The sequence below is a fragment of the Canis lupus genome, chromosome 10 (assembly GCF_011100685.1).
Source record: "Canis lupus familiaris isolate Mischka breed German Shepherd chromosome 10, alternate assembly UU_Cfam_GSD_1.0, whole genome shotgun sequence".
In the NCBI taxonomy this organism is placed as follows: Eukaryota; Metazoa; Chordata; class Mammalia; order Carnivora; family Canidae; genus Canis; species Canis lupus.
This window is the reverse complement of record NC_049231.1, coordinates 34,128,506-34,200,594: the sequence shown is the minus strand read 5'-3', so window position 1 is coordinate 34,200,594 and position 72,089 is coordinate 34,128,506. Positions and strand designations below refer to the sequence as shown.

Below are 72,089 nucleotides of genomic sequence, written 5' to 3'. Positions count from 1 at the left end.
TAAATAAACTTTTTTTAAAGCTAAAAGTATTCCTTTCTATCAAAATCATCTTTAAACTTGGGTCCTCATGAATTTCTCTAACAGCAGTTAATATTTTAGTTAATAGTAAGCCTTAGAAAAAGAGTAACCAGGGAAGCTTTGGAGACTCCATGTGCAGGCTTTTTCGGGCATTGTCATCAGGGTGACAAATCCAAATGCTTTTCACCCTTGTGTCACTCTGCTCAAGAGTCAGTGTCCCAGCAGAGAGTTGGATTGGCCCAGGTTAGACCATAGTCCACTCCTCAACCAATCCTTGTGTTTGACGAGCTCTCATGGCTCATGGTCCTTCAGGACCACAGTAAATAGGAAATGGAGAGTTACCCAAAGGAAAGTCAGGTTCTTGTGACAAGAAGAGGGAAGAAATGCTAAGCAAACAAAACCCAGAGCAGTCCACCACTGTCACCTAGTGTATTGATTAGGAAGAGTTCAGTGGCAAATAGCAGTACCTAATTGTGACCAGTAGACCAGGATTGAGACAAACATTATGTGTTCACTACCTGCTAAGAAATCTAGAAGCTGGTGATCCCAGAAAATTTTCTACAATTACTCATGATGTAAACAGGGAAATTGTGGAAAGGTAGGAAGCAGGCCATAAACTGAGGAAGTGAGAGCAGCTAGAAGGAGCAGTAGGGAGAGAATCAAAAAGTAGAGTTTATTTCTATAATTGGGAGAGATCTTCACATTCTTAAAGCCAGAGAAGAGGTAAGAAATGATGCTCCTTGTGAGAGAAATGAGAGTAATAAAAGTGAGATGTCTTTTTTGGCAGCTTGGAGTGGAGTCTAAGGCTCAAGTAGTGGGGCACTCATTTGCAGAAAAAAGTGTATATGGGCACTTTCATATATGGTATGTGATGTTTTATTTTTTTAAAAAGATTTTTATTTTTTTAAGAGAGAGAATAAGCATTGGGAGGGGTAGAGAGGAAGAGAGAGAGAGAGAGAGAAGCAGACTCCCTGCTGAGGAGGAAGCCTGATGTGGGGCTCAATCCCAGGACCCAGAGAATATGTGATATAGGTTTTGAATATAGGTGAGTTTCAGTGGGGTCCAGAGCCAATGGCCAAGAAAGAATTCTTGAGACATCTTCAGTGCAAAATGGTGTTTTTATTAAAGCATAGGGACAGGACCCATGGGCAGGAAGAGCTGCTGCCTGCTGCTGCCTGTTGCCTGCTACCTGCTGCCTGCTGCCTGCTGCTGCCTGCTGCCCTGAGATTGTGAGGAGCAATTGATTGTATACTTTGGGGTGAGGGTAGGTAAAGATAAGGGAAGTTCCAAAAGGACTCTCATATGCTAAAGAAGACTCACGGATATTGGAGGCCTTGCTGTTGTCATATCAAGTTTGTTTTTCCTTCTAGCAAAGCATTAACATGAACCGGTTAGGAGCTTCCTGGAGGAACATTCTATTCTGTCTGCCTCAAGTATTTGTCAATGAGCTACAGGTTATATGGACATTTAATTTTGTCTATATTTCCTCCCACCTTTCTTTCCCACATTAGTATGGGGTTGACAATGCCATTTCAATTTTTCATGGGTATGGCCACATTATGTGAGTGCCCCAACTGCCCAACCCTGGTGATACAGCAAATTAGAGGGGAAAAAAGTTTGCTGATTTTAAGTGCCCTTATTCTGCTTTGCTGCCAAAGGGTTCTTCTGTTGGTGCTGTTCACCCCCAGTGACACTAGTGAAGCACCTCTCAGCACCATGCAGTGTGTGATCTGAGGGCCAGGTCCCTGCTTCTAATGGCAGAGTCTGAATTGATCTCATGTATGTCCCTGGCAAATTATAAGTGGCAATCACTTCAATTTATTGTGTAGGGAAATCTAAGCCATGATGTCTAACAGCTGATAAGAGCTCACTGGATGGCAAGAGAAGCTCAAATACAAGTGCTGTGCATTTCATGGTGACATGGGATTCCCAAGGGGTAATTTCTTCCAATTCTTTTTTTTTCCTATATTGGCTTGGGAGTCTAAGGAGAGAGAAGGTCAGGAAACAGTGCTTCATTTTCTCTGCACAAAATTTCTGTGAACAATCTCTGATCTGGTAGATTGACTTCTTTTTCAACAAGCACTGCTTATACTAATTCTGTGACTCAGTGAGTATTTGCTCAGCATCCATCAGAGAAATAATAGCTCAAGTTTATCAAGAGCTTACCATGTGTTTGGCCAAGCTCTGGGAATGTAAAATCAAATAAAACTTTGACCTTGTAGAATTTATATTTTAGTGGGGGGATGGGGAGAGGGGATAAACAAGACATAATGACACAATGTGGTAAAGAGTGTGCCTAAGGAGGTATAGAGGAAGGAGGAATTATTTCTTCCTGGGAAGATAAGAGAAGATTTGCCAAGAAGGTGACATTCTATGGGACTTGAAGGTGGGGGGTGAAGGTGCAGGATGGGGAATGGAAGAGAGAGAGGAGAGAGTGCCATGCAGGGGCAAGTGTGTTGAAAGCTGGAATGGAGTGCTCAGAATTCAGTGCTCAGAACACAGTGCTCATGAAGAGGAGTGGTGGGAGATGGGTTTACAAAGCAGATAGGGTCAGATGATAAAAAGGCTTTGTTTGAATGCCCACTAGGGAGCTTAACCTTTGTCTCCTTGGCAGTGAGGAGCCAAGATGGGATGGCCCCATCTTGGAGGGAGTGATAAGATGAGGCATGTTGGGACAGAAAGACCCCCTGGAGTGTAGCTGCTTCCTCTCCTGAAAAGCCCCTAGACCTCTCCATCTGGCTGGCACCATTCATATGTAAAGATTCGGCTCCAGTGTCCTCTCTGTAGGGAGCCCTCCCTGATCCCCGTGCTCTGGGTGCCTTGGCATCCTACATAAACATGGATCATAGCACCCGAGGTACCACATCACACAATCATTTCCCTGCTAGCCTAAGCATTGTTGGGACTTGGCCTCCGTTTCTGCTTCTGGTTCTGCCTGGCTGTGTGGTCAGCAGCTGGCACAGTCCTCAGCCTTTCACAGTTACTCCCTAGAAATGTTTATTGTCACATGAAGGAGAATGAGCATCCCTGCCTTTATAATTTCTGAAGCAGTAACATATAATAAGTACGATTGATTGAATACTTACTCTTTGTGAGGCACTCTGTGATCTCAGTTGATTCCCATACAACTAGTTGGTGACAGTGACAATAACATTTTTAAAAAATATTTTATTTATTTATTTGTGAGAAAGAAAGCACAAGCCTGGGGGAGCAGCAGAGGGAGAGGGAGAAGCAGACTCCTCACTGAGCAGAGAGCCTGACCCCAGGCTCGATTCTAGGACCCTGAGATCGTGACCTGAGCTGAAGGCAGATGCTTAACTGACTGAGCCACCCAAGTGCCCCAACAGTAACTTTTCTCTTACTATTAACACTGTCACTACCACCACCACCACCACTACTACTACTGAAATCACACATAGCTCTTACCATGTGCCAAATACACAGTTATGATATACATATGCTAACTCATTTGATTCTCATAGCAACCTTCTGATGCAGGTATCATTATTCTCCACCCCCCCCTTTTCTTTTTTACAAATAAGGAAACTAAGACAGAGAGTGAGTAAGTAACTGGCTAGTAAGTGATGAATTAGATTTGAACCCAGGCAGTCTGGCTCTAGAATCGGGGTGCTGTCTATTGTTTAGATTACATACATATCGTAGGTTTGAAGAGGTTAGGGGGCTTCAGACTATCCAGTGATAAAGGTCAGGAATTGATCCCATTTCTGTCTGGCTCCAGAGTCCTAAGGCTTCAATTCCCTGCCCTGTTCCACTGCAAACATAATATGAGTGTTCACCGGGGTTATCACTAAGACATTTAGAAAACTGGGGGGATCCCTGGGTGGCGCAGCGGTTTGGCGCCTGCCTTTGGCCCAGGGCGCGATCCCGGAGACCCGGGATCAAATCCCACATCGGGTTCCCGGTGCATGGAGCCTGCTTCTCCCTCTGCCTGTGTCTCTGCCTCTCTCTCTCTCTCTCTCTCTCTCTCTCTGTGACTATCATAAATAAATAAAAATTAAAAAAAAAAAAAGAAAACTGAATGTCTGCAGAATGAAACAAAGCATCATAGAGAGATGTCTGATGCCCGAGCAGGATCAGAAGCAGCCAGTTGTGGGGGAGGCTGGACAAACTCAGGGTGGGTGGATGGAGAGTCACTATGAAATTGGGATTCAGAATGCAACTTTCATCTAGGAAGTTTCCAGCATGAGACACTGTATCTGAAATCACCGTTTAAGATCTTCAAGCTAGGAACCACTATGTCAGTTTAATGAAAAAAAAAATTTTTTTTTCCCATCATCTGTTGAAGCATTTAAGATCAGAAAGTGATGTCCTCATTATCTCTCTGAATCCTGGCAGATTTCCTTAACTAAAAGAGCTTGAATTTGGAAATCACTTCCTTTAGAAATCCCTTTGAGTCCGGACACAGGAGTCCAAATTCCATGCACTTTAGCTAATGATTAAATGCCTCCTTTTCATCTTCCAGTTCCCCTCCCTCTTTTCCAAGCAATTTAATCTTAATCATTCATGTATATTGTTTAGTTAGTCATGGCAACGAGGCCATTTGATTGACCGATTAACAACTAAATTTAGACCCGATATTGACAGTCCAGCTGTGTTAGCCAGTTTTGAGATCGTAGCATAAAGGTTTAAGTGATCTACATGAATTGACAATGCACTTAGAAATGATGGTGTTGTAACCAAATTTCCTTGTGGTGTTAGAATACATCATTTTGGCTTTCAAATATATGTATAAGGCAATCATGGGGGTGCAAACGTAGCTCATCTGGTTTCAGTGAAAGCAGTTTATGAAAAAAATAATCCAGAGGGGAGAGGAATTCCTTTTGAAGAAAAGGACTTTTCAAGAGAGATGTAGATTTCAGAATTTCAATATCAAGCTTCCTTTTATTTCCCTGTTTACAGAAACAAATGTGTAATTGTTAAAATCTCATTTCTAAAACTGAATTTAAAAAATGACAGTCTGTTGCAATGAAGACTTCATATGTACCCATCTAAAACATCACCCCCGGTTTTCCCCAAGACTGGATTGTATTTTATAATTTAAAATACATGATCTAAAAATAAATAAATAAATAAATAAATAAATAAATAAATAAATAAATAAAAATAAAAATAAAATACATGATCTTCAGTGTAATTCAAGTGAAAGAGCATTTACAAGTTTAACATTAAATGTGTAAATGAACATATAACATTGAAAGAGTCTTTAAGCCATCAAAGATTATTTAACCATGTTTCAAATCTTCAAAAATAGTACGTTAAAAAAATACACAGGGGCACCTGAGTGGCTCAGCTGGTTAATCGTCTGCCTTACAGCTCAGGTCATGATCCCCAGGTCCTGGGATGGAGCCCCACCTCTGGCTCCCGGCTCAGCGGAGAGCTGCTTCTCCCTCCCTCTGCCTCTCTGCCCTCCTCCCCTCCACGCATACACACTATCTCTCCTTCTCACAAATAAATAAATAAAATCTTTTTAAAAAATATACAAAGACAATTTCAGGCAAATCACTTCCTGCTCATGGTTTGAATTCCTGATCGAGTGCTCATCAATTCATCATCCACTCCACACAGGCTAATAGATGTCTTTCACATTCTCAACGTTCACATATCCAAGGAAAATGCTCTTAGTTGCTCCAAGAAAGTGAGGATATTTTAATAGTTCGCTTCAGAGGTATGGGCATGACACTATTTATTTTACATGTGCGTTAGACTTTCATCGCGGTGCTGATAGGTACCAACAAACAGGCTTGTCACTTGTCTGCTGTAAATCTTTTCCTAATTCCTCCTCATTATTATAAATAACCACTGACTTCTGAATAAAGCCTTTTATCTTAGACCTTAGTTAGAACTAGTTTGTAAGTTCATGGGAGCACAAAACAATGTACAAGCTTTTATAATGTAAGAATACTCTGGAATAACACCAAATGTCAAATGCAGTAACATCTCCATCTGTATGAAATACCTCAAAGAGGCAAATGCATAGAGGCAGGAAGCAGACTAGTCCTTGCAGGGGTAGGTGGGGGGCTGGCAATGAGGGTAGGGAACAGGGAGTTGGCTGCTCACTGGCACAAGGTTTCCTTTTGGGGTGATGAGAACGGAGATCATGATGACGGGAAGACTAAATGCCACGGAATTGAACAGTTTAAAATGGTTTACTTATGCTATGTGAATTTTACATCATTTTTTTTTTTTTTTAAATGATAGGCACACAGTGAGAGAGAGAGAGAGAGGGGCAGAGACACAGGCAGAGGGAGAAGCAGGCTCCATGCACCGGGAGCCTGACGTGGGATTCAATCCCGGGTCTCCAGGATCACGCCCTGGGCCAAAGGCAGGCGCTAAACCGCTGCGCCACCCAGGGATCCCATACATCAGTTTTTTAAAAAATGTAATAACATCAAGTTGTGAGAACTGGCAGTGACGAGTAGTGAAGGAAAAGGGTGCTTTATAAGGAAACTGAAGCCACATGCCTACTTTGGGCTTCTGTCCCATTTCCTCCCTTTAAAAACAGTTAACTGAGCCCGGATGGCTCAGCGGTTTAGCGCCGCTTCAGCCCAGGGCCTTGATCCTGGGGTCCTGGGATCGAGTCCCATTCAGGCTCCCTGCATGGAGCCTGCTTCTGTCTCTGCCTCTCCCTCTCTCCCTCTCTCTCTCTCTGTGTGTGTGTGTGTGTGTCTCTCATGAATAGATGAACAAAATCTTAAAAAAAAAAGTCAACTAATTAGATGTCAGTCTAGAGAAAAGGAAGTGGCTACATGGTGTGAGCCCTCCCAAGACATCCCACCAGAAGGGCATTTTGAACCACATTTCTTGGGATTTGTTCTTGTTCTGAAATCCTAGGAAATTTGCTGAGCATGTTTTTTTCCACCTCGGGGCTCTGCCGATTCGTTGGTTCCAAGCACCAAGACTTGGTGCCCTGAGGTGGCCATGTCTGAGTGAAGCACAAAGCTAGGGAGCTTAAGAATCCGGATCCTTCCTATCTTCAGGTGTCACCTTTAATGTCACCACAACCATCTAAGTAGCTTCTCTACCTGTGTTCTTATCTTATTTATTTATTTATTTATTTATTTATTTATTTATTTATTTATTTAATTTGAGACAGAGAGAGGCAGAGACACAGGCAGAGGGAGAAGCAGGCTCCGTGCAGGGAGCCTGACGTGGGACTTGATCCCGGGTCCCCAGGACCACACCCTGGGCTGAAGGCGGCGCTAAACCGCTGAGCCCCCCCCCCCCCCCCCAGATTAGCTCCTCAGTGGCATGGATGGATGCTCAAACGTATTCCTGGGGCATTGGTCCATATGCTGAGTGAGGTGCTGGAGAAGTGACAACAAAGCCCAACCAGGCCTGATCTCCACGCTAATGAACAAAATCTACTGAGAGAGACAGATGTTAAGCCAAGAGTCACACAGAAACCTAAAGCTACAACTGTCAGAACTGCTCAGAGGACCCAGAGGCTCTGTATTAGGAACATTTAACCTTGTCAGGGAGGTGAGGCAAGCTTCTCTGAAGAAGGAATATTTGAATAAAGCTTGAAAGTCAAGAAAAATTAATTAAGCAAAGGAGAGAGAGACCATTCCAGGCAGTGAGAACAGCCGGTGCAACGGCCCAATGGCGACAGGGACAGGAAGAGAACAAACAAGGCCATGAATGGAGAATAGAAGCAGAAGTGGATAGAGGTCAGACCAGGTGAGGTCTTGTAGGCCAGCCTTAGGATTTTTGTCTTTATCGTGAGAGTAGTGGGAAGCTCTTGAAGATTCTAAGGAAGATGGGAAGGATTGACTTGATCAGATTTATATTCTGAATAAGGCTCTACTGTAAGAAATGGAGAGGGAAGAGAAGCCGTCCTTGATGCCTGACTAAGATCTGGCCTCCCTTTTCTCACTCTGAGCCCCAGAGTCTGGACAGGGAAATGGGGTGGAGCAGGCCTGGCCAATCGAATTGCTGTACCCATTTGTCCTCAATGACTGGTTCCTGGGCGAGCAGGAGGTGGAAAGTTGGCTCAGTCAGAGTGACTACGGGGAATTTAACAGGAGTTATGGGCTTTCTCTTTGGCCTTGAACCTAAGCACACATGAAGAGCTGCTACTGTTGTCTTGCCACCACAATGTGAAGAGTCTGATGCTACCAGGGCCCTCAAATGAGACCTGAGAATGAGGCTAAGCTGAGAGATGGTACGAAGCTGAGTCCTGCTGGCTTTCAGTATCTTGTTAAAGCACGATTGAAGTGGTCTTTGCTTATGTACTTTTTGGTTTCATGAGACAATATTTCCTGTTTTGCTTTTGCCACCATTCACCCAAAGAGGGAGAGGGCCAATAGGCAGTAAGGGAGCATGCCCATCTGCTGCTTCAGGACTGAGGGAGAGACAGAGACTCCTGATTCCACTACTCCTGCCAAGCAGAGGGGGCATCAGAGGGGGAGCAGGAGAGAAATGGTCCCATTGCTGGGAAGATATACTTTTGGGTATCTGAAAATCTAATCCAAGTAGAATGGTTTGTGTAAATTTACCCTTCCCTATGCTAGAAATGGTACTTTTGTCTCTAGGGTTCCTAGTAAAGTTCCTTTTGGAAGCTTAGGTCTTCTCTGGCTAATATAGAGGGGAAAGGGGGGGGGAGCCAGAGAACCAGAGAGGTCACAAAGACCTAGAAGCTGTGGGATGGAGAAGGAGGGGTGTGGCAGCCACTGAGGCCAAGCATCATGTCCAGGGAGATGTGCCTGTGGCCATGCCCAGGGTAAGATGTGATTATCCTTCTCTACCACCCAGGACAGGGGCACCCCACAAACTACCTTCCAGCATTGTTTCCCCAGCCAGCGACTCCAGGCTTCTCAGCCAATTTTCTGGGTTTTCAGAGCCAAAGGAGGAGTAGTATCTGCAAGGGAGGAGGAGAGTCAGCAAGACCTCATTGGTTTAGTCTGTCTTTCAGGATGAAAGAGAACAGTATCGTGGAGAGAGTGGAACAGGAAATGAAAAGCTGTGGGTTTAAGTTCTTACTCTGATAACTAATAATGGAATGGGGAGCTAGGCCCCTCTGTTCTGTTTCCTCAACTCTTGGATGAAAGCCTTGGATTCAATGTCCTTAAATCAAATGCTAAACACGTTAACATGGATAACTTCCTTTAAACTACTCAGGAGGTGAACCCTCTCTCAACTTTTGGGGAGATCACCTCCTGTTTCAGTCTGCATGGGAAGCAGAGCTCCTTACTTCTACCTCAGCTGAAGGGAGGACAGGTTCTTTCTATCTCTGACCCTAAATAGCGTTTGACCTTGGATCTTCCCTTCTGGGGCTTTGAGTCTTGACAGAGTGGCCCAGGGTTCAGAGAGGGTGGGGCTTGGGTTTGTGACAGGAGTGGTGGGGGATAGAGGCAGTGGCCAGTCTGCATGCACTGAGGCTGCATTGTCCCCAGCTTCCTGACTGCTTCCCAGGTGTGTTTCCCAGCCTTCATATTAAGTCTGTAAGCCACGCAATAGAACCGACACCCTGGAGTTTTTATGAGGATTAAATGAGATAATTCATCAAAGGAGTCAGCATTGTGGCTGACTCATGGGAAGGCTCAAAACATTCATTATCATTGTTTTCAGAAAGATGATGTAAAATTGTCTTGAAAAACCAGCCCTAAGATTAATAATGTCTGTTGAGTTAAAAAATGTTTTTATGATTCTGTCTCTTACCCCTCTGTGTTTATACTCGCACAAAGACATTACCTACTCTCATAGGGCAGTGAGGAAGTAGAGGGTGGGACTTCATCCCTGTCCTCAAGGAGCTAACAGTTTAATCAGACACATACAACTTTCAAGTATTCAGTGTTGTGTGTTAAAAAAAAGTCATTTGCAGGCTGAATAATAGCATGTGCCAGAAGGAAACCTGTCAAAACATGTTCAAATGTTAAACATGGAGAATGACAGGGGAAGTCCCGATACATTTCAGACCATCACTCTCACAACTCTCTCCAAGAGCAGTCAACATCAGTAGTAAAAATATGGGTACATTTAAAAAATAAATTCATTTGGTAACAAAAAAGCTCTCAACGATTCATGGATTAATAGGTAATGGAAGTCACAAAGTATTTTTAACTGAACAACAGTGAAATTAATGAAATAGCAAAACCTTTGAATACAACTTAAACAGTATTGAAAAGAAAAGCAAGCCAGCAAGTAAGCAAGCAAGAAAGGAAAGAAAGAAGGCTTAAATGAGTTTGATGTTTAACTTAAGAAAATACAAAAATAAGAGAGTAATTTCAAAGAAATTAGAAAAAGAAACTAATAAAGATAAGGGCTGAAAATAAACAAATAGAAAACAAAACAAAAAATGATGGTCAAAAAATTAAAAGAGGATTCTGAAAACTCCAGTACGTTGGGCAAATCTAGAGCAAAGCTAATCAAGAAAGAGAATGTGCAAATAAATGTCCTTAAATCAAATGCTAAACACGTTAACATGGATAACTGCCTTTAAACTACTCAGGAAGGCAGGAGGGGACACAATCACAGATATAAAAGAGATAAAAATCATAGATATAAAAGAGATAAAAAGTAAATACTGTGATCAATTTTATGGTGTTTAAAATTAAATTAACATTAAAAATGTCTATTGTAGGAGATACAGGTGTGTTTCCCAGTACTCTCGTAACACAACTCTGTGTTATGATCCATTATGAAACTCTGTGCTCTGCTTTGATGTGTTATGGTGTGTTATGATGACACAGCCTAACATCTTAGTAGCTTAAACACAACCAAAGTTTCTTTTTTGCTCATGCTTTGAGTCCAGTGTGGGTGTGGGTGTTGGTGTGAGTGTGGGTGGGGACCTGCCTGATACAGTGACTGAGGGATCCAGGCTGATGAAAGATGCAGCTCTTCCACACGTGCTTCCAGGGTCCTTGAAACTGGAGAATCTAGAACTTTCTGCCAAGAGCTTCTTGTGCAGAGGGCTTGGCGATGCACCCCTCAGATCTCCTTTCCAGAGAACCTGCTGTGAGGAGTGGAATTGGCTGACAGCCCCCAGCTGTTGGCACCTTTGGGACTGTGGCTGTGTTCCAGCTGAGGCTGAGCTCTCTGTGGGCAGCTCACAGCCCAGCCGCGTGACTAGGGCCTGGCCATCTCTGCCCAACAAGGGGCTACCCCACAAGCAATCTGCATTTAAAGTTCTCTTTGGCCCAGGCCAAGACTTTTTCAGAGCGGCTTTATAGCCTGAGCCTCTTCCTATCTGGTCCTCTTTCTATATCCCCCTTCACATTTTTCCCATGGGCGTCAGACCTGCAAGGCAGCCTGGAGGCTTTCCCTCCCTCCTCCTGCTCCTGCTGCCCTGGATCTTTCAGGCAGTACCCATAACACATCTCTTTAAAAAAAAAAAAAAAAAAAAAAAAAGATTTTATTTATTCATAAGAAGACACAGAGAGAGGCAGAGACACAGGCAGAGGGAGAAGCGGGCTCCCTGCAGGAGCCTGATGTGGGACTCGATCCCAGGACCCTGGGGGTCAGGACCAGAGCCGAAGGCAGATGCTCAACCACTGAGCCCCCCAGGTGCCTCTGTAACGAATCTCTTGTATGCCTCCCTCCTGACGCCCAGCAGACCAGAACTCACAGAGCCTCTGAGTCATATTTCACTTTTGTTCACATTTCATTGGCCCAAACTAATCACAGGTCTGTGCCCATCTCCATGGAAGTAGAAAGCCTAATCCAGAAGAGAACTAATTCGGAAGAGAGAGTACAAAGGGGCACATATGTGCTATGACTATGATTATCTGGTTAAATAGCTATTGATTACCCCCGTTTCCTTGCTGGCAGGGCCCCAGTTTTGTTCAGGTGTCTATCCTGCATTCCCTGTCATGACCCAGGAACTTACCAGAGCCAGTTACAGCTATCCTATTTACCTTCCCAATGGTTGGATCAGGAGGAGTCCTCTGATCTAAATCCTGGGCAAAGCAATGGGAGACGAAGTGTTCCCAAAGCCTCTCAGCTTTTACCAGGGACCCAAAGTGGGGAAAACCCCATTTGTTGCCGAGTTCTGTTGTTTGTGGATGAGCTACTCAGGGCTGAGGCAGCCATCTTGCAACATGTCAACAGGGAAAAGGAAGAAAAACAAAGATAAAACTTGGCTGGCAAACTTTTTTCAGGGGACCCTTTATGGAAGAAAAACTATGAAAACTGAGACTTATTTAGCTCCATGTTCTCCTACATCTTGCTTTCTTTTCCTTGCCTCACACCATGTCAGTTCATGTTTGAAGAATAAAAATAACAGCTCAATAGTGTGATTTAACTGGCACAGAGAAAGAAGCCAAACTGACCCTTCAGGAAATGAGACATGCATTAATGATTTTCTTTTGACTCATTGTTTTTGAAAACATCCAAATCCAATTAACTGCGGTTTATAAAAATAAAATAGATTCCTAAAAAGGAAAAAGGAGATGCTAGACTTATTCTTTCACTCCACATTAGAGACAGGACTGACATCTATGGGGCACTTACTGTGTCTGACACTTTATGTGGAACTTTGTGTACATTGTCTCATCAAATGAGTTTGCATTGCCCTTTGAGTAACATTTTAACTCCTGGGGCCCTTGGGGGGCTCAGTGATTGAGCCTCTGCCTTTGGCTCAGGTCGTGATCCTGGGATCCTGGGATCAAGTCCCACATCTGGCTCCCCACAGGGAGCCTGCTTCTCCCTTTGCCTGTGTCTCCGCCTCTCTGTGTGTCTTTCATGAATAAGTAACTAAAAGAAGAAAATCTTAAAAAAAATTTTTTTTAACTCCTTACAAAGCCCATCATATCCACTGTGATTTGGTTTATCTCCCCAAATACCCCTCTCCATCTTTGCTCTGGCCCTGTCATCCTGGCCTTTTCTTTTTCTGTGTATGAAACATACTCAAGCATGTTTCTGCCTCAGGGCTCTTGCACTCACCATATCCTCTGCCTGGGATGCTCTTTGCTTGGCCTTCACATATTTGATTTCTTTACATCAGTCACACCTCCGCTAAAATATCCATTCTTTGGAGGGGTGTTCCTTGATGATCCTACCTCAAATAGCACCTCTCCCTCTACCCCTAGGCACCTCTTACAGTCCTCCGCTTTATTTTGTTTCCATCATACTTAGAGTATCTAAAATTATCTTTTATTTGACTTTGATCTGTCTCCTCCCACTACATTTTTCCTCTGTGCCTTGTTTCCTGCTATATCTCAAACATTTAGAAAAGTGGTTAGCACAAAGGAAACATTCAGTGTTTGTTGAAAGGCTGAATAGATAACACACTCTATAACCTTATAAGGCAGAGCACCTATCATTTACAAGGGTCAAGGTCTTCCAACCAAAGACCACCAGGAATACCCTGGTAGTTAGACAAGTTGGGTTTGTTGCTATTGAAGTGAAAGAGAATGCACACCACAGGGAACCATGAGACATCTCAATAAAATGGGGTGTTAGAAAAGATTCTTTAGGATGTGGGTTCAAGTTAGTTGGTTACAGTTGGGGTTTAAGAAAGCAGGACTTTTGTTTTCTGGATTGGATGTTGTCAGGAAGCAGGGACAATTCTATGATGGGATATTCTTGATAAATTTCACCTATGAGGCAGGAAGTCTGGAATGGGGCCGAAAGTGTCAGTGGTAGGAAAGCAGGAGATCATTCATGTTAGGCAGGATTGAGTGAGGCTGTGTTTCTAGTTTGCCAGTGACCCTGTTTTTGTCATACTCAGGCAGGATTACTGAGTGGTCTTATTTTTGGTTTCACTTCCTCAGAGTTAGAGGGTGGCCTTGTCTGATATTTGTTCTGTGCAACTGTGTTTAACAGAAGAATACAAAGGCCTTGCAGTGTCAGGCCACTGACTGGATGTCCAGGTCTGTTTTTCTCTTTCTTGCAAGTGTCTTAGGGCTGGAGTCCAGCGTCAGCACAGAAATAAGCAAGGGTATTTCCTTTGGCTGTCTGATAGTCCTCGACTCGTGCTATTCCAACCAGTTCTGGATTTGTAAGGAGTCACTGAACAAAGATGCTGGAGGCCAAACTGGAGAAACAGTGTTTCTAGAAGTCAGACAGCTCAGAAGCACCCTTATTTGCCCAAGAATAGTTACCATCTCAGGAAATGCCCAGGCATATTTTCAAATGAGGGATGGTGTACCCTGAATGAGAAGATCACTCCATGCTCACCACTGCCTCAAAGGTCATGTTCAACAGTCTGCCAGGACCTCGGTTCTAGGTCAACGTTGTCACTAAATACAACGGTTTTGTTTTAGAAAATTCTTTTAACCAGGAACCCCAGCATCCTCTGGGCTCCCATAGCACCCTGTATTCCTCTGTCACTATCCCCACTATGTTGTAATTAATTTGTTTATGATCTGTCTGCCTGATTAGCTTGTCTCCTACATGTTTGTATCACTGGAACCGAATTTTAACAGAGGACTTGGCACAATCTAGGTTCTCTATAAATATTAAGTGGATTTAAAATGGAGATTTAATTCCTGGCTTGAATTCATCTCACAAAACACTCACTTTTTAAAAAAGATTTTATTTATTTATTCATGAGAGACACACACGCACAGAGACACAGGCAGAGGGAGAAGCGGGCTCCGCGCAGGGGGGCCCGACGTGGGACGATCCGGGTCTCCGGGTTCAGGCCCTGGGCTGCGGCCGGCGCTAAACCGCTGAGCCACCCGGGCTGCCCTCAACACACCCGGAGAGCCTGTACTCGGAGGCAGGAGGACTCGAGGATAAATCAGATAGTCCTTCCCTGCAGGGAATTTGTATTCGATTCCAACGGACTTAAGAACAGGAATAGCTGGCATTTATTTAGGATCAGGCTCTGTGTTAGGTGCTTTACACGGACCTGACTTATTACTGCTACTCACAGGTAAAACAACGGATACACCAATGGGGTAAGTAACTTTGCTGAGGTCTCACAATTGCTAAGGGCAGAGCAGGGATTGTAGCTCGGCCAGTGTGACTCCAGTGACACTGGCCCGAATGTTAGGTTACAGGGTCCCGGTGAGTTCGCAGCTCCGTGGTGCCACGAGGTCGGGCAGGCGTCGGGACTGCGGCGGGTGCAGCTACCGTGGAGCGGGCGGGTCGGCCAACCTCAGGGAGACTCGGCTCCCGGCCAGCCCGAGGGGATCCCTGGGGATCAGAGGCGCCGTAGCTTCCTGCGAAAGCAGAGATGGCTTTGGGGTCGGCTCCAGACCCGAGTACCTTTCAGGATGGGCGAGTCTGCCGCGGCCCCTCCCGCCCGCGCCCTGAGGCGGGGGGGCGGGGGGGGAGGGGCCGGGGGCAGGGGGGCGGGTGGGCGCCGCCCCCGCCTCGCCCCCGCCTCGCCCGCGCCCCGAAGCCCACTTTAAACTCCCGCCCCCTCTTAGCGCCGCCCAATGCGCGGCCGGAGAGCCCGGGGACGCCGGGGATTGGCGGGCGCCGCGGTTGCCGGGGGGACGGGTGGGCCCGGCGGGGACCCCGACCGCGGCCGGGGAGGGGGTGCCCCGCGGTGTCCGTCCCCGCCCGCGCCCGCGCCCGCCCGCCTCGCCCTGGCCGCGCCCCTCGGCGGCGGAGGGGCTGCCTCGCGCCCCCCGGCCCCGCGCCCCCCGCGCCCCGGGCCACCCCCCCCCCCGGCCCGGGCGCCCCCCGCCGGCCTCCGGCTCGGGGCGCGCCGCACTCCGCCTCCGTCTCCGCCCCCAGCGCCCGCGGCCGCCGGCTCCCGAGCGCTCGCCCGGCCAGCGGCGCGATGGGCTGCGGTAACTCTACGGCCACCAGCGCGGGGACCGGCCGAGGTGAGCGGGGGCGACGCCGGGGGCTCGGGGCGGCGGGGCGGGGCGGGGCGCGGCGGGGGCCCGGCCGGGGGAGGGCGCGCTCGGGACCGGGAGGCGGGCACGCGGCTCGCTTTGGGGGCGACCGAAGCGGGGCACCCCCCCCCCCCGCGGGGGCGGTCACGACTGGACGAGGGGAGCCTGCGGGGCGATCCCGCGGGGGGGCCCTGCGGCGGGGAGCCGGGACCCTCCCGGGCGCGCGGATCCGCGGGGGAGGCGGGCAGGCGCTCCTCCCCTCCTCGCGCGGCCCCCGGACCTGGCGCCGGCCCCTCGGAACCCGACGCTGCCGCAGGAAAGTGCAGCAGAGCAGTTCACGACTCGCGCTGCTGCTGCTGCTGCTGCTGCTGCTGCTGCTGGTTGGGGGGGAAGCGAGTTGGGTGGGAAGAACTGTAAGCGGGGCTCTGAAGGTTCGTCCGAGCTGTCCTGACGCCCGAGAGCCGCTGGGCTGCTCACAGGATTTCTCCGGAAGCTGCAGTATTAAGGATGTTTTAGAGAGTGTGATGGAGCAGTGATCTGTTCATGTATTTTTCATTAAAAATGTATATATTTGAACTTCTTTTACATCACTTCATTCTGTTGATTGGCAGGCGAGATCTCCTAGGTTTCCCCAGTCAGCCAGGCTTTGTGTTAAGTGACTTATTCCAAAACTCAGCCCTTCCTTCTTAACCGAGCAAGTGTCTCCCGGTTTAGGAATCTGGATCTGTTTTGAGTAATACCTGCTGGCCTATTTTAGAATCCTTATGGATGAAGAACTCTTATCTCCTGCAAATGAGAGATATCAGATGCCACATCCTATCCCCACCAGCAAACAGCAGTCTGATGCTGCAGTATTTCCTAGCAGACGGGTGTGGATGCCCTGTCAATAACTTTGTGACCTTGGGCCTTTCACTTCCCTTCACCCAGACCTCTGGGGAAGATGGAGCCTAAAATTCAAGTCTGACTTGCTTATTTATTTTAATGTTGATTTTGGTATTTTCTTAGTGGAATCAAATGTGGAAATCTACTCCGTTAATTGGCCAGGATTGTTTTTTTCCTTTTTGTCCGTAACCACACATGGAATACTCTGTTTTCCGAGAAGATACTGAAATGTGGTGGGGTTCTCATCCTAGAGCTGTGAATGAACCCAGGTAATAATTCACTGGAAAGTTGATCTCTTACAGATAATCTTTACAATCTTGAATTAAATTCTCCTCCTTGTGATATGCAAGGAGCCGGCAGGGAACATATCTTTTCCATCTCCAGCAAGACAAGTTCGTTATCTTAGTTACCATCTTATGCCAACAAGGGCAAACAAGATTCTGAGAGTGGCCAGAAAACTCTGCATGGAAACCTGGAACAATATCAGGGCCACATCCTGCGCCATGCATTGTATCTCTCAGTCTACCAGCTACTGGGGCCCCATGCAATCCACCGCATGAGCACCCCATCTTTAGAAGGGCTAAGAACTATTATCCGCATTAAAAAAATCATAGAAAGATTTGTAACATTTTCTTTGCAGTGGAGCTAGGTTAGTTCATTTACATTTTTATTTATTAACAAACTGCTTGTCAGATTTGGGGGTAGGAGGGAGGGGTTTCATTGATAAATCAGATGATGATAAGGTCATTTGGAAATGGTGATATGAGGAAATGGGAAAATCTGATTCTCCTTACAGATACTTGGTTGACCTTTTTTCTCCCCTGAGATACACATCCCTTATTACATAAAAGTATAGTTATATTGAAAGAAAAAAAAAAAAACACTTGAAATGCACAGCTTCTTGTTGAGTAGCTTCTGTTTTGCTGATGAAGAGCAATGCGTGTAAGAGCATGTTGTCTCCTCTGGCTTGCTCTTTGCTAAAAATTACTTTTGGTTCAGGGAAGAGCAAGATAGCAAGTGCAGACTGTAAAGCATTAAGGAGAAAACATTATGAGGAGGGACTTATTGCATCACCTCTTTGATGGATCTGCCCTGGTCTTTTGAGAAGTCATTCTCTAAACATTTCCTTGCTGGAGTCCAGCTGGCTGGCTTTGGAGTTTTGGTCATTGTTATTTAGAAATTTTCTATCAGCTGGTGGTAGGACTTCAGTTGCAGAAAGGAAGTGCATCAGGATGAAACATGTAAGATGAAGAAAAATAAACCTCAGTGCAAAGATATTTGAATGTCTTTTCAGTCGTGAACTTTGACATCTGCATTGGATACCCTATGGACCAAGTTGCATACTTGTGGTCTTGAACCCAAGTGGCATGAAATAAATGCATTAAATAGATGTGTCCCTGGGATGCCTGGGTGGCTTAATTGGTTAAGCATCTGACTCTTGGTTTCGACTCAGGTCATGATCTCAGTGTCCTGGGATTGAGCCCCACATCAGGCTCCATGCTCAGTGTGGGGTCTGCTTGCCCCTCTCCCTCTGCTCGTTCCTCCCCCCAATAAATAAATAAATAAATAAATAAATAAATAATCCTAAAAAAATAGATGCTGTCCCTGTCCTCCAGGTACTTACGATGCTCAACTTCTGAAATGTCCCACATACATACAATCCAGTAGTTATATTTAAGCTTTTCAACAATTTATCAGTCCATCCATCCATCCAGCCATAGATACATAAACAAAAAAAATACAGAGAAAAGGTGAGAAAGGTGCTAAACTTGGAGCCTGGAGAGTGAGGCTCAAGCTTCACTTTGGCTCTGTACTGGTTGCATTGCATTCCATTTCACTTTTCTGAGTTACAGAGTGAAAGCACTGTGTAAACTATAATTATTCCAGAGTAGTGGAATATTACCACATCGAAGGTGAAATGGCTTTCCCTGAACATTTTTCTACAAGAACATGGCAAATCTACTTTCAAAGGGTGAATTAGTACATTATAATAATACCCTTAAACCTGAAATCTCCGTTATAAGCCCTGTTTAATTCTCCAAGTAACTCAGGTAAAATGAGATAACTGTATCCCCTTTCCCTGAGCTACCTGAACAACTGCGTTTCTTGGCTTTTGTGTAGAAAAACTGGTTAATATGACAAATTGATATTTAGTAGTGTGCTTGAGTAAACTTGATTCTGTATGTCTAATATGTGGGGAAACTGATATGTGGTAAAATGATCAAACAGCCATAAGAAATCAGTTCCTAGATCACTCAGGCCCTGGATGATTCCAGTTAGAGTTGTCCTAAAGATTTCTAACTGTAAGTTTATATCCATTGCACTGCTACACGCAGAGCACTGTACTTGACTAAGAACTTTTGAGGCAAAGGTTGGGCAGCCAGCAATGGACGGTTGGATGAACTCAAACTTCCATGCTCTTGAGAAGCTGATAGTCTAGGTAAGCTTGACCGTTGGAGAATGGTAGCAGAGCACAGGATGAGAGTACATTGATCAGCCAGGTGTCCAGGAGATGTTGAAGAATATAGTTTAACCAGAGAAACTTCGGGAAGGAGTTGAGCTGTCGGTCCAGATGGGGTCATGAGGACCATTTTGATTGCACGAGAGCTCTCTCCATTTTCATGTTTTACTAAGATCACTCTCTCAGTGTAGGAATTTGATTTCCCCCAACCTAGAACTGTATTGGGAGGACTTCTTATATTTTACGTTCACTGAAGATTCAGGACATTTTTCCTGCATAGTCTAGAGTCTAGATCCTAAACCGTAGAGAAACATCTGGATTAAAGAATCCATTTTAAAAGTGTTGCATTTTCCATAAGGCAGGGAGCTCTTGCTCTGTTTCTCTCTGCTCTCTAGCCCCACCTCTCTCAGCAATCAGATTCTCTGTCCCCTTGTTTTTCCTAGAACATATTTTTTAACTAGGCAGAGAAATGAGCAGCCCTGCGTTTAAGCTAATGATCTAAACACGTTGCCGTCTGTATACCCGCACATACAGATGGGTAAGCCAGTCTGTAACATAAGCCAGACAGTCTCTTTTCAGGTAAACCAGAAAATCCCTTGAAAAGTTTGGGTGGTTCCAAATATCTACAATAGCCTGTTTCAGTGCAGGCTAAGGCTGTAGAAATTCTTTGCAGCAGAGGACTTATTTCAGAAGTATTCTGCTCATGAGAGTTGATTGAATTTTTTAGTTGTAGTTTTTCTACCAGAGATACGTAACTGGCAACTGTCTGTTCATAACTCTGGCAGTTTATTATCAGAATGTTTCTGTAATGGTTCTTCTGCTATTTATATAACAATAGTCTGAAGAGGAGAAGTTTAATAATTATCCTATTTTGTCAGTGTACCTGGGGAGTTAATACAATCCTTTTGGATCCAATTATTTAGATTAGTTTTCTCTTCATCCTCAATTAGCTAGATAATTGCATTCTCTTCTTTTGATGTAGCTGTATGGTCCAGCCTTACTTTACATCTATAAATGCTTTGGTAGATCTGCGATGTTGCCACTGTGCTTAGCATGAATCTAGGCCAGATGGAGGAAATAATATAAAATTTTGTTGATAGCGTTCAAGAAGTCACTTGCATCTTGTGCATTTCCCTGCTACCACCCTTAGACTCCAACCCCACCATCCTTCTTTCTATTCCCTAAACCTGCTGAACTCACTCATGTTTTCTCTCTGTTTGAAACACTTTGCTGGAGAGCTGATATTTTGTTTATTTATTTATTGCCTCTTCTGTTCCCTTCCTCCAAATATAGGCCTCATGAGAGCCTCCTGCGGCTTGTTCCCAGCTGTACTCTCAGTCTCTAGACTGGCATCCAAACTCTCAATGGAATTTTTGGCTCTCAAAGAAATTTTTTGCTGTTGTTGAATGAATGAATATATTGGGGAAACAAGATACAGAACTAAGTCCTAAATTGTGTGGCTGATAAGAGCAATTGAGAGAATAAAATAAAACCAAAAGTAGTCAGGGTAGCCTGCTTGGAAGAAGTGGCACTTGATTTGATTCTGAAGAATAGATAATGTTTGGATAAGCAGATAGTGGAAGGGAGGGCATTCTTAGTGCTGTGTGAAATCACAGGGACTGAAATGGGCTCTGTGCATTTCAAGGCCGTAGGTCTGGCCTGACTGGATTTGGTAGCTCACATTGGTTATAGGGTGTTGGGAATGAAGAGCATTTAGAATAGAGAGCGAAGAGGACAGACAGGAAAGCTAAGCCTCAGAGTTGAGGGTAGGCTCCGATGCCCAAAGGCCCCAGTTCACATCCTACTTTTGTCATTTATCAGCTGCGTGACCTTGGGCAACTTGCTTAAATTGTACCTTGATTTTCTCAACTGTAAAATGGGAGAGTAAGAATAGAACCTGCTCCAAGATAAAATGAGCTCACATAAGTAAAGGGTGTAGAACAGTGCCTCGTATATTGTAAGTACTCACTGCTATTTATTAGAACGACTTTTGGGTCTGGTGTAAAAGAAAAGAGTGGGCATACAGCAGTGACTGTCTGGGGTCGGGGCAGTGAGAAGGGCCTGGAGGTGGTTGATGTCTGAGACCCCTGGGACAGCCAGGCTCAGGATGGACTGCATGGGACAGAGAAATAAAAATGAACCCAAACTAATGCCTGGGCAACTGAAAGGTTCTGCTGCCTCTGAAGGGAAGGTAGGAAGGTGCAGGTGATCAGTACGCTCTTGGAGGGTCCTCTTTGGAAGTGATGATGGTGAGTGACGGAGATTCGGAAGTGCCTCTGTGCAGGTGCTTACACCAGTGCTGCGACCGATTCAGACGTTCAGGAGTCCCAGTTCCTGGCCCTGACCTTGCAGCCACATGGAGGAGTGTGAAGGTGACCTGCGTGAGTCGTATTCAGTTCTGTCACAAGCCACATACCACGCATATAGATGTGGCTTAAATTATAATATAGCAGCCAGATGTCAATGCCTTCCCTTAGGTGTGTACTTACGTGGCTGCCTTTATTTATTAATTTTTAGCTCCCCAAAGTGTAGCTACTCAACAAGAACAACCTGCAAATGAAGAGATTTTCTGTAAGAGCTTCCATATTCATGAACATAATTTTATATTTCTAGGACACATTGGCCTGAATTTTCTTTCTCCTTTATTGAAAAAATGATTTACGAATCTTGTTCTTTTATTGGCTTCTTGAAAAAAGAACATTGCTTTGGATGAACTTAAGAGTTGTTATTCTACTTCTTTTGGCCACACTGAGACTATGACATAGTTTTGGAACTATTATGGGTCAGAGGAGACATCACAAGCTGTCAAAATTAAAGACAGCTTTGTTTATCTTTTCTGGAGTTATGTTTATACAGGCCTCAGAGGGCCTTTTCTTTTCTTTTATAAAACAAATAAAAAGTAAGACATTCCTGCATATTTTTATTATTTCTCACAAGAGCCATAATCATTTATGTTTCTGATCATTTACACTGAGTGATATGAAAAATCTTCAGCGCTTTTTAGAAATTCTTCATGTAAATAATTTTAATTTTTTTGGTACGTGTGTTTAAATCATTACCACTCAGTCGGAAGATAGAAATACAATATAAAACGTAACTTAGCAATTCATTTACTTGTGAATATTTCCAGTCTATTCCATAAATTTTATACAGTGCAATAGGACAGAGATGCAAAAAAGTGTCCATAGGCTAGTTTTTCAAATGAAAAAATGTATGTGACCTTTCTTTTTAAAAAAGATAGATCTTTTCTTTATATTAGAATTTGGCATGTGGGAGGAAACTCGAAAGGGTAAATGTACGACTCTGAACAACGCTGAAAACATAATGGGCAGTATAGCTCACTCTTCTAAACTTGTAAGACTGATTAGATTATAAAAGAACATTTGTCTGTAGGAACCAAGATGTTCTATCTACCTAAAACTACTGAACCCATGCAGTGTCTTGGGGCTGGCTTGCTTTATTCACAAGGAATAGCATTTTGTTTCTGTCTGTGAGATGTATGTTATGTTACATTAAATTTAATCCCCAAAGAGAGTTTTTGGTTTTGAAGGGATGGGAGAGGACAGGATTAAGAAGGTATAGAGGGTTCAATGATGGTCTCTAAAAAGATGTCCACATCCTAATCCTTTGAATGTGTGAATGTTATCATACTTGGAAAAAATGATTTTTGCAGATGTAATTAAGGATTTTGAGATAATTTGGGTGGGCCCTAAGTCCAATGATAAGTGTCCTTATAAAAGAGAGAAGGTGATGTGGGGACATGGGTAGGACAGAGTGTGCACCACCTTGCCACAGGCCGAAGAATGCCAAGGCAGGAATGCTCAGCGTGGAATTTTGAATCTGTTGACACCTTGATTTTAGGCATCTGGCCTCCAGAACTCTGAGAGTATTTATTTCTGTTGTTTTAAGCCACCCAGTCTTTGGTGATTTGTTACAGCAGCCATATGAAACTAAAGCAGAAGGTTTTCCTGGAGTTATTCGGGAATGGGATATAATTAGAAAATAAGGAAATATAGCTTATGAACTATACCAGGAGTGTAAATAATTATTTGCTGTAGCAAGTACTGTACAGTTCAGTCTTGGTGTGTGATTCAGAGAGCACTTCGAGGTGGTTTAGAACCTCAGTGACCTCTTAGGACACCCCATTTTTATAAAACCTGTTATAGAACATGAAGAATACCTGAGAGGTTTTTTTCCCAATCCAATTTTCCAGTTCTCTGACACCAACTGGGAGTCCTACAATGCAGCTCACTTCTGACACCAACTGCCTGCAGTCTGTGTTAGTTGCTACAAGTTTAAGGGCAAGGTTCCACAAGATACCCTCACCTCTGACTCCAGTCCCAAGTATCGGGTCCTAGATTACTCCGACTTGTATCCAAGTTGGCAACAAAAGTGGGGATTCGCACAGCTCCCTTTCTGAGTTTGATAATTTGCTAGAATGGCTCAGAATTCAGGAAGGCATTTTGCTTATGGGTTTAAATTTACCAGTTTATTATAAAAGATACAAGTAAACAGCCAGATGGAGAGATGCAGAGAGTGCTATCTGGAGTCATGGGTCCTGAGCATGGGATCTCTGTCCCCGTGCAGTTGGGGTATGCCACCCTCCTGGCACAAGGATGTGCTCACCAACTGAGAAGCTCTCAGAGCCTCATTTTTCAGGGTATTTTTTTATGGAGGGTTCGTTACAGAGGTGCGATTGATAGAATCATTGGCTATTGGTGAGTAAGTCAATCCCCAGCTCCTCTTCCTTCCCTGGGGACAGAGGTGAGGCCAAAAGATCCAAGCTTCTAACAAGGCTTGGCTTTTCTGATGACCAGTCCCCATCCTGAAGCTATCCTGGGTCCCATTAAGAGTCCCTTCTTTAGAATGGAAGAGGCTCCAATTACCCTTATCATGCAGGAAATTCCAAAGGTTTTAGAAGTCTTGTGCCAGAAAGACGGGACAAAGCCCAAATATCTTTCTTCGACCCCACAATATCAGGTTAAGTTTTTTGAATGCTTGAATAAATTGGGTTTGCTATGCATTTTTTATTTTTAAAGATTTGTTTATTGAGAGAGCACACGGGGGTGGGAGGAGGGGCAGAGAGAGTCTTAAGTGCAGAGCCTGCTGCTGTGGGGCTCGATCTCATGACCCTGAGACCACAACCTGAGCTGAAACCAAGAGTCAGACCGGTAACCTACTGTACTACCCAAGCGCCCCTTGCCATGCAATTTTGAGTGACTGAGACTTTTGACTTTGAGACTCATTAACAAAATATTAAAATCTTTTGAAAGGTGTAAAGTAGAACATATACACAGTCTTGGTGAAGTGCTGCTTTGAACAACCAACAATGTTTAACTGTTTCCTACTTTCAGAAGGAAATGTTCTTCCTTACAGACCCCTAACCATTTATAATTATTATTATTTCTTTTGTCACTGAAACTGCATATAATACTTTTCTGAGAATAAACCTTTGCCCCGTCTCTTTTTTAGGAAGATACTTAAAATTATCATCCTTTATACAGTTTTGGAAAAGAGTCATCAAATCTTTAGTCTTACATACTTTGTGGTGCTTTCATTCTATGATGAGCATTGTTGCCTTTTCCCCATCTCTGTTTCTTCTGAGGCCATTATAGTAATGCATCAGGCTGTGTTTAAACAGTCAAGAGTCATTTTGGCAGGAAATGAAGTGGTGCTAACAGGAATCAATGGTCTATCCCAGGGGCCTGGAAGGAATTAGATACCATTGTAAATATTTGTTTAGCAAAGGATATACCACATGAACCATAAACACAATTTCAGGCAAATGGGATTTTGCCACTATCTGAATTGTTCTAGATAAAAGTGTTTTTTTTTTTTGCATAAATTCTCTAGAGTAGAGATTTCTTAATTACAATCAATATATAGGTGAAGTGTGATTACAAGGTTGTAGTGAGGGTAATAATGATTTTTCTTCTATTTCTATTAATTTTATTATCTTTTATTTTTGGAAAACAAAGATATTTTACATTTTGTATGCCTGATGGTTATGCCGAGGGTTTCCAACAATGACACATTTTCTCCCACTCTGAGAGGTTGTGTTTTGGGGCGTCTTCTTCTACCTGTCCTGGTTGTAAGCTTATCATTAATACCATGCTACCTTGCTTCTAAGATGCACATTTTCTTCCCTTAAAATAAAAAAAGGAGCACATATTACAATCACGTGTATATTGGATGTGGCGTTTCTGACATTTTTGCCCACCGCACCCCTGCGCTTATGAAATAGATAGTCCCCTTTCAATGAGGGACATTTGGGAACAGAAGAAATGGTGTGCTGACTTCCATTTGGAAGTGACCAGGCATCTGCCTGGGGCCTACTGGGATGCGAGGAGCTGATCCCTGCCAGGAAGCCGCTGTGAGGGTGCCTGGAGCCCAGGGCAGTTGGGGGCGGTGAATGGAGGGTTCCTGGTGGCTGATTAAAATCGGTGCTCCTGCTCCTTACACTGCGTGTTGCTGTTTTGAAACAAGTTAATGCACATGTTACTGCCTTGTCTTCTCCGGTGCCTCTATCTGCCCAGTACTAGAAACTGAAGCAGCGATTTCCTGACCTTTGGATGAATGATCTGAGCAGGGACTTGGTGTCGGTGTTTGCACACCCCCCTCCCCCTGCTCTTTCCCTACCACTCTGGGGCCCTCCCAGAGCCGTGTGTGTGTGTGTGTGTGTGTGTGTGGGGGGGGGGGGGGTCGGGTGGGGGTTGGGGGGTGGCTTCTGTGCCCTCTGTTCACCCTGTGGACCGTGTTAGGTGGCCCTTCAGCTCTGCTGAGGACTCACGGGTCTCATTACAACCTCTGCTCTCTTCCCTGTGTAAAACCTTACAGAATCAAAGTTTCTGACGCCTCTGGCTCTCCTGTCCCCGGCCCACAACAAAACCCCAAAACATTCTCTGTACTTTTGCATGAATGTGAAAATACAAAAATCAGGATATTACCTTCTTTCTAGACTTTGTTCCAGGTTCTGATGCTTGTTTTGACCTTGGAATAAAGCATTCATCTGCATGGGTTTTTGGTAACATTAATCCTTTGCTTATTTTTTCCTAACAAAACAGCCCTCTGTTCTTATGTTAAGATGTTTTTTTTTTAATTTTAGCTTTTTTTATTTTTTGGTTTTATTATCTCTGATTCCAAAGCAGTTATTTATTTATTTATTTAATGATTTTTAAAATTTATTTAAAGAGAGAGAGAGAGACAGACAGAGACGGCCTGACCATGAGGGGCAGAGGGGGAAGAAGAGAGAATCTCAAGCAGACTCTATACTGGGTGCAGGGCCCAACTCGGGGCTTGATCCCAGAACCCCAAGATCATGACCTGAGCTGAAAACTGAAACCACGAGTCAGACACTCAACTGCCTACACCACCCAGGCGCCCCAAAGAAGTTTTTATTTATATAATTTTAATGATAGTTGTGACATAGAAATGTTAGTCTTCCCTAAAGAAAGGAACAAGGTTTGTTACAAAGTTGAGGTTTGGTCAGAGCCTTGAGGAATTTGTTTGAGACATAGTCTTGATTATCTTTATCCTTTGATGTGAATTTGCAGTACTACAGATCTTAAATTAATATCACCAGGGTATAGTCTTTGCAGTTTTGGCACTAGCCTTTCCTGCAGGCTTATTTGCTTACTTTGTAGCACATCTTTCTTTATTTTCACATCTGTGTAGCTTGGACAGAGGTTATTTTAATTCCCATATGGAAATTGAGGTATTAATTTTTCATTAAATTGACTGCTAATAATAATAACTTATTGAGCTGTTTTTATGTGTCAGTTTGTGTTAGGTGTTGACATGCATTTTTTTAAAAAGTCTTCACAGTAATGTCAAATAACAAAAGACAAAACTGCAAGCTGCAGAATTGAATATGTGCATTTATTTGGGGTCTTAGGGATTGCAATTGAGGAGACAGAGGATTTGACCAAAATTGAAAACATGCTCTGGAGAGACAAAGGAGGTTAGAGTTTTTAAAGAGGAAAGAGAAGACTTGCATAAAAGATTGGTCATGGTTTAAGTACAGTTACGTTAAACTATGTGTGATTGACTGCTAGCACTGATGTTAGAAAGTCTGCTTATGTCTATTATGACATAAGTGTCGACACCTTAGCTTTTTAGCTGAGTTCAGCAAAAAAATTCTGAGAATTTGGGACAGAAGATGTGCATGAGCCCCACATCCTCAGTGTCCTCCCCACTCTCTTAGCAGTGGTTCTATTTATTCTCTCTGTTGTATATTAACTTTCGAGAAAGATACTCTTAACTATCCTCATTTGACACAAAGAGGGAAGTGAGGTTTTAAGAGAGTAAAAGACACTTAATGTTATGTACCTGGGCAAGTTGGAACCGAGTTCTGTGTGGCTCAGATGAGGACAGTTGGAGGAGGGAGTGCGAACATGGGATGGAGCATGTTGTGACCGAGAATCTGTGATGAGTGATAGGAATGGAGTCTGAAAGAGATGGGTTGTTTTTGGTCTGTGGGTGGGAAGCAGAGATGGGGATGGAGTTCAGTAGCAAATAGGAACAGAGTTAGAAATGCATGTGACTCCCTTTGGAGCTAGGCTGGTATCCTAAGACTTCTAATTTTCTGAGGATATCACCTCCGTTTTGTCTTGTAATTTTACGTTGTGACTTAGTGCTCAGTATGACTTAGAACAAGGCCATGTGGACACTGGTATAGGAGGTGTGTGACTTAAAATGTATGTATTTCCCATCTTGGTCAGTTTGTCTGTAAAACAAAGGGATTGGATTAGGTGATCTGTAAAATCCCTTCCAGAGCCGATACCTTATAACTTATGGGAATTGTTAAAAATGGGCAGAATAAATTCAAAACTTAAGATTTGAATGTAATGATTTTTTCCTACTCTTTTTTTCTTTTGAAATGATCTTTTTAAAATGCATATTTTCAATTTGTTTCTTCTAGAACATTATTTTAGATGGATATTGGGCTTCACATTTTTGTATTACTTCTATCACAATAATGCAAACCTTTTTTCCTTCTCCAGGCCCTGCAGGAGCAGCTAAAGATGCGTAAGTAGTTAATATTATGATTTTCTAAACTCTTTTTGAGGAAGACACTGTTTTTCATGATCATGACCTTTTGGTATATGTAGGTATACCTGAAAAGATATGGGAATACATGCTATATTATGCAAAAATCAGGATTATCATCTAGTCCATAACTCAAGTGCTGTTTGAAGAATATCACTGCTTTATTATTTATTCTGCCTTTCATTTGCACTGTAATTCAGAACCTTAAGCAAGGGAAACATTTACTTGTGCTTTCTTCCCAACTTAGGCTAAGATTTCTTCTAAGTGAAAGCAAATGGATGTGGGAGAATTAATTGAGCACACAGCTCCTCTGACTATGTGTCAGCTTAGCCAGCCGGGAGAGGCTGGAGCGAGCACGGGCCAAACACGCACTGAATTGTCTTAAAGTCGATGATTAGATATTTGAGTGAATGTATATGACCATCCAACATTGTCAATATTGAGTTGATATTTACATCACAGGACATTTAATCAAGGGGCATCCATCTCCCAAGATGTTTCTGGAACTCAGGAGCCCTTCCAGTAGTTCAGTCCTGCCCCTTCTCTGCATCTTTCTACCCTTAAACTAGGACAGTAAGGACATTGTAGTAGTTCACTAAGAGTTTGTGGTTACTCCATGGAGAGTGGATGGACCCCTGCCCTACCCACCCATAGTCGGTTTGGATGTTAATACTGATGTTACCACACACACACACACACACACACACGCTAAGGAGGGTCCAAAGATTTCATACTGAGTGGGCCTGGTTGAGGGCTCCTGTGCATGGGGAGAGGTTTGCATGGTTTTATCGTCCCCACCAGCACAAAGGAAGGACTTCCCCAGCATTCTTAGCTTGCACTGAAGTGAGGCAGAAGCAAGGGTGGTGGGACTTGAAAGCTGTCAGTAGTCAAATGTCAAAAACAGATTTATTATTTTTATTAATAATAATTATTATTATTAATAAAAGAGGAATTCAGAGAAGATTAGAATGTACTGTAAGTTTTCCCAAGAGTTAAGTAAATATTTTCTATGGGATTTTAGGTACCCAAGAAGCAATATACATTGTTCAAACTTCTGGTTGTAGTATTTGAGTTTATTATCAAGACATGTAGCAACAACTAGTTCAGCATCCTTACCTTATTTCTCTCATTGCAGTGTCTGGGTCTCCATCAGCCTCTCCCTTTCCATCTTTCTTTCTTTTTCTTCTTTCTTTCTTTCTTTCTTTCTTTCTTTCTTTCTTTCTTTCTTTCTTTCATTTATTTATGAGAGACACACAAAGAGAGAGGCAGAGACACAGGCAGAGGGAGAAGCAGGCTCCCTGCAGGGAGCCGGGTGTGGGACTTGATCCCAGGACCGCAGGATCAGGCCTTGAGCCGAAGGCAGATGCTCAGCCACTGAAACCCCCAGGCGTTTCTCCCTTCCATTTCTGTACATTGTTGCCAGATTCATTTCCTCAAGCATTCCCCTGCCCTGGTACGACCTCTGCTCAAAAACTTGCAATTATTCTCCATTGCCTGTTGGACTGAGCCCAGAATCCTCTGGGAAAAAGAAGGCCATTTATGCTTTTAGTCTGTATTTGACAGATTGTGCATGAGGTGGAGGGAAGCACTGCAATCAGCGTGAGCAAGGCCGAGGACAAGAAATGAACTGAAGTCCTGCACCATGAGACCACTGAGGGGCTCACACTGACCTCCCATGTTCTGTCTCTGTTGTTGCTGTTCCCTCTGCCTGGAATGGCATTTTTCTCAATTCTGTTTGTAAAAATTGCTATCAATTCTTCAGGGCTTATACCTTGTTCTTTGCAAGAAGAATTTCTTGGAGCTCTTAATTGGATAGAATGTCTTTTTCTTTTGAACTTTCATAGCGTTTTGAACCTTTCTTATGACACATCATATTGAGCTTTTATTAGTTATTTATCTTCTTGTCCCTCTTGGGTAGTGAAGGAAGTGAAATGTCTTACTCATCTCAGTGTCTCTCATAGTTATTTATTAATACTGTGTTTTGAACGTGGTATTTAATGAACAGTTGCTGAATGAATCCCATTGTTTCTATTCAAGGAGAGATTGATGTCTTGACTTCTTTCTTTTAGAGGCATGGACATTTCTTTTTTCTTTTTTAAAGGTTTTATTTATTTATTCATGAGAGACACACAGAGAGAGGCAGAGACACAGGCAGAGGGAGAAGCAGGCCCTTTGAGGGGAGCCAGATGTAGGATTCGATCCTGGGACCCCAGGATCACCACTTGACCCGGAGGCAGATGCTCAACCACTGAGCCACCCAGGTGTCCCGAAGCATGGACATTTCTAATAAAATTGAGTGATGCCTTGGTCAATGAAATTAACTATTCCACAATGTAAGATGCCATTTAATTACTTTTTGAAATCCTGAATTCTCCAGATTTCAATTTATTTGTGACTATATATACCTCATTGTATGTATTACGAAGACATAGTTTTATTTAATAATTGACCCTTTTAGAAATAAATGTAGTAAACTAGAAAAAGTTAAAGAATATTAATTATAGTATTATTTTTTCTTGCACAAAAGGTATATTCAAACATGTTCTTTTTTTATGTGAAGTAGAAGGTGTAGATCTATAAATCTTGACTATGAGTGAATAGGGAGCTAAGAAATTAAGACAATTGAAACTTTTTATTTTGAAGATTTAAAAATTTCTTTTTTAACCTAGAGAGACTGATCCCAAACCAAAAAAAGTGGCCAAAATCACATAATGGGTGCTGAGTACAGAACTTCACAAAGGGTGATCACCATATTATACAGGCAACGTAAGTCTTTTGTGGGGTGAATTCTGGTAAATTTTGGAAGAAACAAATAATATAATCACTCTCTAAATGTAACACAAAATCCATTCTCTAGGGGAGATATGTGATTTTTAGTATCTCTCTCCTCTTTGTGTTTTTTTTTTTTGGCCAATTTTCTATAGGCAGGAAGCCAGATTATAATAACAGAGAAAATGATACCTCTGGCCTTAAGTAGGTTAGTATCTACTGGGGTCTAAAATACAGTGTGATAAGTTCTAATTATCAAAATAGTCAGAATTTAATGCCGGTTTGGGTCTTGAGGGATGAATAAGAGTTTGTGCAGAGAAGGGAAGAATGGAAGCCCAGAGCAGAGGAAAGAGCATGACCAGAGGCACAGGGGTGCAGGTGAGCCTCAGCTCTTCTAGGAGCCTGTCAGTTTGTTCTGGAGCCCGTGGGGCATGCTCAGCAGAGATGAAGGATGAGGCCCAGGGGCTGGAGCTGGCTTGTGAAGGGCCTGTGGTGCCGGGCCAGTAATTCCACTGGATATTGTACACATTTAGAGCCATTAGGAATTTCAAGGCAGGAGAATGCAACGATTATGTTTGAGCTTTAAGGTGACCGTTCCCAAAGCAGTGCAGTGTGTGAGATTGGGGAAGGGTGAGGCCCAGGAAGGGCAGGGGCTGAGGCCACGAGCGGGGCAGACTGCAGACAGCAGTAGTGGGAAGGAGAAGAGCGGACGTGTTCAGAGTCCGCTTGGAATATGATTAAGATTTGCTGAATGACAGAATGGGGAAGGAAGGATGACGCTGTGGTTTTGAACCTGAGCCAACAGGAGGGGTGGCCGACAATCCAAAGAGGTCAGATGGGCTAAAAGGGGAAGGGAAGCCACTGGCGGGGTGCGATGCCGACACTGGTCACTTAGGGGATGGTGGTTTCCAGCAAGTGTTGTGAGGAGTAGTTGAGTCAGAGTGGAAGCGGTGCATGGCCTCGCATTTACCATGTTTGCCATCAAGGGAGGGAGGGACGCTAGCAGGTTGGAGAAGCTGTTGGATGGCCATGTTGAATCATTGTATGGTACACCTGAGACTAACATTACGCTGTATGGTCACTAACTGGAATTTCAGTAAAAACTTGTAAAAAAAAGTTACCAAAAAAAGTAGCATATTTTCAAGAATATATTTCTTTTTTTTTTTTTTTTGTTAAAGACTTTATTTATTTATTCATAGAGACACACACACACACAGAGACAGGCAGAGACACAGGCAGAGAGAGAAGCAGGCACCATGCAAAGAGCCTGACATGGGACTTGATCCAGGGTCCCCAGGATCACGCCCTGGGCTGCAGGCAGTGCTAAACCGCTGCACCACCAGGGCTGTCCTCAAGAATATATTTCTGTTAAAAAAGGAATACCTAGAAATTTTGGAGAAAAAATTTTTAAAGAAAAAAATTGGCTAGTATCTCCCACCAGAGATAGCCACCATTAACATTTTACATGATTTTCTTGCATTTCTTCATTTCTTTTATTTCTTCTGCCCTGTTGTGTGTATGGATGATTTTGTGTATGGAAATTTGTTTTGCCTTTTTTGTTTATTTTTTACACATCTGTGGACTTGAGGGTAGGAACCAGTGGAGTAAGAAGCACAGAGGGTAGTTTGGGGAGGGGTCACCTGCGAGGAGTGGATCCCAGAATAGGTGGGGAGGCTCAGCAACTTAGAATGTTAACCTTAGAAATTTGAGATGAGGCGGGTGGCAGGGGTGAAGATGTACGGGCATATCCTCCTTTTATGGCGCTCCACTTCTACGCTTTGCAGATAACACATTTTTCACAAATTGAAGCTTTGTGTCACCCCTGCATCAGGCAAGTCAAGTCTCCTGGTGCCATTTTCCCAATAGCATTTGCTCACTTCATGTCTGTGGCATGTTTTGGTGATTTTCACAATACTTCAAACTTCTTCATTGTTACAGTTGTTATGATGATCATAACATAACATCGGTGATCAGTGATTATGACGTGCTGAAAGCACAGAGGATTGTTAGCATTTTTTAGCAATAATGTAGTTTTTAATTAAGGAATCTACATTGTTTTTGTAGACAACGTTATTATACACTTAATAAACTATGGTACAGTGTAAACAAAGCTTTTATATGCACTGGGAAACCAAAAACTTCATGTGACTCACTTTACTGTGATATTGATGTTATGGCCGGGGTCTGGAACCTAGCCTACAGTATCTCTGAAGTATGCTTGTATAGAAATTTAACCACCATAACACAGACTCATGCGTATCAGGGAGTGAGCCTTTCTTTTTCTCTCTGCCTCTGTCTCTTCGAAATTAAATCACAGTGCTGTAATATGCAAAACAAAATAGATGTAAATTTAATGTGATGACATTTGGCTGCTTTTACGAACCTGGAAAAATCAACCAGGCTTTTATTTTATTTCAGTGAATTATCTTAGCTACTTGGCACAAATAAGTTGCATTGGGATATTTTTGGTTGGAAATGGCAGAAGTCCAGCGTAAACTGGCCTAAACAAACAAAAAGGAATTTATTGGCATGTGTAATGGAAAAGCTCCAGGGGCTTGGCCCCAGTCACAGCTGGATCCAGGTGATCAAATGACAGGAAGAAACTCATTTCTGCTTTCCTGTTTCGGGCTCCATTCTTAGGACACTTTCCCCACTTGGTAATGGAGATGGTCATCTCTTATCTCTTATCAGCCTTAATAATTCCTGTGGGAAAAGAGCTTTTCTTTCCTAATAGTGTGAACAAAAGTCCTAGGATTAGGGATCTCCCTGCCACAGCGTGAGACCATATGCCTCCCTTGGGGTCAGCCAATGAGCCAGCGGAATGTGGGCTTCTTATTGGTTAGGCCTTGGCCAGGATGTGCCCATCTCAGGAGCCAATCAACATTATTACCTCCACCCTGACCATATGGTCAAAGCCTGGGGAAGTGGTGGTCCCGATTCTAAAGACAGATCCAGATGCTGTTACCCAAATGGGAAGCACTTAAGACTGGGCAGGTGGAAAAGTATGTTCTGCAGTAGGTCAATTTTCATGCTATTAAAAAAAAAAAACCAAAACCCTCTTTATTTAAATTTCAAGCGATATTTATAGGAACATTACATTTTTTTAAGAAACAATATTAAATAACTTGACACTAATTTAACGTTTGCTGTTGAAAATAAAAGATCATCACCACTCAGTTTAAACAGGTAATTCAAATATTTCTTTCACTTAAAACTTGTATGGTGACATTTCATGAAGATTCTTTTCTTGACGAGGCAGTTACGTTGTTATGGAAGGTAGTGACCATAGAAAAGAATATCTCAGAATGAGTTAACAAAACACACTAGAAGTGGTGCATTTAAATAAAATGAAATTATGAATCTTTCATTTTGAATGTCCTTGGAACTCTTTATGGATTTCTTATGTCCAGTGCGCCTGTCAGCTGAGCCCTCTAGTCCTTGTTACAAACCTGAGGGTATCTGATGGGCTGGCTCCTCCTCTGTGAAGTAGCAGGAGGTTGAGGAGGATGGTGTGGAAGTAGCATTTGAAAAACCATGTATTTTGGAAGCAGTGAGACCTGCATTTAAACTTCCTATGACCATTTACTAGCTATGTGATATTGCGTCCTCAGTAATCTTAGCTGTGAAATTGGGATAATTGTAGGTGTACAGGACAACCATCTTCATCATTGCCATCATCATTCTGTTACTAGAGCTCACCTTTATTGAGGACTATAACCCACATGGTGATTTCCAGATACTACCTTATCTCATTCGATACCCATGACAATCTGGTGGAGACAGTAATGCTGTTTCATTTTACAAGTGAAGAGATGGGGCACGGAGAGGTTAAGTAACTGCTCAAGGGGTTGTGATGGTTATTGGTACAGTATATTTTATCCCGGTGTAATACTTGGCATTGTGCTTTGCTGCTACCCATAGGTGGCAGCTAGAATAATTATTAGATGTTTTAGGTGTCGTTGAAGAGGCTTGGCAGAGGCTTGGCCATGAATATCCGACGTAGGAGAATCAGTACATAGCTGCAGTTAGGAATTACACAGACCCATTGTTTGCCCATCAGTACACAGTCAGATAGTCCTTAGTAGAGCCAGTGCAATAGGAACCGAAAGAAAGAAAACAGATAGGTGGGTCCATGCCCACACACAGAGAGACTGGTAGTGACCAGCAAGTGCAAGGCTCATGCTAGAGAGGGCAAGCCTTGTGGGGCTGATGGATGGGGAGAGCAGGAGGGTGGCTGGACTGGAGGCTTCTTGGGGATGAGGGTGGGAGGGGAAGATTGGAAGGATGATTTTTTTCCCCTTCAGGGAGTGAGATTGTCTACTGTAAAATGTCAGAGGTGAAGTCGATCCAGGAACTAAGCTCCTCTGAGCAGTCATGGGAGTGGGTGGGTTATTAGCATAGTAATAAAAGTTGTTGGATTAGAGGAAATCAGCAAAATGTGAATCAAGGGTCGATTGGGTGATTTTCATTGAATTTAAAATTATCCAAGATAATGATGGTTCAGAAGAAAAACCTTTGAGTCAGGGCCAAAAATCATTAGTGCAGTTGGAAGCTGCTATAGCGGGGTTCCAATGCCCAGAGCAGAGGGTTTGAGTGAAGGTGAAATCGGCCCCATCAGAAAGAGTTCTGGGGGAAGATCGGGAGCCTGCCGGCTTCATCTCCTGTTTGGAGACACTGGGATATTTTGAGAAAAGTGATACCATCAGGGAGAAGCAAGTTTTCTTAAGGTAAGGAGGTGGAGAGAACATTCCTGTCCTTAGCAAACGATGCTTCTGCCACCAATGCCAAAATAATCCTGAGCACCGTGTGCTTCTTAGAAGGAGAGCAGAAGGAGGGTAGGGAAATCACAGTTTGGCTCTTGATCCATTGCCTCCGTACAAAGAGTGAATGTTATTCATATTTCCCAGTTAATACATTCTGGAAGAGAGGGACCAATATTAGCCAAGGAGCTCATACAAGGAGAGAGATTTAAAGATAACTGTCCAAAGGAATGTTAGAATTTTGAAGAAATGAATGAGATTACATATAGTCCAAAATAGTCAATGATAATATATTAATCCTGCCCCAAATCCTACATAATTACGTGGCAGAATTGCTGGAGGTCACACTAAAAAAGCAGGAGCCATCATGAGAACATATTATAAAGAAAATTAAATGATTATACCTTATCTGGAGAGCTGTAGTGTCAAGGAAATAAACATTGTCAATTAAGAAGCCTATTCCAAAATATTATTGTGAATGGCAACTAAAAATAATTAGAGCTATGTACGTGGTCTTAAGACATTTCCATATTAAATTTTATTGTTTACAAATCAAAATAAGCTTAGCCTCTTTAGTGACACTGCAAATATGGAAAAAGAAAAGACTGCATGCTGTTTTTCTACTTCTTAGATTATCGCTAATAAGAATAGCTCTATATTTAGAACATTTTTCTTGATAAATAAGTAAAAAATAAATCATTTGTCACATAACTATGTGTGTTCTGGAAGACAATTTTGTTCTGAAAATGAGAACTTTGTGGATTTTAAGGCAAGCTATATAGCCAGGCTGAAACAGGAGATGCTAATTGGAGTGGCTGGCTGCTGGTGGGCTAATACTTGTCATCTATATTTGATCTTAAAAGTACACATAATGTATCCATGCCATGGTTCCATTATTTTACCTTCAAAACTTTTTTTTTTTTTTTAGGTCACTTGGGAAAGCTATTTTATACAACCCAGAAACCAAACTAATATAGTGACAAAAATATTTTGAACCAGGTATTACTGAGGAAGGAAATGTAGTGACTTATGTTTGATAGAGTAAATCTAAATAAGGTTTCTCTTAATTAATGTGATAGCTATGGATAAGATGACAATCACAGTGTAGTAAACTAAAAGGTTTAAGTGTTCTATTCGGATATTTGGTTGTAAACAGGCACTCACAAATATATTAATGCAAAAAGAATGGGCAGAGGGGAGCCAACCTGCCCCAGAGCAACCACAGACATGTAGCTGGCTTTGAGGCAGCTCATTTTTCTGAAACCTTGACTTTACAAATGTCACAGCTTATTTATATTTAGAGAGAAATTCAGTCGCTCTGGTTCATTTAGGAAAGGTCTACAAAGCTGGCATGAAGCAGAGGGAATTTGAGAAGTGTAGGAAGAGTACCCTGCTGGTTTAGCAAGTTCACAGGAAGCAGGCTACAAGTATTTGATGGAAATGCTGAGATATAAGAAAGGGGTTTTGAAACCTAAAGTTATCCAACTGTAGCTTAATTGTGGTGGTTGCCGTTGGTGGGCTGGGTTTTTTTTTTTTTTTTTTTTTTTGGTTTTTTTTTTCTTCTTTTTCTGACATGCCTGTGGGAGGGCCATGGGTTAGGTCAATTTTGGTGAGATAGAGATTACTAAACAATCTACTACTCTGCATGGGTGTGTCATTTTAACTATCAACAGAGGATTTATCTTTTCAATAATCTCCAAAGTGGGGGGAAATATGTTGACTTGTGGTCCACCCTCAGTAACACTTGTCTCTGCAAACGTTGTTGATGCCATGACCAAGAATCTGAGTCAGAGCCCGAGAGCCTGTCATCTTACTCTAGGAAATTATCATGAGTGTCAAGGGGTGGCTTCACCCTCGACATGTTCTTTCTCCACGAACATCTATTCTTCGATAAAAGAAACTAAATCTTTGCCCACAAGAAGGAGACCCTATTTTAATAAAATGCCCACTGTTATTTCTTAAACCTGATCCAGAATTGTTCCTACATGTTCCACGTGTTAGTTAGAAAGGTTCTTGTGGCTTAAAAGATTTTCCTCATAGGATGGGTTGTGAGCTTATGATTAAGATGATTTCACTGTTAACATTTTTTTCAAATGTTACATCACTTTCCACACATTTGCATATGCTGTGAATGATCAGAAATAAAACATTCTCTTGATAGCAGAGAAAGCCACTTACCAGCAGGCTTTCGGTTGTGTTCCCTTCGGAGAAAACAAGTGCATCCTGCACACGCCCTCTGTAGAGTAGTGGCTCACATGTAACTAGAAAATGGAGCACCGGGGTGCCTGGGAAGCTCAGTGGTTGAGCATCTCTGCCTTTGGCTCAGAGGTTGATCCCGGGGTCCTGGGATCGAATCCCACATCAGGCTCCCGATGGGGGAGCCTACTTCTCCCTCTGCCTTGTGTCTCTGCCTCTCTCTGCCTCTCATGAGAGGCATGTGTCTCTCATGAATAAATAAATAAAATATTAAAAAAAAGAAAATGGAGTCCCTACTTAAAATTAATTCGAGCCTGTTAGCATGACTTTGCTCTTGTCGCTGGAGACATAAGCCTTGGTCCTGGGCACCACTGCAAAATGAACCTTGTGGATCCCTGAACCCTTGCTCCCAGTTCTAGACCCTTCCCCCAGACCCCCTTCCATTGCTCATGTACCTGCCCCTCCACTGAGACTAAGGTGCACATGACTAAGAACTTGAATCTGTAACCTGAGCCGTTGAATTAAACTCTATTTAAATCTTGACCTTTCCAGACCCTTAAACCTATTCAAGTAAGTGTTTGCTTATAGCACTGAATTAAAAAAAAAAAAAAAAAAAAAGCCTACTTGCCTCTTCAAACTTTTCCTTTCTTCTCATTACTCTTTATTGAGCTGGGGAAACCGGGAATGAAGGGAGCCGTGACTTTCTGTCTTGTTGTGTTTTGGGGCATTGAAATCATGTCAAATGGAAGAGCTTTTCTGTTAGTGGTTTTATTTATTTAAAACATTAAAAAATTTTTAAAAAACATTTTACTCGTTTAACAGAGAGAGTAAGAGTCCACAAGCAGGGGGAGCAGCAGAGGGGGAGGTAGAAGCAGGTACCCCACTAGGCAGGGGGCCCCACACGGAGCTTGATCTCAGGACCTTGGGAGCATGACCTAAGCCAAACGCAGATGCTCAACCACTGAGCCACTCAGGCGCCCCTCTGTTAGCTGTTTTATTTTTATTTATTTATTTATTTATTTATTTATTTATTTATTTATTTATGTTAGCTGTTTTAGATTCAGTTCTATCTTGTAGGGAGCACTTTGTAGTTGTTCAGCCCCTGGTTTGGCTGGAGACAGCTGTTCTAGCCTCTTCAGCTTCTCACTCCTCTTGTGAGAGCACTAGACTGGCCTAAATTAGAATTGAGATGAAACTAAGCTGACTTAACTTTCCCCATCTTTGCCAGCCAGAAGCTTCCAGTTTTCCCAGGAGTGCCTTTGGGAAGGGGATGGGTCAGCTAGGTGGGGGGAGTGTGGAGTTGGGTCTTCTCCCCTGGGGAGGTGGCCGTGTTAGGTGATGCCTGTCCTCCAGACCTACTCCAGCCACCCTTTCCCACCTTCTGGCTCTAGTCAGTGCTCTGTGTGCTTCCAATGGACAGACACACAGTCTGACCTGAAAGGAATGAGCTTATATTGCAACGTAATTGCAGGATTTTATAGTTTATATTACCAGAAATCTAAGGCATGTTTGTGGAAATGGGATCCTAAGGGTGAGAGACCAAGGAGGAAGGAGTATATACTGATTTAGACTGAATTTATTGATAGTTTCGTGTTTATCAGAGATTCTGGATTTAATAATTTAAGTGCATGGTGGGGACTCAATGGGTTTATTAACCTGGTTGGCAAACTCAGACTCAATGAGCTTACACTCTGACCAGGGGCAGAATAGGCCAGAACTTTCCTGGGATGCCACAGAGGAAGGAATCCAAAGGCTTAAGGAGATAGGAATGTTGGTGTGAATTTCTTGAGTATGATGTGCTCCCCACTGCTGAGGATGCTCCCTACCCTAAGGCTTTGAGAAATTTGAGGAACACTTAGTGACAGGATGTCCCTGATGGGCTCTAAGCTGGAGGTCCTCTGTAAGGTGGCTGTGGCTGAGGAGACACTACCCCTGAGATGGGCTCTTTATCTCCGGGCATGACGGGATCCCAGAGGACAGAATTTCTACCAAGCAGTAGAACTTAACCACCCGAGACAAGGTGAGGACATTTACCATTATGGGCAGCAGAGTTGGGATGAAAAGGCTGAAGGGCTCCTCCTAGAAGGCACTTTGATCATAGCTGGTTGGTTATAGTCTCCCTGGTGATAAATTAGGATAGCCTTTAAAGGTTCATTTTCTCCCTCTCTATATTTTTATAAGACAAAAACTTCTGGTCTGTGAGCCAGAAGCCTAACTTGAGTCACCACAGTGGAAAGGCACAGCCACTTAACCCAGTTTCCAGACCCAAGTCGGACTCCCAGTGGTTGAGGCCATGTTGCCTTGAGGGAACTTTCAACACTGCCAACCATAAGTACTGTAGCTATTTCTCCAGGTTTTCCTCAAAGGGACTTGTGTCCATTTACTGGAGCAGTCGTATCCAGAGCAAATGGAAGTGTTTGAACCTGTTAGAGCTTTCTAGCTACCGGTTTTGAATTGGTGTTAATATCTGAGGACCCCAAATGCCACTGTGGCCCACCAGTCCATGGGCAGGCTTATGGTAGTCAGGAAATTCGGCTAATTAAACTGTGCCCTGTAGTCTGGAGACCTGTGCTCTGGCTTTCCCTTAGTTCTTGAATTCTTTTTTTTTTTTTTTAACTTTAAAAAAAATTTTTTTATTTATTTATTGATAGTCACACAGAGAGAGAGAGAGGCAGAGACATAGGCAGAGGGAGAAGCAGGCTCCATGCACCGGGAGCCCGACATGGGATTCGATCCCGGGTCTCCAGGATTGCGCCCTGGGCCAAAGGCAGGCGCTAAACCACTGTGCCACCCAGGGATCCCTAGTTCTTGAATTCATAATTAGGGGACGTATTTTGCAACTGGCCGAAGCCACCTATTGCCCCCCCAACCTGTGAAGTCACGGCTGTCATGGCAGGAAGGCCAAGTGGAAGCCCATGGAAATTTCCTTCCCTGGAGTTGCAGAAATTAGTGCCAGCACGAGAGACTTGAAAAAATGAAAGCATGGAGATACTTCTCACATCCCCAATTAACTTGCCTGTGTGGCCTGTGCAGAAGGCAGGTTTATTTTAGTCAGTGACTTTGATTATTGTAAACTCCATGAAGGGGTGATTCCAGCTTCTAGTTAACGTGTAGTGTCTTAATTGAAAGTAATCAGCATAGCCTCCAGCTCCTGTTATGCAACCTTTGGTTGGCAAATACTTTCTCTCTCAACCGGTTTGCAAGATTACAGAAACAGTTTGCTTTTACCTGGCGTGACCAACAGTATATGTCACCCTCTGACCTGTTCCATAGATCCCCTGCTTTCTCTCATCCTCTGTTCTGCAATATCTTGATCTTACCGATAACCCTTCTGCACATCATACTGGTCCAGTACATTATTGGCCTGACAAACAGCAAGTAGCCAGTGCTTCAGCTGCTTTGGTAAGACATCTTCACCCCGGGGGTGGGAAATAAACCCCTTTCTTGCTACCACTTAATGTATCATTAATGTCCAGACAAAGAAAAGAAAGACACACTAGCTATTTTAGCAGAGAGAATTCACTATGAAGAATTGGTTCAGTGGGTCGCAGAGGATTGAGGGTGTACAAGAGGGAGACTGAGGAATTAGGGGTGGTCATAGCAGGAAGTGGCTACCACTCCTCGGGCTGGAGTGACAAAGGAAAGAGACTGGAGTGATCAAAATCTAGGATATAGAGGAGAGGGAGTCTACGGGACCCAGAATGCTGAGGCAGTGGGGCTAGGGGCACCCTGCCAGGTCAGTGCTGTCACATCTGAATTTTGTCATCCAGGGCTTGTTCTGGAAACTGGAACCAGCTGCTGGGGTGATGCAGACAGCACAGCAAGCAAAGCTGGGAAGAGCAGCCCTCTTTCCCTCCTTTTGCACTTATGTCTCTTATGTCTCTCTGGCCTCCCCTTTGGTGGAACGTAATGGGGGACCTCGATGACAGAGGAGAGTGTTTTCCAGAGTCCCAGCCCCGCAGCCCAAGGTATGGGGAGGGGCAGGATTCGGAGGCGGGAGACCACAGCAGACAGTAGACACCAAAGTTCAGCCCAGGTTTCCTGGCTGGATCAGAATTTGTCTTGAAATGCTGCATCTTCATCTCCAGATCACTCTTCTCTCCTTGGTAATTTGGGCGGGGTTTCCTTTCCTCTCCTTGTCCCCAGCCTGGGGCTCGTTGCTGGTAAAAGTGGGGCCAGGGGCGGGGAGGGGTGGGGTGGTGGTGGTGGTGGCAGGGAACTGGTAAAAGTTACCTTTCACCTCTTGTTTTTAGGTGATTTGGTTATGGTGGCTGGTCCCTTACCTCCTGTAACTCTGCTTTTTTTTTTTTTTTTTTTTTTTTTTTTTGCATTTTCATTCTCCTGGTAGAAACACTATTCTCAACATTTCTTTCTCATTTTGGGTTCATTTTCCTGTTTTCAGTGTCTCTGTGGTAGGGGTCTGGGCATTGACTCCTGAACTGTTTCAAAACTATTCTTTGGGAATGGATTACTCTGATAGGAGGCTCACCCTGGTTGATGTGTGTGCACTTGCTCCTTTTCTAAGGGAGTGCGATTATGGGTAGGCCAGGTTTGTAGAAATATTTGGAACAACTAGCTCCTGAGGGGTGTTTGTTTTTGTTTTATGAGAGAGAGATAGAGAGAGAGAGAGAGAGTGAGTGAGCAAAGAGAGAATCCCAAGCACGTTCTATGCCCAGCACAGAGCCTGACGCAGGGCTCAATCCCAGGACCCTGAGATCATGACCCCAGCTGAAATCAAGAATTGGACTCTCAACTGACTGAGCCACTCAGGTGCCCCCTAAGGGGTGTTTTTAGCGCAGTAAAGCAGACTGCCCTCTCTTCCAGGTCACCTGCAGTGTATTGTCCATCTTTTCTAGCATGCAGCCATTCCATCTTCCAGCTCTTCTCTCAAAGGAGAGGTTCAAGGGTGGAGTCATCTTAGTCTTTGTCCTTACTACCCTGCTTTAGTGCCGGCAGAATGTAGGGTAGCGACGCCTGTTTCCGAGGACCTTTTTGACCATCTGTCCCTGGCTGCTGTTCTCACAAAGCCGGGGGAGGTGTGGCTTCCTGTCCTGCCCTCCCTTCCACTTCTGTCCCTGGGTTGGGGCACAGATTTAGTAACTGAGCAGCAGTGACAGCTGCAGGCCTCACAATAGCCACACTGCCTTCCCACTTAAGCTGTAGTGACCAGAAAAGAGAAATAATCAAGTCCTCGGTGAGAAACAGAAACTCCTCCATGGTGGGGGATGCTTTGGCCTGATCCTGGTTCCCAGACTGGCGTTCTGCATGAGCGGGGCTGAAGAAGGACCACACACTATGTTCATTACTTCAGAAATGGAATGGAAAGCGGAGTGTGCCGGAAGGGAAGCTGCTGCCCAGGCTTACCAAAATGTAAAACTTATTTGCCTTTGGTTCAGAGGACACAGCACCTCCACCACACTGCAGTCATCCCAGGCTCATCAGACGGTCTCTTTGGCACTAATATGTCTAAGGAAATATCTGCAAATGAATTATTAAAGTGGTTTGATAACAAAATCTTTCAAAATACATTTTATGAGGAGAAAAAGCCCACAGTGATTCCTTAAAATGGTGTACAGGTGGGGCAGCCCAGATATTCTGAGAGCCAGGGCATTCTTCAAAACTTGAGAACTTCCCCAAGGATTAGAATTCTTTTTTTCTTTAAAGATTTTATTTATTTATTCATGAGAGACACAGAGAGGCAGAGACACAGGCAGAGGGAGAAGCAGGGTCCCTGCAGGGAGCCTGATGCAGGACTCGATCCCAGGACCCTGGGATCAGGCCCTGCACTGAAGGCAGACACTCAATCCCTGAGCCACCTGGGTGTCCTGAGGATTAGAATTCTGAAGACTTGGTAAATGCTAAGCAGTATGCTAAGCTCAACACCCTAGTTTTGAACTGCCCCACGATAATGTCCACTTCTCTTATCAGTAAGAAATGACCTTTCAGGAACCTTTACTGCTGCCTGGTGAGTCATTCCTTCTTCTGATGTAGTTGGGGCAGGACCATATTACCCCAGCTGGTAGGATGCTATCCTCTTGGACATGGGCATGGCAGCATTTGGTCCCCAGGCAGCTGAACACACCGGCTTGGACGTGTCTGTTCACAAGGAGATTGCTTTTAGACCAACCACTATTTTCTGATTTAACCTCAGTCTGGACTATATTGTCCAGATGAATAGATCCTAACATAACTGTCCGTCAGAGCCAATTTTGTACTTGGATACAAATGGGTTCTACAAGTTCTACAAAGATCAGTTGTTTTGGAGTAGTTAGAAGTTTCTTCTAATGCTAATAAAATATTGACTCAGGCTATTATTCTCTTGCTTCCCTCTTTCCTTCAGTGAGATGATAAAAATTGGAGACTCTGCTTGGGAGATGGAGATGTTTCTCTGATACACCTGAGTATGGGCTCACAGTTTATGAAGTGGGAGTTAGGAATCACACAAACCGTGGTTACCTAGCTGTGTAACCTCCGTCCTGCTCCTCAACCTCTCAGAGCCTCCGCTTTTCACCTTTAAAATGTGGGTAATTGGGCAGCCCTCATGGCCCAGCGGTTTAGCGCTGCTTTCAGCCCAGGGTGTGATCCTGGAGACCTGGGATCGAGTCCCTCATCGGGCTCCCGGCATGGAGCCTGCTTCTCCCTCTGCCTGTGTCTCTGCCTCTCTCTCTCTCTCTCTCTCTATGTCTCTCATGGATAAATAAATAAAATCTTAAAAAAAATGTGGGTAATCCCCACTGTGCAGGATTGTGCTGAGGAATGAAGGAAACCATGCTGTTACATGTACAGCATGTGCTGTACAGTCCACGGGAGGCTGTGAGAGTGTGCTGATGCTCAAAGCGTTTGTTGGGACTGGTGCAGAGGTGGTCCCCGGGTCCAGGGTGGCCACCTTGTTGGTTTCTCACTGGCGGTGTTTTTACTTTTCCATCTTCCTATTTGAGAAGCAAGGGATGAATTATAATATAGAGCATGGGTTTTGGTATCAGATGGGGTTTAAAGATTTTATTTATTTATTTGTCAAGAGAGCACGTGTGAGAGAACACAAGCAGGGGGAGCGACAGACAGAGGGAGAAGCAGGCTCCCCCCTGAGCAGGGAGCCCGATGCAGGACTCCATCCCAGGACCCTGGGGCCATGACCTGATCCCGAGGCAGATGCTTCACTGACTGAGCCCCCCAGGGGTGTCAGATGGAGTCTAAATGTCTGTCTTACTTATTGGTCTTGCATATTTATTAATGACATGATTCTGTGGACCTATTTTCCCAGGTCTAAACTCTCAGAGCTGTTGTGAGGAAAATCACACTAATGCCTATAAAGTGCCCTGCCCTATATCTGACACGCAGGAGAGACTCAATGATGCTGCCATTTTTACCTGTGTGGTCCTTGTATTGTAGAATAATCGTTTGTGGAAGGAATGGATGAAGCAGCAGCTCATAGGTGAGAGCGTATATGCAAAGGCAGACATTGTAACTTACTTGAAGGCTTAAAAGAGTAGACATCCAATGAGTCTTTATAAGTGGTATTTTTAATGATTTAGTCATGTCTGAAGCTTAATTTATTATCCAATACATATGGCAGCTACATTATCATTTCCTGCAAGTCAGATGTACAAAGTTGTTGATTAATTTTATAGTGGAGAACACAGAGTGGCTTCAGGGTATTGAATACTTTGTAAGAGATAGTAGATTAAAGATCATTTAGTGTTTTCTTACACTTGGGGGAGTTAAAATATATTTGAAAACCTTTAGTATATCCTTAAGCAGAATTAGGCAAGGGGAGAAAGAATTAAACAGAGTTGGCTCTGAAAAGAATAGCTGTGCTAGAAAAGAGACATTGTATATGTCCAAACCTACCAGTGCCACCTAGCCTCAGTAACAACAGTCATGATAGCATTAGTCATTTTGGTCCGAGGTAGACAGTCCTAATATACTCCAGCAAGTTAGTCATCATCATTTTCCTGTTGTCTACACCAACAGGTTACAAATCAATTTTAATTAAAAGTAGTGAATAACACTTTGTTATACTACTTCAATAAGCATAACTCCATTTCTAATACAATATGGCTTTGACACCTTTGAATTAAAAAACGATCCAACTTTAGCAGGAGATGAATGAAGTTGACAGTTATCTGGTGAATTTAGGTTGTGAGCTCAATTTGGATAAATTAGATCTCAAGGTGGATTTTGCACTCTATCAGAGTATTAGCTGTGGGCATGGCCAGTGTTCGATGGATGATTCCCAGTTCTACACCTCCCTTCTTCATAGGCTTGAGATTTACTGGCAGATGCAATGAAGCAAAATCTCCTATACATATACATTTGAAACATTCACGGCTTTTAAATGGGTGAAACCATGATTAGACAGTCCCTAAAATTAGAAGATTCAGTAAAGCTGTTTAGATGTTTTTATTCTTTCTTCTTGGCTGAAGCCCTTTAGAATTATATGCTGAGTTCAGCCAGATACATTTGAATCTTGGGGTTTTTTTCCTTAAGAAAAGTAACTTATGTATGTTAACTAGTGCTTGAAGGAAAGCTTCCCAATCCTTTTAGAAACATGCCAAGGAATATCAGTAGAATATGGATTCCTCTCATGCAAGGAAAGAGGCTGTGCATTTTAAAATAGTGATTCCCTCTAAAAATTTCCTTGTAAACATTTGCACCTTTTCTGTGCAGATCATGTATAAAATGGCCTTTTTTTTTTAGATAGAAGGAAGTCAAATTGACATTAACTCTTTTGCACTAAAGAAATCTTTCATACCTAGAGTGGTGCCACTGAGTGGTATGAGTGTCACAGAATCATAGTCCCCTAAGACTCGAGGGGATCTTGGAACCATCTGGTTGACAGCCTCATTTTACAGATGAGATGCAGGCAGGCAGCTTGCCCACAGCCTGTCTGTGTTGGTGGCACACGGAGGACAAGAACCCAGGCTTCCTGATGCAACGTTAATGTGGTTTTTGCAATCTCGGTTGCCCTCCTTATGTCCTTTTGTTTAGCAGTTGGGCTTCTTAGCATTTGCTGGATTTGCACATTTTGTTGAGTAGAAAATGACTAATTTTTAAATACATGAATGAGGTGGAAACAATGGTGTGTTACAGAATTACTTGATAGAAGAACTTGAAATAAATAGAATTGACTTTAAGTCAGTAGCCCTCTTTTACTCATAACCAATAATGCAGTGTCTGACTATGTGACCAACTGGCTCATAGCAAATATTTTTGACCTTTTAGAACAGAAGAATCGATAACGGAAGATGACAAGAGGAGGTATGTTTGACCTAAGTTAAATTAAAGCTGGCTTTAATTTGAATAATTTTGGCCACCTTCCACGGATTAATTGAATGCACAGATGTAATTTAACACCGTGTGGTACATCACCAATAACACAGATTACACCCAGAAAACTTCTGGTGCATGGAATACAGGTAGGAGCATGTGATCTGAAAAAGAACTTGCTCAGGATTCATAATCTTTGCTTTCAAGCAAGCTTGGGTTTTGTCCTGTGCACATGGCCTGCACTGTTTTCTGTCCTATGGTTCTTGGATGTGCTATTCTCCCTAATGGATTTCCTTCCTTCATTCTCCCTCTCCTCTGGTTGACTGCACTCTAATCTCATGACTTGTTGGCTCTTTCTCCCCTCCTTTTATGTTTGTATCTACCTCTAGGGAAATGTTGCATAGCACCTACTACTCTGTTCACCACTCTGAATTCTTGATGTATGTTGACTGATTAACATGTTATTCTATGGATATTTATTACTGTACTCAGTTATAAAAATACCAATTTCTTTTCTTCTTCCTCATCCCAAGTTAAATATCTAAAACTTCTACTAACTCAACATAGCTTTCTTTTTTCATATAGAGCTTCTTTTTAACATAGAAAAAATTTTATTTTTAAGTGCAATAATATTTCAGACCCTACTTTTGAGAAGTCATGAGTTGTTTAAATAGTTCTATAATTGTTGGCTGTATTCCATGCTTCTATCACTCTTGGCAAATATAGAGTATCATTGAGATTGGTCTGAATTTTCTATATCTGCTTCTTTTCATTAAGAAACTACGGAGGGGTATATGTAGGTCTGCCATCTGAAGCTGTCAATATGATATCTAATCAAACAAAGACTGTACGCAAAAGTAAGTAAAGTTGTGATATTTACTTTCCCTAAGTATTTATCATTTTGTTTTGTGAAAAAAATATGAAATTTATATTTCAGCTTGCCTGACTCAACCTACATATTATTCAGTTGCAGTTAGCCATGTAGAAAAACCATTATCTGTTCATTGTAGTCATTTGTTGAAATTGCCACCTACATGATGAGAGTAGTTCCAGAGCAAAATTTAGCTTCTATTTGTGGTTATGTTCCATGGATTTATAAAGTTTTTTTCCATGGATAATTTAAACTTACTGTTAATTTCAGTGACAGTCGGTATGACAGTGAAAGCAAGTGTTTCAGTAAGTTTATGGAGTTTTTGTAGAACATAAAGGTAAATTCTTATAATATATTCCTGTGATGTATGATAGCAGTCTGATGATTAGAGGAAAAACAACTGTGTATTGTATAATTAAATGAAATGAGGCCCCCTTTTCTACTTCAACAAGTAGTAATTGTGGGGCTAATGTCTTTCTGATAACAGGCATGAATGACAGCAGCCTCATAGCTAGTTTCTTGCTCAAGTGTGTAGCTCATGGTAAAGAATGCTGGTTTACCAACCACTATACAGTTATCCGATGCATAGTTTTAAAGGACTGTTAATATGTTTGATTGGCGCACAGGGTGCATTACCTTATTTGTAACATACTATAGTTATTTGTTCCTCATTGCTGTTTCTCTGCATTATGATTTGGACTAGCAAATACATATATGTCACTACTATTTGTCATTTTATAGGAAACTAGAATATGTTCTTTATAATCCGAACAATTAACTTTTTAAAATTTTCTCTTTAAGATTAGAAGAAAATATCATGACTCAATAATCAAGAGGTATTTTTTTTTCTATTTTTACTATTTGTATTTTTTAAAAATAATTGTATGTATTTAGTCTCAATGATGAATGAACTGTAGATATTGTTGCTAGGTGTTTCTCAGAAATCTCAAACTTCAAGATTCTGTTTTGTAAGGAGAATCCAGCCTTTGGATCCAGACCCAAAGCAAAACTGACTTGAAACTGAACCAACTTATGGCTCAGGGCCAGTTACTGGAGTTGGTGTTTGGGATGGGGAGGGGTCACAGAATAAGAGACAAATAAGCTTTCCCACTGTGGGAGAGAGACACAGAAACTGGGTAAGAAAGAAATATAACAAGAAATATGACAATCTTGGGTAGCCACTTCTGAGAAGATTTTCTTTTCAAGGTGAAAGCATTATGGAGCTATAGTCCCTAGTGCCCATGACCACAATATAGAGTACTGAGTTTCTCTTTGGGAATTTGCTGGAGATTTTCTATTTCTATTATTTTTAAGAGCTCTAACCCTCTGGATTCCCGGCTAGTTCTCCACTGCAGAAGTACTTTTGTTATTTGCATTAAATAGAAAAGATAATCTAGATGAAAGTGAGCATATGTTATTCTCCTGAAAATAGGTCATATTTCAAAAAGCATGGGAATAGAGTAGAAAGAGGTGTCAGGTAAATAGGTATCGGGGAGGTGTGGTAGTTCTGTTACTAACACGGCACCTCACAGGAATCCCTAACCTTCTTCTAGGCTTTCTCAAATTTGATTTTCTCATGGGGTGGTTGGACAAGATGGTTGTTCACCTTTATGTATGGATCTTAAATTCCCTGATAACAATTTAGCAGTCTTGCTGGTAAACCAGCCCACCACTTTAGACTCCTAGCTAAAATATATCTTCACCGCTCACGACTATATAAACATATATTATTTTATTGCCATCTCTCTCCCTTTGAATCACCTGAAAAGTGTTCTAATTTGAAAGGCTGTTCTTTTCCATAGTTGCTAAGCATCCACTGTGGTACTCACCTGTGACATGTCTGAACTCATGGCTTTCTGGGCATAAGTTATTGAGAAACCCTGAGGAGAAGACTGTCCTTTGTAGAGGAGGATATTTTATGGAAATATTTTTTGACCTAACATGTAAAATCTCTTGAAGTAATTCCATTGAACTCCCTCCATGACCAGAGTTCAAAATTATTTTGGTTACTTTTTGAAACAAATCGGGAAATGATTTCAGAATCTCTTACAATACTACTATCATGATACAAAAGCATAGTTTCTTCTGCCTATGACTCTTGGGTGAGAATTATGCCCACTTAGATGTGTGAAGCACTCGCAGCACAGAGGACTCACAGTGGTGCTCTCAGATGCCCGTTGGAGAGACTGGCTGGAACAAATTCCCCCCGGATAGCTGGAGCGAGTGTGGATGGTTACACCTCTCCCAGCAGGGTCCCACCATGTAGGGAGGGGATGGGATTATGGCTGAGCAGTCTGTATGCTTAATTTGGGTGATGTTGATGTACAGCTTGGTCTGGGCATTATCATGTCATATTTTATTTTATTTTTTAAAAATTTTATGTATTTGAGAGAGAGAGAGAGAGAGAAAGAGAGAAAGAGAGAAAACAAACGGGGAAGGAGAGGGAGAAGCAGACTCCCCACTGAGCAGGGACCCAGATGTGAGGCTCCATTCCAGGATCCTGGGATTATGACCTGAGCTGAAGGCAGATGCTCAACCAACTGAGCCACACCCAAGTGTCCCTATCATGTCATATTTTAATTCTAAGTTTATAAGTCTCTTTGCTCACTGCTCTTTTCTCTTTATGTAACTGTCACCAGTGCTTAGCATTGTACTAACCACACATTAAGTCTTAAGTATTGAATGAAACTTGAGCATGTTTTACTGAAAAGAAAATCAGTAAATATGGCCAACAAGCACATGAAAAAATGATTCACATAACTTGCCATCAGGGAAATACAAACCAAAACCACAATGAGATACCAATTTACACCAGTGAGAATGGCTAAATGAACAAGACAGGAGACAACAAGTGATGGAGAGGATGTGGAGAAGGGGGAACCCTTGTGCACTGTGGGTGGGAATCCAAGCTGGTATAGCACTCTGGAAAACAGTGTGGAGGTTCCTCAAGGAGTTAAAAACAGAGCTACCCTATGACTCAGCAATTGCACTACTGGGTATTTATCCCAAAGATACAGATGTAGTGAAATGAAGTGAAATGAAATGTAGTGAAATGGGGCACCTGTTCTCCAATGTTCATAGCAGCAAAGTCCACCTGTTCCCCAATGTTCATAGCAGCAATGTCCACAATAGCCAGACTGTGGAAGGAGCCTCAATGTCCTTCAACAGATGAATAGATAAAGAAGATGTGGTCTATATATACAGTGGAATATGACTCAGCCATCAGAAAGGACGAATACCCACCACCATTTGCTTCGACGTGGATGGAACTGGAGGGTATTATGCTGAGTGAGATGTCGTTCAGAGAGACAGTTATCATTTGGTTTCACTCATATGTGGAATATAAGAAATAGTGAAAGGGATTATAAGGGAAGGAGGGAAACTGAGTGGGGAAATTAATGAGGGAGACAAACCATGAGAGACTCCTGACTCTGGGAAACAAAGGGTTGCAGAAGGAGAAGTGGGTGGGGGGTTAGGGTAACTGGGTGACGGGCATGAAGGAGGGAACATGATGAGATGATTGCTGGGTGATATACTATATGCTGACAAAATGAATTTAAATAAAATAAAGCACTGAATGTTAAAAAAAATCAGTAAATAATTTGTAGGCTTAAAGCTGATTTATTTTTTTCTAAGTTGTACTATGTTAAGCTTGCTGACTCTCCCCTTTTGCTGTTTGTTGTCTTCACAGCTTGCTCATTGAGATTTGGAAGGAATTGCATTCCATGGGACATCATAATGTGTACAGAAATTTCCAAGGAAATTCTAAATAGTCTCCTGCTCCGCCTCCCCTCTCCACCCAAATTCTTAAGTCTGTAATTGAAACCATGGGTACATGTTGAATGTTGTACTAGAAAGGAATCAGGTCAACAATACACGGGTATATGGAACTTTCTGGGGTCCTTCTGTGAAAGACAAGGTGACAAACTGCTATCTGGAGCTAGCCTGCTGTGTCTGGCAGGACTTGTTCCCTGGCCATTCAGTACAGCTCATGAAGATCATGTCTTTTCACTGATACTTTTTTGATAGTTTTTATATAACAAAATCCTTATTCTATTTATAACTTCAGATAAGAAGGCACTATAAATGAATCCCTAACGTAATATATTTGTGGGTTACCTTTCACTATTTTTATGTCACATTAATTTTTAGCTGTAAAATGGTTAAATTGATTCTTAACGGTTCTCTCTTGACTGTTTTTTATGTTTTGGTTTTCAGCTTTGTGTAAGTGTCAGAGGATTTCTTCTGTTAGGAACAATGTATGACATTGCAATGTTGAAAAATAAGCCACCAAAATTCGCATGCCTTATGCATGTTTTGATTGATTTTCTATTTTCTTTAGTCAAAGGCTGATGTCACCGTGAATCCTTTGCAGTCATTGATTCTCCCATTCTCCTTTGTGTGATCATAGCATCTCATCAAGTTAATCCTATAGTATTTTCAAGGACTTGTGATTGATGGTTAGTGGGGTATTAGGAAAGTTCTTAATTTGAGGATGACCATGTGTAGCCACTTAGTACTACAATGTAGATTACTCAATTTACCAATATATTTCAACAATTAAAAAATTTTTATCCCTCTTTACTTGGGTTTCTTAATTGTTTTTTAAAAGATCACTTTCAAAGAAGTCACACGTGGTATTGTGATATTATAGGTACTCTATCACTAAATAAAGCTAATGTATAAAGATTACCATGAAACACCAAAAGTTTTCATTAGAAGGAAAACATTATCTTATAAATCTGGTCCATAAGGTGATCAGAGGGATATCAAGCTGATAAAATATTGAAGGTGCTTTTCTGAGCAGGTGGCGAGAGCTGAGCCTTGGATCATGATCCGGGCCCTTGCTGGCTGTACCTGGGCTGTGACGAGCCCTGGGACCCAGCTCTGAGGAAAAAAGTAAAGCAAACCTAGGAGATCTACTTGGTCCTAATAGCTGTTGTCAATATTTTATTAAGACAATTTATTGGGAGGAGGTTTAAGATAGCAACATAGAAGTGTACTAACCTCATCTCCTACAGACACAACACATCTACAGCCACATATGAAGCAATTCCCTCTGAAAAGGGCCTCAAGCTAGCTAGATGAACAGTGTCTCCACAACAAAGGATAAAAGGGCCGCATGGGGATGGATAGGAGGGGCAGAGACATGGCCTTGCCAGGAAGCCCACCCTAGGCACAGAGACCAACAGTTGGGAGAATCTCATTAATATACAGCCTGTCTCTGAGGAACCAGGGGTTTGTGCTCCACATCAGGCACCCTGGCCCTTGGGAACACATCAGAGACATGAGCCCCCAAAGCACCCAGCCTTAAAACAGGGCTTATTGCCAGGGGAGCCATAGGGCTTTAAGGAATGAAAAAGCCACTCTCGAAGGGCTCACTTACAGTCCGGCTCATCCTGGGACCCAGCACAAAAGTAAGTTTGAAAGATGCCTGGACCAGATGCTTAGGAGACTCCTTTGTTAATCTTGTAGCATCTCCTGGAGAGACAGGAGCTGGCTGGGGCTCTCTGGGGACAGAGTGCTGGCCAGACACCGTGTTTTGCATTTTCCGTCTGCCTTGGTGGGACCAGTGCTGGTAGTTGCCATCTCTGTTCCCCCAACCCCCCAACCCCGCCTGCTAGCTCTGGTGGGAGTGTCCCGGCCCCTTGCACCACAGCCAGGGCCGACCTGCCCAGGTGAGTACATTCTCCCAGGGCCCACCCTGCCAGCCATCAGCCATGTGCAGCTCACACAGGGGACACCCCTTGAGCACTTGGCTCTGGGGCCAGGTAGGATTGCCTTTCTTGTCCTTGACAGGTGACCTTCTCCAGGGCAATGCACAGACAGCAGATGAAATGTACCCTGCAGGGTTTATGTGAAAAAGGCATATTTCTTATCCTAGAGCCTCAGCCTGAGGGGCAGGCTTCAGGCTTGTCATGTATTCCTAGGCACCCCCAGGGAAGATGGGCAAGGAGATAACCATATTGTGCTCTCTTGTGGCCATGAACAGCATCATGCCTCCCAGAAAGGAGCTTATATACATCTAAAGCCACGAGTTTTGCAATTGCCACCCTGGGGACACCTCTAGATTTCTTGGTCTGGAAGTCAGCGGGGTTTAGGATTGCAGACCCACAAGACCGCGCGTATTCACATACCTTGAAAGTTGCTGCCTGTGAATCTGTCTTACTCTATCCCTAAAAAACTAGAAAAAAGAACAAGGGCATCTGGGTGGCTCAGTCAATTAAACAGTTGCTTTTGGCTCAGGTCATGATCCCAGGGTCCTGGGATTAGAGCCCTGCATTGGGCTCCCTGCTTTTCTGGGAGTCTGCTTACCCCCCCTCCCCTCCCCCCCCCAATGTGCTTGCATGCTTTCTCTCAAATAAAAATCTTAAAAAAAAATGCAGCCTAAATTTAGAAGGAAGGAAAGAATAAAAATCAGAGTGGAAATAAGTGAAATGGAGACTAAAAGAATAACAGAAAAGATCAATGAAATGAAGAGTTGGTTCCTTGAAAAGATAAGCAAAACTGATGAACCTTTAGGCAGGCTCACCAGTTAAAAAAGACAGGACTCAGGGATCCCTGGGTGGCGCAGCGGTTTGGCGCCTGCCTTTGGCCCAGGGCGTGATCCTGGAGACCCGGGATCGAGTCCCACGTCGGGCTCCCGGTGCATGGAGCCTGCTTCTCCCTCTGCCTGTGTCTCTGCGCCTCTCTCTCTCTCTGTGACTACCATAAATAAATAAAAATTAAAAAAAAAAAAATGACAGGACTCAAGTAAATAAAAAATTAAAGAGAAGTTACGACTTATACTATGAAAATACAAAATATCCTAACAGACCATTACAAGCATATGCCAAACAAACTGGCTCTGGAAGATATGGATAAATTCCTAGAAACCTACTATCTTCCCAGACTGAATCTTGAGGAAATAGAAAATCTGAATAAACCAGCTGCTAGCCAGGAGATCGAATTAGTAGTCAAAAACCTCCCAACAAACAAGTCCAGGACCAGATGGCTTCACTGGTAAATTTGACCACACATTCGATGAAGGTGAAATACCTATCCTTCTCACACAAGGACCCCACAAAGAAGGAGGTTACTGGCCAGGCCAATACCCTGATGCATATAGATGCAAAGAGTCCCCAACAAAATCCTAGCAAACCAAATCCCTTCAAAGGATCATACACCATGATCAAGGTTGATTTCTCTCAGAGATGCAAGGATGGCCAACATCCACCAATCATGTTGACACTTGCACATTAGGACCAGCTGCTGGGTGGAAGGAAGCACGTGCGAGAGGCCAGGAGAGGGAGAACGACCAGAGTTCCTAATGACTGAACAGTCCTGGTGCCAAGCTGCACAGGGAGTGTGACTTGGCTTCTGTGAAATAAATTCATGGCCCTGTGATAAATTACCCCCCAACTTTCACTGTGGCTTATGTTGGTTTCTGTCCCTGGATACCAATATGTGTCCTCACTTTGCCATCTACGCTACCTACCACCCTGGTCTCAACTCTCACGAACCTAGAATTTTATAAAAGCCCATGGAACTTTAGCATGAAAAAAATATATATATAGAAGTAAGAATCAGTAAGACATGATCATAATACACATACTCCTGTCCCATAATGTCATTTAGGTGGGTCAGCAGCAGTTTTGCACAGTAAGGATAACAATAACTTTTTGAGAATTTTAAATTTTGAAATCATTTGAGATTTCTGGAAGAGCGTAAGTCAGCACAGACAATTCCTAAATGTCCTTCACCCAGCTTCCCCTAATGTTAACATCTTGCATCAACTTGTCGAAATGAAGAAATTAAACATTAGCATAAACTAAACTACAGCCTTTCATCACATTCCATTAGACTTTCCGTAAATGTCCTTTTTCTGTTCTAGGACCCAATCTGGGATTTCATCAAATCCCATCATATTTGTTCATCGTATCTCCTATCTTCTTGTCCTGATGGTTTTTCTGTCTTCCCTTGTCTTTCATGACCTTGACACTTCTGAAGCCTACTGATAGATATTTTGTAGTATTTCCCTTAATTTTAACAGATCTGATATTTTCTTGTGATTAGACTGAGGTTATGGATTTGGGGGGAAGAATACCACAGAGGCAATGTGCCTCTTCATCACATATCCTATCTCACAACTTTACCATGACTTGTTGCTGGTGATATTAACCATGATCACCGGTTGGTGAGGGGGCATCTGTCAGGTTTTTCCACTATAAGGTTTCTAGTTTTTCTTTTCCAAACCTGCCTCTTATAAGTGAGTCACTAGGTTCATAACATACTCAAAGGAGAATAAAGCTCCACCTCCTGGAGGAAGGAGCATCAAGGAATTTGTAGACATTTGTTAAAAGCACTTACCGTAATCAGTATTTTGAGGGAGATACTTGATTCCGACAATGTCCAGTTTCTCTGTAAAGATTTGCCCAGTAATTGTAGCATTTGTCCTCAGATGTTGCCTGCAGCAACCATTACTATGGTATTCCAGTGGTGATTTTGTTTCTTCTTCACATGTATTACTTGGAATTCTTCTCTAAGGAGTATTTTCCCCTTCTCCCCTATTTACCTATTTATTCAATTGCTTATTTATATCAGTATCGACTCATGGACATTTGTTTTGTTCTTTCGGTTGTAATCCAATACTGTCAGTATTTCATTGCTCAAACTCTTTGAGCTTTGACCATGGGTCGTTTGTTCAGGTTGGTTCTTGATATAGCCCAACTTATCCCCAACCCCCTGCCTTAGATTGACCTCTTTTTTTTTTTTTTTTTTGATTCATGAGAGACACAGAGAGAGAGAGAGGCAGAGACACAGGCAGAGGGAGAAGCAGGTTTCCTGCAGGGAGCCCCATGCAGAACTTGATCCCAGGACCCTGGGATCATGACCTGAGCCAAAGGCAGACGCTTAACCACTGAGCCACCCAGATGCCTCTAGATTGATTTTTAATAGCAAGCTGGCCTATAAAATAAAAATCCAATTCAAAAGTTAAAACATATTCCTAGGGGTTCCCTGGGTGGCTCATCAGTTTGGTGCCTGCCTTTGACCCAGGGCGTGATCCTGGAGTCCCAGGATCGAGTCCCGTGTCAGGCTCCCAGTGTGGAGTCTGCTTCTCCCTCTGCCTGTGTCTCTGCCTCTCTCTCTATATATATATCTATCATGAATAAATAAATAAAATCTTTAAAAAAAATGTTCCTAAAACTTAATCAAATTTTATTATAAATGAATAGTGTTTTCCATATTATGACAAGTCTTAACATTTTCCTTCAACTAGACATTATATAAATTTAGAACCTTGTGATTCTTACATGTTAATTATGCTTGCCACCCACTTACCTCTGTCTTAAGGCTAGTGATTATATTCTTTATTAAGTACTTCAAGAATCTTGAGTGAAAGACTTAAAGCAGGAGAACTATTAACATTAAGATCTTTCAAAAGAAAAGTGAGAGATTGGTGAAGGCTTAATGCCTGAAATTTAAGAGGTAACATTTTTTTCAAACAATATATCCTTGTTTTTCACAAGATTATGATTAAAGAACATATATACCAGGAAGATGAGTTTCAAAGAATTTCTGATTAACACATTAGAAAAGGTCTTCTTCAGCAACTTTCTAAGCTAGGAGACATTTATTCCTAGTCTTAGTTATGAAAGACTGCTTAGATTTAGCTTTGGAAGAAACAGCCTGGAATGTAGAAGCCAAGTACAACCAACTTCAGAGGTGTCACAGAAGAATGGCTGGTTTGATAAACTGAGTTCTCAAAAGTGATCTGGAGTAGGCTTTGCGGACAGAGGCAGAATGAGGCTAAGCACAGTGGGAAAGCTGTATCTGGGTGTTTGGTTTGGTAAAAATTTGAAAAGGAAGAGAAAACAGGTTCAGTTTTGCAAATGGGAGCTTTGTGTAGCCATATTGTATCCATGTCCAGCGTTGTGAGGAGTTTCAGGAGTGAAAAATTATGTAAGAGACTTATTCCTGGAAAAGATATTTGCTTATTTGGTTATTTTTATTGGATACATGTGATAAATTCAAGCAGTACGAAGTGCTGTGTTTTTCCATAGATTGCGTTCTAATACCCAGTTCTGATCTTCAGTTGCTTATCAACCATCACCAGTCAAGTCTTCCTGGGCCCAGGTGGGTACTAGTTAGGGTGTGGCTGAAAGCCTCAGTCCCTGCATTCTAGACTCTTTAGAATAGTGGGGATATACCGGGTAACCTGCCATGTGTATACAGAGCATGGCCAGTATTGGCATGGATTACTTTGGGAGATCACAGCACAGGAGTAGCTAAGTCAGACCGGTGGGTTGGGAAGACTCCCCAGAGGACATCTGCAGAACTGCATGGGAGAGTGTGAGTTGGCCAGCCAGAAGTGGGAGAAGAAAGACTTCAGGCAGAGAACCCCAGGTGCAAAGAAGGCCCTGAAGACCCTTGGTGTGTCCTGGGAACTTCTAGGAGTTCATCCTGGCTAGGTGGGAGCTGGTGCTAATTGGGCGGGATGGGTGACAAGGTGAGCTTGTGAGGTGCTTCAAGAGCCTTGCTGGAACTTCTGAAGGGGGGAAACCATTGGGGAGGGAAGTAGTCATGGAGCTTATGTGCTGAGTCCTTCCATTTATTTATTGTCTGGGAGTCATTGGAAGATTTGCTCTTGCTGGCTATTCTAGATCCTGGTTTGTGGGTGTCTCTGTGGGAGACATGAGTAATTCTATTAGTTCTATATAGTGACGGTGGGGCTTTCTCATTTAATCTATCATACAAAATACCTGGAGTTTTCAAAAACAGTGCAATTTATGGAAGAGTTTTAGAGGCAACTGAGTTTGATAAGGTTCATCTCCTACACAAGACCACGTCTTCAAGATGGGAGAGGTGGCTGCTTATTTAATGTATAGAAACCAATACAGAGAGTCAAGGAAAATGAAGAAACCTAGGCATATGTTTCAAATGAAAGATTCCATGAAGAATATCAGAAGAATTGCTTTAAGGCAGGGCCATGCCCCTCCCAGCACCAGGTGCTTAGTCATTAGGTTTTGATAATGTTGAGGTCATCCTATTGTTACATGTATTTCTCCCATTTCTTCTTCCACAAAACCATTCCATTAAATGAAGACAAATTTCTTTGTCCAGTGGAGATTTTGACACTTAGATAATTGAGCACTTGATTACATTTTTTGCTTATTTGAATATTTAATATGAAAGTAATACAGACTGTTAGAAGACAGGCATATTCTTGTATATTTGTATATGATTGTATATTCTTTTCCATTCTTCTTAGAATTGGATTCCCTAGACCCACCCTATGAGGAAATGGCCTTATGTTGGTGGTGAAAGCAAAATAATTTGTGGCTCTCAGGCAAGGAACAAGTGTGGTGTCTTCTCTAGAGCAGTAGTATCTTTGAGGCAATTTTAAGGCCTCTGGCAAGTCATTTAGTTTTTGTGCACCTTAGCTGGTTCCAGTGAATGGAACAAAATCTATTCTAATTCTCTTCTAAAACTGTTAGCAGAATTCAGTCATTGCTTGGTTATTTGTCCCAACAATTATTTCTGACCATCCACTCTTTGTTTTAGGCAATGGAGATACAACAGTGAACAAATCAGAAAAAAAGTTCATGACATCATGGGGCTTATGTTTCACAAAGAGGAGACACACTAAATGAATAAATATTATATATGTAGTTCAGAGTAATACGTTCTATGGGGAAGACTAACCCAGAGAAAAGGGAATAGAGAGCTAGTTGGGAAGGTGGGAATTGCAACTTTAATCTTAAATAGGATGATTAGGGGATTTCTCACTGCAAATATGAAGCTTGAAGGCAAAGACCTGAAGTAACTACTACCCATGTTGGTATCCAGAAGAACAGAGGGACAAGTTAAAATGCCCTGCACAGGTATGCATCTGGTATATTTGAAGAGGGCAAATAATTCAGTGTGGCTGGGCAAGGGTCACAAATAGGAGAGAAAAAGAAGAGGCTGGAGGGCTGCTGGGGAAGAGATTTTGGAAGATTTGGTCTGTCAAACCAGTAGTGTTGTAAGTTATTTATATATTTTAGAATAACAATTGTATATATTTAAGGTATACAACACGATTTGATATACAGTCAAGTTAAGTAACACATCATCTCCTCAGATTGTTACTTTTTTGTTGTGATGAGATCACCTGAAATCTCTCTTGGCATATTTCCAATATTTAATTCAATATTATTAATTAATTATTATTAATTAATTATAATCATTATGCTGTACATTAGAACTCTAGACTTATTCATCCTACACAACTGACTTTGATGAACATCTCCCCGTTTCCCCCAATCTTCCAGCTCCTGGAGACCATTGTTCTACTCTCTGCTTCTTTTTCTTCTTCTTCTTTTTTAGTCTCTGCTTCTATGAGTTCAACTTTTATTTTATTTTTATTTTTTAAAGATTTTTAATTTATTTATTCATGAAAGACACAGACAGAGAGGCAGAATTCAATCCTGGATCCCTGGATCATGCCCTAAGCTGAAGGCAGAAGCTCAACCACTGAGCCACCCAGGCGTCCCCCAACTTTTATTTTTAGATTCCACACATAAGTGAGATCATACAGTTGTCTGGCTTATTTTACTGAGCAAAATGTCTTCCAGGTTCATCCATGTTGGTATTAGTGGCAGGATTTCCTTTTTCATGGCTGAATAATATTCCACTACATATCATATAATAGTATTAAAAACATATCAGCATAATATATATAATGGAATATTCTATATTATATAAGCTATATATATTATTATATATCTTCTTTCTTCTTTATACCCTCATCTGGACACTAGATAGTTTCTATGTCTTGGCTGCTGTGAATAATGCCACAATGAACATAGGGGTGCAGATATCTCTTTGAGATACTGATCCCATTTCCTTTGGATATATACCTGGAGGATGGCTGGATCATTTGATAGTTCTATGTTTAAGTTTTTGAGGAATCTCCATATGTTTTCCCATAATGGCTATGCTAATTTATATTCCAATCAACAGTACACAAAGGTTCCCTTTTCTCCATATCCTCACCAACACTTGTTATCTCTTGTCTTTCTGATAAAAGCCATTCTAACAGGTGTGAGGTGATACTTCATTGTGCTTTTGATTTACATTTCTTTAATGATGTCAAGCATCTTTTCATATATTCATGTGTCTCTTGGCCATTTGTATGTCTTCTTTTGAGAAATGCGTATTTGGGTTTTTTTTTTTTTCCAACTTTTAAATTGGGTTATTTAATTGGGTTATTTGCTATTGAGTTGTTTGAATTCCTTATATATTTTAGATATTAACCCCTTACTGGATGTATGGTCTGGAAACATTTTTTCCCATTCTGTAGGTTCTTTCTTCATAATATTTGTTTGCTGTGTGGAAGCTTTTTAGTTTGATGCAATCCCATTTGTCTAGTTTTGTTTTTCTGTGTGTAGACCAACAAAGAAGAGTGAAAAGCAGTAGCCAGAGAGAGGGGGAGAGACTTAGAGAGAGAGAGAGAGAGAGAAAGAGAGAAAGGTCTAGGAGGGTTTGGTGTCCTGGAAACTACATGCAGAGAGCTGAATGGGGTACTGTATGAGAAGTGCCACACAGTGGTAAATGGTTAGGATAGCCATTCTCTCACGGGCACAAATTCCCATAGAAACAAAGCCATTAGGAACAAAGAAGAGAGTCTGGAGATACTGATTTCATTTTAGGCAAATAGTCTGTTAAAAAACAACCCTCTTTAGATCTATTATAATTGTCAACTTAGGTATATTTTCAACTGATGTACATTCTATTTGGAGCTAAAGAATGAAATCCATAGTTTGGGATTTCCTAATTCTGTACGCAAGGGTGGTATATTGAGAGGGAATGATTGAAGGAGATTGTCTCCTTTATGGACAAGTTACTGTCTTTCCATAATTGCTTGTAGCTTTAGTGCAGTTACATCACAAAAACATGTGAACTGGCAAAGTGATGAGTGGAACATGAACATGCCCTCCGGGGTCTTAGAGGGTGAATAAAGCCACAATAGCCACAATAGGGCTGGTACAGAAATGGAAAGATTGACAGAAAAGAAGAGAAACACATATAGATCAATATAAATCTTGCATATCCTGATGTCATTATCAATTAGAATGTAAAGAAAGATTTACCTCTTTAAAATGGTGCTGAAAACAATTTACTAATAGGGTGGAGAAACGGCAAGAGTCACCAAATAACCCATAAATACATTTGAGTGCCTGTGAACATTATATAAGTGCGAAAACCATAAAAGAAGGAGAATATTGGTGACTATTTATCTGACCTGGACTGGAAAAGAGATTTATCTGAATGACAGTGCTGAATCCATAAAGTATTGTTGGATTTGACTATGTAAAAATATGAAAGCACGTGTATGTTTAAAAAAACAAGCCTGGGACGTCTGGGTGGCTCAGCGGTTGGGCATCGCCTTCAGCTCAGGGCGTGACCCCGGGGCCCAGGGATCGAGTCCCGCATCGGGCTCCCCGCAGGGACCCTGCTTCTCCCTCTGCCTGTGTCTCTGCCTCTCTCTCTTTGTGTCTCTCCTGAATAAATACATAAAAATCTTAAAAAAAAAAAAAAAGCCTGGAGACATTTAACAAGCAAATAAATGAGAAAAAAACAACTAAGCAATATCTGTGACAGAAGATTAATGTGCTTTGTAAAGTGCTCATCGATGAAAGGCCTCGAAAAACTATGAACAAAGGCACAAAAAGGCAATTCACAGAAGGAATACAAATGGCCAGGAATCAATGCGGGGAAAGTTCAAGCTCATTAAAGTCAAATGCTGCGGATAAAGGGACCCTCTTCAGGTGGCCCCGCGCCCCGGGCCGCCAGCAGTGTCACGTCACAGTGGGTCGAGAAGCCCCCTCACCTGCTCCTGGCCTCCTCGTCAGCTTGCTCGTCCGTCCTTCTGTCCTTCTGCTGCGATCACTGACTGACGAGGACCCCGGGCCAGGCCCCTGCTGCACAGGCGCAGTGGAATATAGCTGCCCAGCTATAGCTAACAGAGCCGTCCAGGGGTCCACGTGCTGCGCCCCCCTCGATTTCCACAGTCCATTCAGACTTCCGTTCTTTGATGACTATTTCACATTTTCCCACTTCTCAAACCTCCACCATAGCCTCCCCGTCCTCCTTAGCTGACACCGTTGTTTCCTATTTCACTAAACAAATATAACATAGAAACAATCAAGCTCCCCCAAACTCATGTACCCCTCATCTCTCCCTTCCCTGGCAACTCCGAATAGTCCTGCTGGAGTGCACTGTACCCTGTTCACTCTTTTACCCAGTTAAGGCCTTTGCTCCGACAAGTCTCTCCAATTCTCCAACAATTCCCAAAACAGTTCTTCCCCCTTTACGGAATTATTTCCATCATCATAAAAATGTGCTTTATTTCTCCTACCTTAAAAAACACCCCTCTCGGGCCGCCTGGGTAGCTCAGTGGTTGAACGTCTGCCTTCGGCTCGAGGCATGATCCCAGGGGCCTGGGATTGGAGTCCAGCATCAGGTCCACGCAGGGAGCCTGCTTCTCCCTCTGCCTGTGTCTCTGCCTGTCTCTGTGTCTCTCATGAATAAATAAATAAAATCTCTAAAACAATCCCTCTCTTTTTTGACCTAATACCCCTTTCTTTCCTTCCGTTTACAGCAGAGCTCCTTAGGATATTGGCCTATACCTACTGTTGCCAATTTCTCTTCCTATTCTTGAACCGACTCCATCCAGATTTTCACTCCTCTCCCTCCAACTAAAACTATTATTCCCATGGTCATCAGTGACCTCCTTTCTGCTAAATCTCACTGTCATTTCTTGATCTTCAACTTGCTCTTGATGTTTCCAGCCTCCTTGAAACACTCTCCACTTGACTCCTAGGTCACCACATTCTCCCAATTGTCTTCCTGCCCTTCTGGCTGGCTGCTCATTCTCAGTATCCTTTGCTGATTCCCTGTAACACTCCTAACCTAGGGGTGTTACACCAGCTCGGTCTTTGAAGAATTCTTTTTTTCTGTGTATGTGCTGTGGTTTCCTAAGTGTGTGTCCTCAACCTTGACCTGTTGTGAAACTTGAATCCTCTATGTAATTGCCTGGTCTATATCTTCATTGGAAGTCTTAAAACTTATGTCAGATTTAACAAGTCCAAATCTGTATTATCTTCCCTCTCAGTTTTACTTCTATTGTGGACTTCTCCAACTCCGTAAAGGGCAAATTCTGCAAAAGGCTGAGCTTCATGCTTGATGCTTCTCACCTATTTTCTTCCTGCTACATCAGCAAATCTGGTAGGCAAAGGCACCACCTTCACGCCACTTTGTGTCTGCATTTCTATTTCTTTTCTCCATCATATGACTGCTATCTGGTCATACGTGGATGCCTGGATTATCTCCTGGGTTATCACAATAGCCTCTTGAATCCTGGCACAGCTCATGTTTCTTCCTCAGCCCACTCCAGCCTATTGTGAGCACAGCATCCAGAAGCTTCTTGTCAAATGCCAAGTCAGAGCCCTCCAGTGCTCCCCTTCTGTTCTAGGGAAGAGTGGAAGTCCATATAGCCCCGCACAACCAGCCTCTTACACTACTTCAATTCTGATTACCCTTCTGACCTCTCCCTTTGCTCTATTCAGGCCAATTCTGCATGACCTTGAACTTGTCAATCAGGCTCTTGAATTCCATTTTCACACTTGCTGGCCCACCCATACCTATAGTCTTGTCCTGTAGATGGTTGCACAGCTTCCTCCCTCCTTCAGGGCTTGACTCAAATGCCTCCCCATGAAGGCCCTCCATGCCCACCACATCTAAAACTCACCTCCTTACTCATGCTTCTAGTCCCACTTCCTTGGTTTATATTTTTTCTGTTTTTATTTTTAATTTTCTCCTTAGCGTTTATAACAAATACATTCTATACTTTACATATTTCCTTTATGTGGGGTTCTCTTGTTGTGGCTGCAGTGGATGCAAGGGGCTGCAGAAGCCAGATGCACTGTATGGTGATGGGAAGGGGCTCCGTCTTGCAGGTTGAGGTAGCATCCATGCTGGACAATAGGGAAGAAGGGAGCAGGAGTGACGTTACCATTTCCTTTCCTGTTCCATTTGCTCTTTTCTTTCAGCTTCTTAAACCCCTAAATGCCTCACTTTCCCAAGACTCCAGCACTCTTGTATATATCTAATAAACACAATATTAAGATAAAAAAAAATTCCACTGGGATGGAAGCTCCAGGAGGCAGGGATCCTTGTCCTTCTTGTTCACTGCTTTATCATAGCACCTACCACAGTGCCTGGCACATAGTATATGCCTAATAAATATTAGGCATTAATTAGGCATTAATTGGGAGGTCCAATTAATATAGCCTTTCTGAGGGCAGTTTGAATCAAGAGCACTTAAAAATGCCCATAGCCTGGACTCAGGAGTTCAATGTTAGGGTTTTATTTTAAGGAAATAATAAGGGATGTAGAGATTTACATGAAAAGAATGTCCATCAAAGTTTTTATAGTAAAGAGACATTGGAACCAATATAATGTCCAACAATAAGAGAATTGCTTAAAAATTATGAATCAGCTATGCAGGAATATTACATAGTCATAAAATCATGCATTTGAAGAATATGTAATTTAATGGGAAAATGTATATTTCCCATTATACAGTATATTTCAAAATGTACAGTATATTTCAGAAAGCAAAGGTCCAAAACTGTCTACAGAATTATCCCATATATATATGTACACACCCACACATATACAGAGGTTTCCTGTCTATCCAAACATAGGTGTTCCTATGAAAGCTTTTGTGAGGTGAAATGGCATAAAACAAAGAAGTAATTACTATTAATTTATATGGACCCCAAAAAGTAACCTCTCTTAGACTTTTCTGATATCTCAGGACTCACTTTGCTAATGGATGCACAAAATAAATCAAGATAAAGCACAGATACTTCCAGACACAGTTCACTCTGGGGGCCTGATGCTTAGATGCTGAGTGTAGTTCCTGGGGAAGGAGCTTGATGAGGCCACTCTCACTGCTCTGCTGCTGCTCAATGCTTGGGGTCCGCGCTGCTCCTCTAACAGCTCTGCTGGGCTGCAAAACAAATGCTGAATGCAATTTTCCCTTTTCACGTTTTTTCATAAAAGGAAACATTGTCTTTGGATTTCTTTTGGTTAGCAGAAACAGATACTAATGTAGATCTTTTGTAAAAGTGAAGCAGCATAATGTAAACACTCAAAAAGCAAGTGATACTTGTATAAATATGATGTGTCTATAAATGAGACGATAAAGAAATACTGCTTTTCTATGAGTGACAAAGTGTATATTCTTTATACATTTCCCATTTATTTATTCATGGGAGACACACAGAGAGAGGCAGAGACAGAGGCAGAGGGAGAAGCAGGCTCCTTGCAGGGAGCCTGACGTGGGACTCGATCCCAGAACCCCGGGATCACACCCTGAGCTGAAGGCAGATGCTCAACCACTGAACCACCCACGCACCCCCATAAACTTTATTTTTAAAGGCAAAATATTAGTCTCCCACCTGTCTTGGGTGTGTAACTTTCTTATTTGGGGGCTGGGGATGGTATCTCTCCTTCCCCTCCAGCTCATCATACAGGGCTTGCTGAGCATCCTCTAAAAGGCACAAGGACTTTCCAGGCTTTGCAACCTTTGTCCAGAGTATTTCTTCTTGGAATGTTTCCCCATTTCCCTCCATCTGACTTGCAAGCTCTTTTTGATTTTAATGCTGATTCCAGTGTCATCTCCAGGCAGAACTGGTCACTCCCTCTCCTGTACTCTTGCATATGTGCTTCAATCCAGTACTTACTACAGTGTTTTCCAAATTCAGTTTTGGCCAATCACTCCAAACATATACAGGGCCCCTGGAGTTCCTTCCCTGTTGCTACCACTCCATCACCATCATGTGCTTGGACTATTGCTATAATCTTTTCACACAGCACAAGGGTGGGGGGAGATGGTAGGCTGGTGTGGCGGTCCTTGTCTTTTCTTGTTCAGTGAACGTCACGCCTGGGACACCCTGACCCCCAGAAGCTAGGGCAGTGCCAGTCTTGTCAGAGTGAGTGATAACAGCTTATTGAATGTTGATGGGAGACCTTTCATTTGCTTGACAGTTTACCACACACATTATTTTTAATCCTCACCGAAGTATTCTACACTTTAAGGTAATAGGGAAATAATCTGAATCTATTTCTTCCTTAATAATCAGCATAAAATCTGTGCTAAAATTGTTTAATGTCTTAAAAAACAACCCATGGTTAAGCGTAATGCTTGTAGAATGCATGCATCTACTGCCCCCCAATGGACCTAGCTTATCACAGCAGCTTTATTTCCCCCCCCTTTATCGCTGGTAGAAGTAATTATCTCCTTAATATATTCATGGATTCCAGGATTCCAGTTTCTTCATAACAGCAGGGAGTTTGTATCCTGGCTTTTCCACTTATCAGCTGTGCATCTTGGGCAATTTTCTTCTTTGTGTCTCAGTTTCCTAATCTATAAGTGGAGACAGTACCCATGAGGCCATTCAGAACTAATATGTACCACGTGCTTACAACATGCCATGCAAAACTCATTGAATTTCCACAGCAAACATATTATATAGGAACAAATAGTATTTCCACTTTACAAACAAGGAAACCAAGGGCCCAGAGAGAAATAGTTCCTACCTCTCAGAAAAGTGAGAGAATTAAACAAGTTAATATGTGTAAAGTGATCACAAGATGGCTGGATACCGAGTAAGTGCTCGGTAACATCATCATTAGTATCAGAAGACTGAGTGTATGACAAAGACACTGCTGTGAGCCACGCGGACCCTTGTTTGCATGTGGGTTGCTCTCACTTGCAGCACTCACTTGCATAATCAAACATACACTAGATCAAATGGCAAGTTTAGACATATTTTTCTAGCCATTTTTCTTAAGACATAATTCCTTTCCATTCCTCTCCATTTCTGATGTAAGGTTGGCCTATTTTACTCTTGACTGCACAGGGGAAATACTGGGGGAAGGAAAGTAAGAGTAAAAGGGAGGATTTAGTACTTATTAGTTTGTAGTTGTCTGGAGGTGAGTGGAGTCCCTACACATTTTCCCAGCTCTGAGTCTGGAGAGTGGGGACGAGAGCAAAAAGATGGTGCCCAAAACTATTCATATAGCTCCTTACACTGCCCACTTCTTCATTCATCTAATCAAAACACATGTACCGAACCTCTGTGTGTCTTATGAGGTTCTAAGTGCCGGCCTTTCTCGGTTCTACCTTATGACGTCATGCTGCTTACACCAACAGAAATACAAGAACCAGAAACACAGATTAAGTTGTGAACTCCACCAATGTATGGGTTTTCTCTATATATTCTCTATATATTTTTTACATTTTATTTGAAAAAAGATTTTATTTATTCGAGAGACAGAGAGAGAGAGAGAGAGAGAGGGAGAGAGAGAACACATGAGCAGGAAGGGCAGAGGGAGAGGGAGAAGCAGACTCTGCTGAGCAGGGAGCCCAACATGGGCCTCAATCCCATGACCCTGAGATCGTGACCTGAGTCAAAGGAAGACAGATGCATAACTGACTGAGCCACCCAGGTGCTCCTACATTGCATTTTAGAAAGAAAAAAAAAAAGGTATTCTGTTAAGCAATTCAATGGTGTTAATTAATTCAACGTCTGATACTTTGATTTGATTCTTGATCAAAGGGCTAATCATACAAAATTCAATATTGAACTTCAAATGAATTAAATTTAAACAACCAAGTCCAATATTTATGGAGACAGATTATCAGAGGGTGGGAGGGAGTCCATTTTGGAAATTGATTAAAAAAAAACCAAACAAACAGAGCACTTGAGGACAGGGTATGGAAAGCTGAGGAAGTGTTAGATAATGCTCCCAGGAATGACCGGGACACAGGGTGTTCCATGGAAAGATGGGTGTGGTGCCAAGTCCAACGTGAAGATTAGCGGTATACCGATAGCCCTGGCTGCTTCCTGGGATGGGGCCCTTTACCTAAGAGCCCCAGTCCTCACCGACGCTGATGCTGGGAAAGTGCACCCTGACTGCAGTGGGGGGCAGTTTGTTGCTCAGTTGGCTAAGCTTTTGACTCTTGATTTCAGCTCAGGTCATGATCTCCAGGTTGTGGGATTGAGCCTTGCCTCAGGCTCCGCGCTCATCACAGAGTCTGCTGGAGATTCTCTTTCCCTCTCCCTCTGTTCCTCCCCTGGTTTACGTGTGCACTCTCTCTCTAAATATATAAAATAATAATTTAAAAAAGCCACATGGGGCACCTGGGTGGCTCAGTGGTTGAGCATCTGCCTTTGGCTCAGGGCATGATCCCGGGATCCTGGGATCGAGTCCTGCATACGGCTTCCTGAAGGGAGCCTGCTTCTCCCTCTGCCTGTGTCTCTGCCTCTCTCATGAATAAATAAATAAAATCTTAAAAAAAAAAAGCCACAGAAAGACTTATCAAATCTATAGAGGCTGTCATAATGCAGCAGGGTAAGTTAGGCAAAGGGCTAGGAAGAATAAGATGTCACCTGTTACTGATAAAGCTGATTTTAGAATTGTGCCTTTTATCTGTGGGCTAGTGGTTTTCCTAGTTCTGATCCCCACTCAGAGTTAGAGATGCTTGCTCACCCAGCCACAAGCAGTGCTAGACCACTAGGGGCTTCCACTCATGCTGGTCTGTCCCTGCCAAGCCTCCAGGGTGGAAAGGAAAGGGGAGCAGAAGGTCGATTTTCTGTGAGGAGTCACATCCCAACAGGAAAGGGCCACAGGGCTGTGTGTTCTGCTCTCATGGTGTGCAAGGGTCTGCTGGCAGGGCTGGTGTGCATCTCTGCCTTACTTCATGCTGGCAGCTCGGAACCAGCCATGATGAGCGGGAGTCTCCACGCCGGGAAATCACCAAACCCTGTGGATCACGCTTCCACCCCATGGAGCAGTTGTCAAACATTTACCAGCATACCACTGCCTGCTCCCTGGGTTTTCCAGTCAGAGTAAGGGGTGAGTGAGAAGGGTAGAGAGAGGCTGGGAGTGTCACACCAGCAGATACTTTCCACATGGAAGAAATATCAGGAGATTAAGTAGAGTTAAATTAATCTCAGGAGTTCCAAAGCGCAGTAGGCTTCAGAATCACCCCACCAGCTGGTGCTGCCTCTACATTCCCCTTTATAGCAAAACTCTTCAGAGTTGCCTACACTCACTGTCTTCAGAACTTTCCTTCGAGTCAGACCATCAGTGGGGTTGGGGAGATTAAGCTGCTTACTCCACTGGGAGGTCCTGTGAAGTTACTGGTTAAGGGGGGATGTGTTATCTTCTTTTCTTTTTTCTTTTCTTTTCTTTTTTTTCTTTTCTTTCTTTTCTTCTTTCTTTTCTTTTCTTTCTTCTTTCTTTTCTTTCTCTTTCTTTCTTTCTTTCTTTCTTCTTTTTTTTTTTTTTTAAAGATTTTATTTATTTATTCATGATAGTCACAGAGAGAGAAGAGAGAGAGAGAGAGGCAGAGCGAGAAGCAGGCTCCATGCACCGGGAGCGCGACGTGGGATTCGATCCCGGGTCTCCAGGATCACGCCCTGGGCCAAAGGCAGGCGCCAAACCGCTGCGCCACCCAGGGATCCCTCTTTCTTCTTCTTTTCTCCTTCCTTCCTCCTTCCTTCCTTCCTTCCTTCCTTCTTCCTTCTTCCTTCCTTCCTTCCTTCCTTCCCTCCTCTCTTCCCTCCTCCCCTCCCTCCTTCCCTCTCTCTTTCTTTCTTTTGTTATGAGGATGCTTAATCCTTTTCGAGAGGAATGAAGAAGTGGAGACCAGGATCCATTCTCTTACCCATAGGCCTTGAATGCACAGTCTGTCACACCATTCAAGATAATGACCATGTGCCTCACACACCCCACCCCCTAGCTTTACTTTTCAAGGACATTTTGTTTTGAGAGGTGACAGGTAATCATTTAATTGCTGGATTTACCCATGAAATGCCATGTGCTGCCAGAGTCCCATCCTCCAATTTTAGCTCTTTTCTCTTGACTTCTGACCCAACCAAGCCAGAAAACCCATTCTTGATGCCCATGTCCTTGAACATCTGCTGCCTGGGACCATCCTGATATTAATCACTGTAACAGGCAGACCTGGTGCTGAAATAGCAGAATGTGCTTGAACTAATTTTAGCAGAAAAGGCATTTATTAGAGGGTATTAGGAGTACACGGATCTGGGGGAAGAAGGAAGGCAGAGAATGTCAGGCTCTGAGGCTATTTCAGCCAGAGGCAACACCCAGACCATCCTCAGTGGCTGTCTCAGTGAAGATGCCACTATGAGGCTGCTGCTCAGCACAGACACTGATGTTGATGTGGGGGCTGGACACCCAAGGCCCTGCCTCTGCTGCTCATCATGTGTTTTCTTGGCTTGGCTCACCTCTCCACTGCTCCTTCATCTGAGTTACCCTGAGGTGGCCTTCAGAGTCAGTTGTCACTGCTTCTGGGAAGGCTTCCCTGGCCCTACAAAAGCCAAGGAGAATATTGTGTCCTCCATCCTGCCCTTCCCCAGTAGCATGTGTTAATGTTGCTGTGGCATTCATCATCATGATGGAGTCTCTGCAGACTGTCTTACCCATACCCTTTTATCTGTGGGGGACTGTCACAGAGCTCCACAGACTGGGTGCTCCACTGCCCACAGACGCTCCTCATGTTCTCCCTCACACTTCTCCTCTGCTCTTCCCTCAGGTTCTGGTGCTGCAGGTATGTCCATTTTCTTCTTACTGATGCCTTAATGGAGAAGAGTCATTAAAAAAAAAGATTTATTAACTTATTGAGAGACAGAGAGAGAGAAAATGTGTGTGTGGGGGTGAGGGGCAGAGAGAGAGAGAGAGAGAGAGAGAGAGAGAGAGAGAGAATCTCAAGCAGACTCCTTGCTGAGTGTGGAGCCTGATGCAGGGCTCAATTCCAGGGACCTGAGATCATGATCTGAGCCAAAACCAAGAGTTGGAACCTTAACCGACTGAGCCACCCAGGCACCTTGACTTTTAAAAATAATCCAGAACTTTTTTTGAGGTCAACACATACCAAGCAATTGCTACTTCAGTGGCTTTGGTGAAGAGTCAAATTGTCTTTCAGGAGTGCTTTGAGTGCT

General features: G+C 42.8%; 1 protein-coding gene across 1 annotated transcript; it reads left to right on the top strand.

Moving 5' to 3' along the window:
* The first annotated feature begins 15,643 nt into the window (after positions 1–15,643).
* On the top strand, positions 15,644–52,608 carry C10H12orf75 (chromosome 10 C12orf75 homolog). The gene is made up of 6 exons (XM_038550809.1): positions 15,644–15,758; positions 28,116–28,140; positions 47,109–47,144; positions 47,931–48,010; positions 48,826–48,860; positions 51,716–52,608. The coding sequence occupies exons 1-5, from the start codon at positions 15,713–15,715 to the stop codon at positions 48,828–48,830; spliced, it is 192 nt and encodes a 63-aa protein (XP_038406737.1). The 5' UTR covers positions 15,644–15,712; the 3' UTR covers positions 48,831–48,860; positions 51,716–52,608.
* The last annotated feature ends 19,481 nt before the right edge of the window (positions 52,609–72,089 follow it).

Bases quoted from the DNA above. Each gene is read 5' to 3' on its own strand.
- C10H12orf75 (XM_038550809.1), top strand. From the start codon at position 15,713: ATGGGCTGCGGTAACTCTACGGCCACCAGCGCGGGGACCGGCCGAG. The intron at 15,759-28,115 runs GTGAGCGGGGGC...TTCCTTCTCCAG, and splicing joins CAGCGCGGGGACCGGCCGAG to GCCCTGCAGGAGCAGCTAAA. The intron at 47,145-47,930 runs GTATGTTTGACC...CTTTTCATTAAG, and splicing joins ACGGAAGATGACAAGAGGAG to AAACTACGGAGGGGTATATG.